This window comes from Oncorhynchus kisutch, linkage group LG22, assembly GCF_002021735.2.
Source record: "Oncorhynchus kisutch isolate 150728-3 linkage group LG22, Okis_V2, whole genome shotgun sequence".
In the NCBI taxonomy this organism is placed as follows: Eukaryota; Metazoa; Chordata; class Actinopteri; order Salmoniformes; family Salmonidae; genus Oncorhynchus; species Oncorhynchus kisutch.
This window is the reverse complement of record NC_034195.2, coordinates 49,024,424-49,092,230: the sequence shown is the minus strand read 5'-3', so window position 1 is coordinate 49,092,230 and position 67,807 is coordinate 49,024,424. Positions and strand designations below refer to the sequence as shown.

Genomic DNA, 67,807 nt, shown 5'->3' with positions numbered 1-67,807 from the left:
TAACCCTAGCGAATATCTCTGGAGAGACCTGAAAATAGCTATGCAGCGACGCTCCCCATTCAACCTAACAGAGCTTAAGAGGATCTGCAGAGAAGAATGGGAAAAACTCCCCAAATACCGGTGTGCCAAGCTTGTAGCGTCATACCAAAGACTCAAGCTGTAATCGCTGTTAAAGGTGCTTCAACAAAGTACTGAGTAAAGGTTCTGAATGTAAATGTGATATGTCAGGTTTTTATTTGTAATACATTTCTAAAAACCTGTCTGTAATGTAACAAAATGTGAAAAAAGTGAAGGGGTCTGAATGCCTTACGAATGCACTGTATATACAAAAGTATGTGGACACCCCTTCAAATTAGTGGATTTGGCTACTTCAGCAACACTGCAATCTCCATAGACAAACATTGGCAGTAAAATGGCCTTACTGAAAAGCTCAGTGGCTTTCAACGTGACACCGTCATAGGACGCCACCTTTCCAACAAGTCAGTTCGTCAAATTTTTGCCCTGCTAGAGCTGCCCCAGTCAACTGTGCTGTTACTGTGAAGTGGAAATGTCTAGGAGCAACAACGGCTCAGCCATGAAGTATTAGGCCACAGAAGCTCACAGAATGGGACCACCAAGTGCTTTAAAAAATCTCTCTAAATATATTTAACTATGCAAGTCAGTTAAGAACAAATTCTTATTTACAATGACGGCCAAACCCAATGCTGGGCCAATTGTGCGCCGACATATGGGACTCCCAATCTCGGCCGGTTGTGATACAGCCAGGATTCAAACAGGGTGTCTGTAGTGACACCTCTAGCACTGAGATGCAGTGCCTTAGACCGCTGCGCCACTCGGGAACCCAGTGCTGAAGTCTTTAGCGTGTAAAAATGGTCTATCCTCCATTGCAACCTCACTACCGAGTTCCAAACTGCCTCTGGAAGCAACGTCAGCACAAGAACTGTTCGTCTGGAGCTTCATGAAATAGGTTTCCATGGCTGAGCAGCCGCACACAAGCCTAAGATCACCATGCGCAACGCCAGGCGTTGGCTGGAATGGTGTAAAGCTCACCGGCAGTGGAAACAGTCCAACGGACAAATTTTGGTTTGGCCGATTGCAGGAAAACGCTACCTGCCCGAATGCATAGTGCCAACTGTAAAGTTTGTAGGAGGCGGAACCATGGTCCGGGCTAGGCTCTTTAGTTCCAGTGAAGGGAAATCTTAACGCTACAGCATACAATGACATTCTAGACGTTTCTGTCCTTCCAACTTTGTGGCAACAGTTTGGGGAAGGCCCTTTCCTGTATCAGCATGACAATGCCCCCGTGCACAAAGCGAGGTGCATAGAGAAATGGTTTGTTGAGATGTGTGGAAGAACTTGACTGGCCTGCACAGAGCCCTGACCTCAACCCCATTGAACACATTTGGGATGAATTGGAATGCCGACTGTGAGCCGGGCCTAATCACCCAACATCAGTATCCGACCTCACTAAAGCTTTTGTAGCTGAATGGAAGCAAGTCCAACGTCTAGTGGAAAGCCTTCCCAGAAGAGTGGAGGATGTTATAACAGCAGAAGGGGGACCAACTCCATATTAATGCCCATGATTTTGGAATGAGATGTTCGACAAGCAGGTGTCCACATACTTTTGGGCAAGTCGTGTATTTGGGACTTACTGACCTTAAATGTATACTGTTCATCTAAATCATCACATGATCATTCTATTTTTATCTGGTAAAATATACTATCTATGTTTAACTAAGGTCTGTATATTTAGATCTATACATTTAGATAATATAATCATACACTCATGTTTATGCAGTAATAAAAAAATGTATTGATTATTACACTGTTGCAATATTTCAATGCAGCGGTCACGAGCCTTATTAAGCTTCTGATTAATGCTGTCTTTGAAAGAGACTTGTTATCCCCTATCGGCTCCATAAAAACATATTTATGTTGTTGTTGAAAACATGTCTGACAAGAGAAAACTGTATACCGTCCTACATTTTTTTTTTGGACATGTATCCAAATCTTCAAACTCTCTGAGAATCTCTCATGGCCATCTACTGGCTGTATTATTGACCAGGGTTGGGGTCAATTCCATTTCAATTCAGTCGTTTCAGAAAGAAAACAGAAATTCAGTGATTTGAAATGGAATTGACTCCAGCCCTGTGGTCTAACTTTACCCTATTGAATAAAGACTAGATTCTTCTCTGGCCACTGTGACCATTACGTGGCAGCCTGGTTGACTGAGGTGGTCAAGGTTACTGTAAAGGCCTGTAGTGTGGGTTGTGTGTGGTTGGGTTTCTCTGAGGTTTCGGTCACGTTCCCAGGGGACGGTGGTGAGGCCCTGAGACCTGTTTACCTCGGAGGCCAAGGGGAGCTCCTGCATGGATGGGGGCTTTTGTTGGTGGGCCGGACACTTGTCCTTGAGACGATTATGTCACTATAAACTAACGCAAAAGGTGTCATCAGAATCCATAATATTGCATACTGTTTACATGCTGTACCTGTTTAGATGTCAAGGGACAGAGATGACAGGGCTTTGTAGTCATAATGATGTCATATAACACAATTACATTCTCTTCTGTATTCTTTGTTACAGTGTTGCTTGGGCGCCACCTTCTTGTTAGTGCTGGTCTGTATGTGTGTCTGTGTGTGTGTCATCAGGACTGGACTGAGATGGGCAGGGGGAGGGGTGGGTGGGGGGTTGGGGGGGGGCAGTGTTTGCAGCTTCACCCACTAACTAGGGAGGGGCTGTACTCTCACTTACTCACACATGCTAACACACAAACATATGGTCGCTTGGAGTGGTCAGACAAGGCAGCAGCGTACTTCACACTCTCTCACCTCCCCCTGCTCTTGCTCCAGCCATACAGACATGATGCTACAGGAGAGCACTTCACAAGACTGTTACAGGAGCTATCGGCATAACAGAAGCTGATGTGCTGCAGTCTGATGTGCCTCACTTTTTTTCTTCATTTTATCGTTCCTTTTTCATTTGGATTTGTGAGATAAATAATTACCTAAATATACAGGAGATATTGGGAAGGTAGCTGGCTAGACCAGTCTCAAGGGGGTTTCCCCATGTTACCCTCTCGCTGAAGGTCTTACTCTGAACCATATAGAATTGGGCAGAATAAATACGAGTTTCTTATTTTTTGTGAAGATATCTCTATTTTGGATCTTAGAACGTTTGGAAAGAAATCTCTATTTGGGATCTTTGGAAAGTTTGCAAAGATATCTATTTTTGGGGAATTTGCAAACTGGAGAAAACCTTTTTGTGGATAACTTGTTTTGGAAATCTACTCCATGTGAGTATTTTCATTCAGTGTATTTGATGTTTAATTGGAAGTACCAGAAAAGCCTCTCTCTGCTTCGATAAATTCTTTACTAGGTATTTCAGTATTAGCCTAGGTATTTCAGTATTAGTCTAGGTATTTCAGTATTAGTCTAGGTATTTCAGTATTACCAGGTGGTCTTATTTAGTAGACAGAATTGGTGTCAGGCACGGGAATCAAAGGTGGCTCAGAAAGTTGTTGAGTTGGTCAGCAACCAGATTCATGCTGCCAAGTAAAAACCACCTGATAAGTAGCAGTAAGGTAAGCTGCAAACTTCTGAGGGGGTTTTCTGTACCACTTACAGTACTGCATAAAATATCATTTCTCAACACATCATACTCAACAAATGAAAGGGGCTTTAAGTGTTCTATTTAAATATTTGTATTGTTGTTTTCAATTCGTGTTTGCAGGGGGCCATTTCAAATAAATAATTGGTATTACGTATTTTACAACACCTTAATAAACCATGCTATGTACATAATTGATACTGTACATACTTTAGTTCCTGGTGAATAGCGATACAATGAAGGGTGGAACATTGTCTGTTGCGTGTTCTAGAGTTCCAGACTTCCAATTCCAGAATGCTGTGTTCCAGAGGCGTGCTCCAGCAGTGGAGTCTAGCTGTGTTCCTGCTGTACTCTTCTGTCCCTCTCTACGGGAGACGCATCGATGCTCTCACTAACAGAATGTAAGTCTCTGGTTTTCACTAGTTTACAAACTGTAGATTCTCTCCGTTTCACTCTCTATTCATTATCATATCAATCAATTACATCTTTTAAACAAATCAATGGAATCGCATCTAAGTTTGATCAAACACAGGACTGCTTTACTCCATCCATTGTTCGTTGATTTGAGAAAAGAGGTCTAGATATGCAGACAAGAATAGATCCACTGTACAGAACAACAAATGACATACTAGATTTAAGTGGTACAACTTGAAAATAAACGGAACAAGCAAATATATTTTTATTCAATACATTATATATTTTATGGAATATATTTGATGGAATATAATATGTTTATGGAATATATTAAATCATTGGTCAATTGTCTGTATATTAGACCTGCATGTACAGTATTTGAGTATTTGAGTCATGAATTCACGCCTACATGAATCCTAACTCCCTGCGTTAAAGTTTGGATTGACATTGTTGGTGAGGGTGACATGTTTTGTGGTTAACAGGATCCGCCCCATTTCTTCAATTTTTGCCTAAAATGACATACCCAAATCTAACTGCTTGTAGCTCAGGACCTGAAGCAAGGATATGCATATTATTGGTACCATTTGAAAGGAAACACTTTGAAGTGTGTGGAAATGTGAAATGATTGTAGGAGAATATAACACAATAGATCTGGTAAAAGATAATACCATGAAAAAAACAACAGTTTTTTGGTTTTCTTTTGTACCATCATCTTTGAAATGCAAGAGAAAGGCCATAATCTATTATTCCAGCCCAGGTGCAAAGTTTTAGACTGATCCAATGAAACATTGTATTTCTGTTGAAAATGTTGTATCAAGACTGCCCAAATGTGCCTAATTTGTTTATTAATAACTTTTCATGTTCAAAATTGTGCACTCTCCTCAAACATTAGAATGGTATTATTTCACAGTAATAGCTACTGTAAATTGGCCAGTGCAGTTAGATTAACAAGAATTACATTTTTCTGCAAATATCAGATATGTTTATGTCCTGGGAATTTTTCTTGTTACTTACAACCTCATGCTAATCGCATTAGCCTACATTAGCTCAACCATCCCGTGGACGGGACACCGATCCCGAAGAAGTTTAAAATATATGCCTCATAGCATGGTCTTTTCTTACATTATAGTGTTCACATAGAACAGCTCCCAGCTTCCACTGTACATGTCTTGTTTATGCTGCCACCTATTGAGGTCTACTGGAACATGACCTTGGCTGTCATTCAACAATCAACACCTCACAAGTAGGTATTTTAGAGTCACTATACTGTACAGTAGGTAGGTACCACTGTACACAAGACAGCTGTAAGAGAAAGGGATAGGTTGATAGGTAGGGTTGTAAATACTATCTCTGCAAAGAGTCAAGTCTCCTACTGAGACTCAATTAGTAAGTTTACTGTCAGCTCACTATGGTGCTCCTGAAGGGGTATTGCAAAGAGACCAATTCCATTTCATTGACTTAATTGAAATGGAACTGTCCCCAACCTGTGATTATTCTCCATTGCCATCTACTCTTAAAAGGAGAGTAGTGGGTCCAGTTGAAACAATCTCCTTCTCCCCTCTCCATTCAGGAGGAGGTCAGTGAGCCACGCCCAGCTGATGCACGATAAGGGCCGTTCCCTGCATGAGTTCAAGAGACGGCACTGGATCCAGGAACTACTAGACCAAGTCCACACGTCCGACAGCGAGCGAGCCCTGGCTCCCCAGAGCAGGACCAGTGCTAATGAGTGTCACAGCACCTTCAGCGGAAGCGCCCTATCCCCCCCCAAACCCTCTGGAGGGACCAAGAACCTCCCCCTGAGCTTCCGGCTGGGAGGGGAGGGGAGCAACCTCCCCCAGGAGACCAACAAATCTGTGGCCTACAAACACCAACCTCTGAAGGTGGTCACCAAGAGGAAAAAGAAGGTGAAGGGGGAGAGAGGGAGACGGAAGGAGAGCGAGAAGAGGAGGAGGAGGGCTCGCTCTGTAGTCACAAGTCTTACGACACAAAGAGAGGAGTTACAGAGGACACAAGACACTGTGTGACAAACATACTTCATGATGTAGCCTTTGGGTGGCGCTGCACTAAGGACTCTGACTGACAAAGATTCCAGCATCACTGACTGAGACTCAGCCTAATGTCTCAGACCCGAAACAACTGGTCTCTCCATACCATGGCCATTGGTCTTTGCTTGTATTGTTTTAATCTGCTGCTTTTTCCTTGTGCCTTGATATACAGTAATATGTTGCTACTTTTATTATAACACATAACTTCTGTATACATATTTATTAGGTAAATAATATGAAAATCATCAGCCAATGTTAAATGAATCTTTAACTCATCCCTAGTTAGATAACAATGTAAGATATGGGCCCTTCAGGAGCAATTTACTGTATCTCCCCAATACCCTTTAAATCCTCTTCAATCAGATGTCCATGTGTAAAGTACAACATAGGCAACACAGTAAACGTTACGCATAAAATATTTATTGTTTGTACATATTTAAATTCACAAAATGAAGGAGGATCCTTTCTTTTTTTTACTGCCCGGTAGCTTTTTAGATAGTCGATATTGTGAATATATCATTTCTTATCTGTAGTTAGTATTATTAGATCCATAACAAATGTTTTTACCATAATTTATTTCATTTGAACTGTATATTTATTTTGTGAATGTATTACCGTGCTGCTGATTTTTTGATATTTTTTAAAATAACATAAAATGCACTTTAGATATAATGATGATGTCCATATGTTTTGTTAAGTTACATTGTTATAAGTGTTCTCATTTGTGGTTGATTTTAATTAAGAAAGAAAACGTTCCTTTGTTGATAAACCCTTTATTTTTTATTTTCTTCTTGGTTTCTAATATTACCCAATCATCTCATTGACTAGTAAGTTATTGGATCGTCCATCAAATTCTCTCTAGTTTTAAAATATATATTTTTTAAATAAAAACAAGCCAGAGTTGAAACTGTTGGAATGATTACAGACGTGTTAAGATTCATGTCATGTTTAGCATTTGCACTGAGAGCACAATCATTAAAATAATAATAATAATAATAATAATAATCAAACCAAAATATTAAAATCTTAATGAAAACATTGTGTTCTCTCTTTATGTGATGCACTACAATCAAATACTCTATCTTACTATTCTCTCTCATTGAACGTGGAGTTATGCAAGAGAAATTCATCTATGTATTTTTGACTGTTCACAAGGTATCTTACAAGGTTGTTCATGTCACACTAGAGAACCACGTGGTGTATTTTAACAGCCTCTCTCTGACTGAATGGACTGTATATTATGGGCTTGCGTCCCAAATGGCACCCTATTCCTTGTATAGTGCTGGGCCCTGGTCAAAGGTAGTGCACTGGATAGGAAATAGGGGGCCATTTGGGACACATGCATGGATCTGCTGGTAATGGAGGAGAGGAGAGAGAGTACCAGGCATCAGAGTTAGTAGACTAGCTACATCCTGTCCTAAGAGCCTTGGGCTCAGGCAATTAGCTGGACAGTCATAAACATAGCAGAATGTCCTGATAAAGACTCCGTCAGAAGACTATAGCTCCACAGCTATGAAAAAAATCAATGTAAGAATGGACAGAGGCATTAATAACTCACTCACTGAGAGAGAGAGAGAGAGAGGGGGGAAGAGAGGGAGGGAGGGAGGGAGGGAGGGAGGGAGGGAGGGAGGGAGGGAGGGAGAGAAAGAAAGAGAGAGAGAGAGAGAGAGAGAGGGAGGGAGGGAGGGAGGGAGGGAGGGAACAGAACAGGAAGGATCCTTGCTCTATGAAAGGTCGGAGAAGGTCTGTGATAAGACCTCTCACTTTATCACTTCCATTCAGCCACTATAATAGCCTACAGTAATTGCCATAGAAACTGCCAATGTCAACAACAAAAAATCTGAAAATATACATTCATAGTCATAAACCTCTGTGGAATTCAAAACACTGGAGTGTGCGTCTGTGTGAGTCTGTATCTTTAAACTCAGTCGACCAGAATCAATTTGACCTGTGAGTGGTGTTCGCTTTTCTTTGCTCCATAGTCCGCAATCAAAGTTTAATACAGAGAGTCAAGGATCAAATCAAATCACATTTTTATTCTCACACGAAATACTGTTTTCTTAAACAATTTTCATCATTATGGGGACCTTCTAAATTAAATTCACGGAGTGGCTGCCGAATTCACCCATGTCGGAGAACTGCAATTTATCTTGGTACACATGAACTTCACTCAATAATCTAAGAGTATGGCGAGTACCCCACAAGAGCAGAACAGAGTCATCCAAACTATTATTTCAGAAACAGAACTTGTCCATGTAGTTTTAAATACTATAATAACAGTGATTTTGTCCGTTTTTTCAGTTATTTGTGGTTATAAAACCTAAATCAAGCTAATTATATTCCAAGTATATAAAGTGTATTTCATCTTCACCAAAAAAGAGGCCTGCTTTTGCAGTGTGGAATGGAATTATCCCAAACATTAACTAAGCCTTCCCTGTATCTCACAACAGGCTGTCCCCAACATGTCCTCCCTGATCTTCTCCTGTAGCTGGAAGGGTGATCCTGGGCATCAGTTTCTATGCCAACCTGATGGTGTTCTCTCTTTTTGCCAAGTAAAACACCCAGAGGAAGAACCGGCTGGATATCCTGCTGCTCAGCATGGCCTTGGCAGACTTCCTCGGCATGCTACTCATCCCTCTCACAATGCACTCAGGTAGGTTATTTATCCCTTATTTTACCAGGTAACTTGACTGAGAAGAACTTCTCATTTACAGCAACGACCCGGGGAACAGTTTAAGGGGAGGGGGGATGAATGAGCCATTTGGAAGCTGGGAATGATTAGGTGGCCATGATGGACAAATTGGGAATTTAGCCAGGACACCGGGGTTAACACCCCTACTCTTACAATAAGTGCCATGGGATCCTCAGTGACCACAGAGAGTCAGGACACCTGTTTAACATCCCATCCGAAAAGACAGCACCCTACACAGGGCAATGCACTGCCATGGGATATTTTTTTTAGACAAGAGGAAAGAGTGCCTCCTACTGGCCCTCCAACACTACTTCCAGCAGCATCTGGTCTCCCATCCAGGACCAACCCTGCGTAGCTTCAGAAGAAATACAGCATAGGATACAGGGTGGTATGCTTCTGGCTGTTAGAGGTCAGAGAGCATGGCTCTGGCAGACCTCCTCACCTTGCTGCTCATCCCCTTCACCCTGTAGTCACGTAGGTTGCCGGTTCGAATCCCAGGTTTGACAGAAAAATTGTGGTGGGCCAGCAACCTGAGGGTTGCCAGTTTGAATCGAGGAAAAAAAAACACACATAAAAAACTGTTGAGATGGGGATGTGGGCCAGTTACTATACTGGAGGGTTGGGATGTGAGCCAGTTACTATACTGGAGGGTTGTAATGGGGATGTGGGCCAGTTACTATACTGGAGGGTTGGGATGTGAGCCAGTTACTATACTGGAGGGTTGTAATGGGGATGTGGGCCAGTTACTATACTGGAGGGTTGGGATGTGAGCCAGTTACTATACTGGAGGGTTGTAATGGGGATGTGAGCCAGTTACTATACTGGAGGGTTGGGATGTGAGCCAGTTACTATACTGGAGGGTTGGGATGTGAGCCAGTTACTATACTGGAGGGTTGTAATGGGGATGTGAGCCAGTTACTATACTGGAGGGTTGGGATGTGAGCCAGTTACTATACTGGAGGGTTGTAATGGGGATGTGAGCCAGTTACTATACTGGAGGGTTGTAATGGGGATGTGAGCCAGTTACTATACTGGAGGGTTGTAATGGGGATGTGGGCCAGTTACTATACTGGAGGGTTGTAATGGGGATGTGAGCCAGTTACTATACTGGAGGGTTGTAATGGGGATGTGAGCCAGTTACTATACTGGAGGGTTGTAATGGGGATGTGAGCCAGTTACTATACTGGAGGGTTGTAATGGGGATGTGAGCCAGTTACTATACTGGAGGGTTGGGATGTGAGCCAGTTACTATACTGGAGGGTTGTAATGGGGATGTGGGCCAGTTACTATACTGGAGGGTTGGGATGTGAGCCAGTTACTATACTGGAGGGTTGTAATGGGGATGTGAGCCAGTTACTATACTGGAGGGTTGGGATGTGAGCCAGTTACTATACTGGAGGGTTGGGATGTGAGCCAGTTACTATACTGGAGGGTTGTAATGGGGATGTGAGCCAGTTACTATACTGGAGGGTTGGGATGTGAGCCAGTTACTATACTGGAGGGTTGTAATGGGGATGTGAGCCAGTTACTATACTGGAGGGTTGTAATGGGGATGTGAGCCAGTTACTATACTGGAGGGTTGTAATGGGGATGTGGGCCAGTTACTATACTGGAGGGTTGTAATGGGGATGTGAGCCAGTTACTATACTGGAGGGTTGTAATGGGGATGTGAGCCAGTTACTATACTGGAGGGTTGTAATGGGGATGTGAGCCAGTTACTATACTGGAGGGTTGGGATGTGAGCCAGTTACTATACTGGAGGGTTGTAATGGGGATGTGGGCCAGTTACTATACTGGAGGGTTGGGATGTGAGCCAGTTACTATACTGGAGGGTTGTAATGGGGATGTGAGCCAGTTACTATACTGGAGGGTTGGGATGTGAGCCAGTTACTATACTGGAGGGTTGGGATGTGAGCCAGTTACTATACTGGAGGGTTGTAATGGGGATGTGAGCCAGTTACTATACTGGAGGGTTGGGATGTGAGCCAGTTACTATACTGGAGGGTTGTAATGGGGATGTGAGCCAGTTACTATACTGGAGGGTTGTAATGGGGATGTGAGCCAGTTACTATACTGGAGGGTTGTAATGGGGATGTGGGCCAGTTACTATACTGGAGGGTTGTAATGGGGATGTGAGCCAGTTACTATACTGGAGGGTTGTAATGGGGATGTGAGCCAGTTACTATACTGGAGGGTTGTAATGGGGATGTGAGCCAGTTACTATACTGGAGGGTTGTTATGGGGATGTGAGCCAGTTACTATACTGGAGGGTTGTAATGGGGATGTGAGCCAGTTACTATACTGGAGGGTTGTAATGGGGATGTGAGCCAGTTACTATACTGGAGGGTTGTAATGGGGATGTGAGCCAGTTACTATACTGGAGGGTTGTAATGGGGATGTGAGCCAGTTACTATACTGGAGGGTTGTAATGGGGATGTGAGCCAGTTACTATACTGGAGGGTTGTAATGGGGATGTGAGCCAGTTGCTATACTGGAGGGTTGTAATGGGGATGTGAGCCAGTTACTATACTGGAGGGTTGTAATGGGGATGTGAGCCAGTTACTATACTGGAGGGTTGTAATGGGGATGTGAGCCAGTTACTATACTGGAGGGTTGTAATGGGGATGTGAGCCAGTTACTATACTGGAGGGTTGTAATGGGGATGTGAGCCAGTTACTATTCTGGAGGGTTGTTATGGGGATGTGAGCCAGTTACTATACTGGAGGGTTGTAATGGGGATGTGAGCCAGTTACTATACTGGAGGGTTGTAATGGGGATGTGGGCCAGTTACTATACTGGAGGGTTAAAATGGGGATGTGGGCCAGTTACTATACTGGAGGGTTGTAATGGGGATGTGGGCCAGTTACTATACTGGAGGGTTGTAATGGGGATGTGGGCCAGTTACTATACTGGAGGGTTGTAATGGGGATGTGGGCCAGTTACTATACTGGAGGGTTGGGATGTGAGCCAGTTACTATACTGGAGGGTTGTAATGGGGATGTGGGCCAGTTACTATACTGGAGGGTTGGGATGTGAGCCAGTTACTATACTGGAGGGTTGTAATGGGGATGTGAGCCAGTTACTATACTGGAGGGTTGGGATGTGAGCCAGTTACTATACTGGAGGGTTGGGATGTGAGCCAGTTACTATACTGGAGGGTTGTAATGGGGATGTGAGCCAGTTACTATACTGGAGGGTTGGGATGTGAGCCAGTTACTATACTGGAGGGTTGTAATGGGGATGTGAGCCAGTTACTATACTGGAGGGTTGTAATGGGGATGTGAGCCAGTTACTATACTGGAGGGTTGTAATGGGGATGTGGGCCAGTTACTATACTGGAGGGTTGTAATGGGGATGTGAGCCAGTTACTATACTGGAGGGTTGTAATGGGGATGTGAGCCAGTTACTATACTGGAGGGTTGTAATGGGGATGTGAGCCAGTTACTATACTGGAGGGTTGTAATGGGGATGTGAGCCAGTTACTATACTGGAGGGTTGGGATGTGAGCCAGTTACTATACTGGAGGGTTGTAATGGGGATGTGGGCCAGTTACTATACTGGAGGGTTGGGATGTGAGCCAGTTACTATACTGGAGGGTTGTAATGGGGATGTGAGCCAGTTACTATACTGGAGGGTTGGGATGTGAGCCAGTTACTATACTGGAGGGTTGGGATGTGAGCCAGTTACTATACTGGAGGGTTGTAATGGGGATGTGAGCCAGTTACTATACTGGAGGGTTGGGATGTGAGCCAGTTACTATACTGGAGGGTTGTAATGGGGATGTGAGCCAGTTACTATACTGGAGGGTTGTAATGGGGATGTGAGCCAGTTACTATACTGGAGGGTTGTAATGGGGATGTGGGCCAGTTACTATACTGGAGGGTTGTAATGGGGATGTGAGCCAGTTACTATACTGGAGGGTTGTAATGGGGATGTGAGCCAGTTACTATACTGGAGGGTTGTAATGGGGATGTGAGCCAGTTACTATACTGGAGGGTTGTTATGGGGATGTGAGCCAGTTACTATACTGGAGGGTTGTAATGGGGATGTGAGCCAGTTACTATACTGGAGGGTTGTAATGGGGATGTGAGCCAGTTACTATACTGGAGGGTTGTAATGGGGATGTGAGCCAGTTACTATACTGGAGGGTTGTAATGGGGATGTGAGCCAGTTACTATACTGGAGGGTTGTAATGGGGATGTGAGCCAGTTACTATACTGGAGGGTTGTAATGGGGATGTGAGCCAGTTACTATACTGGAGGGTTGTAATGGGGATGTGAGCCAGTTACTATACTGGAGGGTTGTAATGGGGATGTGAGCCAGTTACTATACTGGAGGGTTGTAATGGGGATGTGAGCCAGTTACTATACTGGAGGGTTGTAATGGGGATGTGAGCCAGTTACTATACTGGAGGGTTGTAATGGGGATGTGAGCCAGTTACTATTCTGGAGGGTTGTTATGGGGATGTGAGCCAGTTACTATACTGGAGGGTTGTAATGGGGATGTGAGCCAGTTATTATACTGGAGGATTGTAATGGGGATGTGAGCCAGTTACTATACTGGAGGGTTGAGATGGGGATGTGAGCCAGTTACTATACTGGAGGGTTGTAATGGGGATGTGAGCCAGTTACTATACTGGAGGGTTGTAATGGGGATGTGAGCCAGTTACTATACTGGAGGGTTGTAATGGGGATGTGAGCCAGTTACTATACTGGAGGGTTGTAATGGGGATGTGAGCCAGTTACTATACTGGAGGGTTGTAATGGGGATGTGAGCCAGTTACTATACTGGAGGGTTGTAATGGGGATGTGAGCCAGTTACTATACTGGAGGGTTGTAATGGGTATGTGAGCCAGTTACTATACTGGAGGGTTGTAATGGGTATGTGAGCCAGTTACTATTCTGGAGGGTTGTAATGGGTATGTGAGCCAGTTACTATACTGGAGGGTTGTAATGGGTATGTGAGCCAGTTACTATACTGGAGGGTTGTAATGGGGATGTGAGCCAGTTACTATACTGGAGGGTTGTAATGGGGATGTGAGCCAGTTACTATACTGGAGGGTTGTAATGGGGATGTGAGCCAGTTACTATACTGGAGGGTTGTAATGGGGATGTGAGCCAGTTACTATACTGGAGGGTTGTAATGGGGATGTGAGCCAGTTACTATACTGGAGGGCTGTTATGGGGATGTGAGCCAGTTACTATACTGGAGGGTTGTAATGGGGATGTGGGCCAGTTACTATACTGGAGGGTTGTAATGGGGATGTGAGCCAGTTACTATACTGGAGGGTTGTTATGGGGATGTGAGCCAGTTACTATACTGGAGGGTTGTAATGGGGATGTGAGCCAGTTACTATACTGGAGGGTTGTAATGGGGATGTGGGACAGTTACTATACTGGAGGGTTGTTATGGGGATGTGAGCCAGTTACTATACTGGAGGGTTGTAATGGGGATGTGAGCCAGTTACTATACTGTAGGGTTGTAATGGGGATGTGGGCCAGTTACTATACTGGAGGGTTGTAATGGGGATGTGAGCCAGTTACTATACTGGAGGGTTGTAATGGGGATGTGAGCCAGTTACTATACTGGAGGGTTGTAATGGGGATGTGAGCCAGTTACTATACTGGAGGGTTGTAATGGGGATGTGAGCCAGTTACTATACTGGAGGGTTGTAATGGGGATGTGAGCCAGTTACTATACTGGAGGGTTGTAATGGGGATGTGAGCCAGTTACTATACTGGAGGGTTGAGATGGGTATGTGGGCCAGTTACTATACTGGAGGGTTGTAATGGGGATGTGAGCCCGTTACTATACTGGAGGGTTGTAATGGGGATGTGAGCCAGTTACTATACTGGAGGGTTGTAATGGGGATGTGAGCTAGTTACTATACTGGAGGGTTGAGATGGGTATGTGGGCCAGTTACTATACTGGAGGGTTGTAATGGGGATGTGAGCCAGTTACTATACTGAAGGGTTGAGATGGGTATGTGGGCCAGTTACTATACTGGAGGGTTGTAATGGGGATGTGAGCCAGTTACTATACTGGAGGGTTGTAATGGGGATGTGAGCCAGTTACTATACTGGAGGGTTGTAATGGGGATGTGAGCTAGTTACTATACTGGAGGGTTGAGATGGGTATGTGGGCCAGTAACTATACTGGAGGGTTGTAATGGGGATGTGAGCCAGTTACTATACTGGAGGGTTGTAATGGGGATGTGAGCTAGTTACTATACTGGAGGGTTGAGATGGGTATGTGGGCCAGTAACTATACTGGAGGGTTGTAATGGGGATGTGAGCCAGTTACTATACTGGAGGGTTGTAATGGGTATGTGAGCCAGTTACTATACTGGAGGGTTGTAATGGGTATGTGAGCCAGTTACTATACTGGAGGGTTGTAATGGATATGTGAGCCAGTTACTATACTGGAGGGTTGTAATGGGGATGTGGGCCAGTTACTATACTGGAGGGTTGGGATGTGGGCCAGTTACTATACTGGAGGGTTGTAATGGGGATGTGAGCCAGTTACTATACTGGAGGGTTGGGATGTGAGCCAGTTACTATACTGGAGGGTTGTTATGGGGATGTGAGCCAGTTACTATACTGGAGGGTTGTAAATGGGTATGTGAGCCAGTTACTATACTGGAGGGTTGTAATGGGGATGTGGGCCAGTTACTATACTGGGGGGTTGGGATGTGGGCCAGTTACTATACTGGAGGGCTGTAATGGGGATGTGAGCCAGTTACTATACTGGAGGGTTGGGATGTGGGCCAGTTACTATACTGGAGGGTTGTAATGGGGATGTGAGCCAGTTACTATACTGGAGGGTTGTAATGGGTATGTGAGCCAGTTACTATACTGGAGGGTTGTAATGGGTATGTGAGCCAGTTACTATACTGGAGGGTTGTAATGGGTATGTGAGCCAGTTACTATACTGGAGGGTTGTAATGGGGATGTGAGCCAGTTACTATACTGGAGGGTTGTTATGGGGATGTGAGCCAGTTACTATACTGGAGGGTTGTTATGGGGATGTGAGCCAGTTACTATACTGGAGGGTTGTAATGGGGATGTGAGCCAGTTATTATACTGGAGGGTTGTAATGGGTATGTGAGCCAGTTACTATACTGGAGGGTTGTAATGGGGATGTGGGCCAGTTACTATACTGGAGGGTTGGGATGTGGGCCAGTTACTATACTGGAGGGTTGTAATGGGGATGTGAGCCAGTTACTATACTGGAGGGTTGGGATGTGGGCCAGTTACTATACTGGAGGGTTGTAATGGGGATGTGAGCCAGTTACTATACTGGAGGGTTGTTATGGGGATGTGAGCCAGTTACTATACTGGAGGGTTGTTATGGGGATGTGAGCCAGTTATTATACTGGAGGGTTGTAATGGGTATGTGAGCCAGTTACTATACTGGAGGGTTGTAATGGGGATGTGGGCCAGTTACTATACTGGAGGGTTGGGATGTGGGCCAGTTACTATACTGGAGGGTTGTAATGGGGATGTGAGCCAGGTACTATACTGGAGGGTTGGGATGTGGGCCAGTTACTATACTGGAGGGTTGTAATGGGGATGTGAGCCAGTTACTATACTGGAGGGTTGTAATGGGGATGTGAGCCAGTTACTATACTGGAGGGTTGGGATGTGGGCCAGTTACTATACTGGAGGGTTGTAATGGGTATGTGAGCCAGTTACTATACTGGAGGGTTGTAATGGGGATGTGAGCCAGTTACTATACTGGAGGGTTGTAATGGGGATGTGAGCCAGTTACTATACTGGAGGGTTGTAATGGGTATGTGAGCCAGTTACTATACTGGAGGGTTGTAATGGGTATGTGAGCCAGTTACTATACTGGAGGGTTGTAATGGGGATGTGAGCCAGTTACTATACTGGAGGGTTGTAATGGGTATGTGAGCCAGTTACTATACTGGAGGGTTGTAAGCCAGTTACTATACTGCAGGGTTGGGATGGGGATGTGAGCCAGTTACTATACTGGAGGGTTGTAATGGGGATGTGAGCCAGTTACTATACTGGAGGGTTGTAATGGGTATGTGAGCCAGTTACTATACTGGAGGGTTGTAATGGGGATGTGGGCCAGTTACTATGATGGGGATGTGGGCCAGTTACTATACTGGAGGGTTGTTATGGGGATGTGGGCCAGTTACTATACTGGAGGGTTGAGATGGGGATGTGGGCCAGTTACTATACTGGAGGTTTGGGATGTGGGCCAGTTACTATACTGGGGTGTTGAGATGGGGATGTGGGCCAGTTACTATACTGGAGGGTTGAGATGGGGATGTGGGCCAGTTACTATACTGGAGGGTTGTTATGGGGATGTGGGCCAGTTACTATACTAGAGGGTTGTAATGGGGATGTGGGCCAGTTACTATATTTGAGGGTTGAGATGTGGATGTGGGCCAGTTACTATACTAGAGGGTTGGGATGTGGGTCAGTTACTATACTGGGGGGTTGAGATGGGGATGTGGGCCAGTTACTATACTGGAGGGCTGAGATGGGGATGTGGGCCAGTTACTATACTGGAGGTTTGGGATGTGGGCCAGTTACTATACTGGGGTGTTGAGATGGGGATGTGGGCCAGTTACTATACTAGAGGGCTGAGATGGGGATGTGGGCCAGTTACTATACTGGAGGGTTGTTATGGGGATGTGGGCCAGTTACTATACTGGAGGGCTGAGATGGGGATGTGGGCCAGTTACTATACTGGAGGTTTGGGATGTGGGCCAGTTACTATACTGGGGTGTTGAGATGGGGATGTGGGCCAGTTACTATACTAGAGGGCTGAGATGGGGATGTGGGCCAGTTACTATACTGGAGGGTTGTTATGGGGATGTGGGCCAGTTACTATACTGGAGGGTTGTAATGGGGATGTGGACCAGTTACTATATTAGAGGGTTGAGATGGGGATGTGGGCCAGTTACTATACTAGAGGGTTGGGATGTGGGCAGTTACTATACTGGGGGGTTGAGATGGGGATGTGGGCCAGTTACTATGATGGGGATGTGAGCCAGTTACTATACTGGAGGGTTGAGATGGGGATGTGAGACAGTTACTATACTGGAGGGTTGAGATGGGGATGTGGGCCAGTTACTATGATGGGGATGTGAGCCAGTTACTATACTGGAGGGTTGAGATGGGGATTTGGGCCAGTTACTATACTGGAGGGTTGAGATGGGGATGTGGGCCAGTTACTATACTGGAGGGTTGATGGATTCAAAAACATAAAAGCAGAGGATTTCCATTCCCCTGTGACAATGAATTAACAATACCTCGTCTTCTTCGGCTACGCGTGGCCGCTGGGGGACACCTCCTGCAAGGTATAGCAGTTCTCCCTGGCAGCCAGCCCCTAAAGCCTGTGAGCTGTGTCCATGACGCCAGGCCATGATCAACATCAAACCCTACTACCATGGACCTGGTGGTCCTGATCTGGGCATCAGACATCTGTATCAGTCTGCCTCTCAGGATCTTTGGCACTAAGGATAGCTTTGGGGCCTGGCCTGGCTGATGTTACTATCTATCTGTCCAACATGCAAGAGAACCACTACCAACAATGGCTTGGTTTGATACTGTACCCTATTTGTTATATGGTAACCAACTTTTTACCTGGTCCACTTCATTTTTTATTTAACCTTTACTTAACTAGGCAAATCAGTTAAAAACGAATTCTTATTTAGAATGACAGCCTAGGAACAGTGGGTTAACTGCTTTGTTCAGGGGCAGAACAACAGATTTTTACCTTGTCAGCTCGGGGATTCGATCTAGCAACCTTTCGGTTACTGGCCCAGCGCGGTAACCACTAGGAATAGAGTGCAATTTCAGATAAACATAATGTGTGACAAGAAGCCTTATGTTTAATTCAAAGAATGTCACTGGAAGTAACCAGGTCTGTTTTAAAAAATAAATAATAATTGTACTGTTATTTAATTTTCTAGAAACAAAATGGTGTCAAAATGTTCATATGAGAGCACACAAACATTCAAATCCAACAGGCGGTCCTGGGCCAGTACATTCTCTACTTCTTTGTCCCCATGCTGTTGATCGCTTTCAACTACACACGCCTGGCCTGCTTCCTCCCTGTCATATCTGTAGTGCCCGACATATCTGTAGTGCCCGACAGCACGCGACGAGCCTCCCTCATGGTCTTCCTGGCAGCCGGAGCCTTCTCTTGTCTGCTGGCTGCCCGGGTATGATGATGATGATGATGATGATGATGATGATAATGACTTCATTTCTCCATTAGGAAATTATTTTTGCATCCTTTTCTTAAATGGCATCTTATTCCCAATATAGTGCACTAGATTTGACCAGGGCCCATTAGGGCCCTAAAGAGTGAATAACTATTCTGATGACTCTTCTTTATTAGGTACATCTTGGAGCTGTGTGTGTACGTCTCCATCGCCACGGCCAGTCCTGGGAGATTTCTACTTCACCTGCAGCGTGCTTCGGTACCTCCACCCCTGTGTTAACCCTGCGCTGCACGTGCTGCTGTCTGAGAGGAACCGCCACTGCAGCCGCAGGTCGTCAGCGTCACCACAGAGACCATGTAGACCTCACACACTGGCCACCAGGGGGAGCTGGCTTTGCTTTGGCATGGGGCTAATCTCTAGTCTGGGTACCAGTCTGTTTAGCTATCATTACACTCCTTACCACAACTGTCACGCTAAACTCGTTGGCATATGACACTGAGTACAAGCAGTGGAGTGTTCTCTAAACAGACTGGTACCCAGAATAAACCAAGCAGTGGAATGTTCTCTAAACAGACTGGTACCCAGAATAAACCAAGCAGTGGAATGTTCTCTAAACAGACTGGTACCCAGGATAAACCAAGCAGTGGAATGTTCTCTAAACAGACTGGTACCCAGGATAAACCAAGCAGTGGAATGTTCTCTAAACAGACTGGTACCCAGAATAAACCAAGCAGTGGAATGTTCTCTAAACAGACTGGTACCCAGAATAAACCAAGCAGTGGAATGTTCTCTAAACAGACTGGTACCCAGAATAAACCAAGCAGTGGAATGTTCTCTAAACAGACTGGTACCCAGGATAAACCAAGCAGTGGAATGTTCTCTAAACAGACTGGTACCCAGAATAAACCAAGCAGTGGAATGTTCTCTAAACAGACTGGTACCCAGAATAAACCAAGCAGTGGAATGTTCTCTAAACAGACTGGTACCCAGAATAAACCAAGCAGTGGAATGTTCTCTAAACAGACTGGTACCCAGAATAAACCAAGCAGTGGAATGTTCTCTAAACAGACTGGTACCCAGAATAAACCAAGCAGTGGAATGTTCTCTAAACAGACTGGTACCCAGAATAAACCAAGCAGTGGAATGTTCTCTAAACAGACTGGTACCCAGAATAAACCAAGCAGTGGAATGTTCTCTAAACAGACTGGTACCCAGGATAAACCAAGCAGTGGAACGTTCTCTAAACAGACTGGTACCCAGAATAAACCAAGCAGTGGAACGTTCTCTAAACAGACTGGTACCCAGGATAAACCAAGCAGTGGAATGTTCTCTAAACAGACTGGTACCCAGGATAAACCAAGCAGTGGAATGTTCTCTAAACAGACTGGTACCCAGAATAAACCAAGCAGTGGAATGTTCTCTAAACAGACTGGTACCCAGAATAAACCAAGCAGTGGAATGTTCTCTAAACAGACTGGTACCCAGAATAAACCAAGCAGTGGAATGTTCTCTAAACAGACTGGTACCCAGGATAAACCAAGCAGTGGAATGTTCTCTAAACAGACTGGTACCCAGAATAAACCAAGCAGTGGAATGTTCTCTAAACAGACTGGTACCCAGAATAAACCAAGCAGTGGAATGTTCTCTAAACAGACTGGTACCCAGAATAAACCAAGCAGTGGAATGTTCTCTAAACAGACTGGTACCCAGAATAAACCAAGCAGTGGAATGTTCTCTAAACAGACTGGTACCCAGAATAAACCAAGCAGTGGAATGTTCTCTAAACAGACTGGTACCCAGAATAAACCAAGCAGTGGAATGTTCTCTAAACAGACTGGTACCCAGAATAAACCAAGCAGTGGAATGTTCTCTAAACAGACTGGTACCCAGGATAAACCAAGCAGTGGAACGTTCTCTAAACAGACTGGTACCCAGAATAAACCAAGCAGTGGAACGTTCTCTAAACAGACTGGTACCCAGAATAAACCAAGCAGTGGAATGTTCTCTAAACAGACTGGTACCCAGAATAAACCAAGCAGTGGAATGTTCTCTAAACAGACTGGTACCCAGAATAAACCAAGCAGTGGAATGTTCTCTAAACAGACTGGTACCCAGAATAAACCAAGCAGTGGAATGTTCTCTAAACAGACTGGTACCCAGGATAAACCAAGCAGTGGAATGTTCTCTAAACAGACTGGTACCCAGGATAAACCAAGCAGTGGAATGTTCTCTAAACAGACTGGTACCCAGAATAAACCAAGCAGTGGAATGTTCTCTAAACAGACTGGTACCCAGAATAAACCAAGCAGTGGAATGTTCTCTAAACAGACTGGTACCCAGAATAAACCAAGCAGTGGAATGTTCTCTAAACAGACTGGTACCCAGAATAAACCAAGCAGTGGAATGTTCTCTAAACAGACTGGTACCCAGGATAAACCAAGCAGTGGAATGTTCTCTAAACAGACTGGTACCCAGAATAAACCAAGCAGTGGAATGTTCTCTAAACAGACTGGTACCCAGAATAAACCAAGCAGTGGAATGTTCTCTAAACAGACTGGTACCCAGAATAAACCAAGCAGTGGAATGTTCTCTAAACAGACTGGTACCCAGAATAAACCAAGCGGTGGAATGTTCTCTAAACAGACTGGTACCCAGAATAAACCAAGCAGTGGAATGTTCTCTAAACAGACTGGTACCCAGAATAAACCAAGCAGTGGAATGTTCTCTAAACAGACTGGTACCCAGAATAAACCAAGCAGTGGAATGTTCTCTAAACAGACTGGTACCCAGAATAAACCAAGCAGTGGAATGTTCTCTAAACAGATTGGTACCCAGGATAAACCAAGCAGTGGAATGTTCTCTAAACAGACTGGTACCCAGAATAAACCAAGCAGTGGAATGTTCTCTAAACAGACTGGTACCCAGAATAAACCAAGCAGTGGAATGTTCTCTAAACAGACTGGTACCCAGAATAAACCAAGCAGTGGAATGTTCTCTAAACAGACTGGTACCCAGGATAAACCAAGCAGTGGAATGTTCTCTAAACAGACTGGTACCCAGGATAAACCAAGCAGTGGAATGTTCTCTAAACAGACTGGTACCCAGAATAAACCAAGCAGTGGAATGTTCTCTAAACAGACTGGTACCCAGAATAAACCAAGCAGTGGAATGTTCTCTAAACAGACTGGTACCCAGAATAAACCAAGCAGTGGAGTGTTCTCTAAACAGACTGGTACCCAGGATAAACCAAGCAGTGGAATGTTCTCTAAACAGACTGGTACCCAGAATAAACCAAGCAGTGGAATGTTCTCTAAACAGACTGGTACCCAGAATAAACCAAGCAGTGGAATGTTCTCTAAACAGACTGGTACCCAGAATAAACCAAGCAGTGGAATGTTCTCTAAACAGACTGGTACCCAGAATAAACCAAGCAGTGGAATGTTCTCTAAACAGACTGGTACCCAGAATAAACCAAGCAGAGGAATGTTCTCTAAACAGACTGGTACCCAGAATAAACCAAGCAGTGGAATGTTCTCTAAACAGACTGGTACCCAGAATAAACCAAGCAGTGGAATGTTCTCTAAACAGACTGGTACCCAGAATAAACCAAGCAGTGGAATGTTCTCTAAACAGACTGGTACCCAGAATAAACCAAGCAGTGGAATGTTCTCTAAACAGACTGGTACCCAGAATAAACCAAGAAGTGGAATGTTCTCTAAACAGACTGGTACCCAGAATAAACCAAGCAGTGGAATGTTCTCTAAACAGACTGGTACCCAGAATAAACCAAACAGTGGAATGTTCTCTAAACAGACTGGTACCCAGAATAAACCAAGCAGTGGAATGTTCTCTAAACAGACTGGTACCCAGAATAAACCAAGCAGTGGAATGTTCTCTAAACTGACTGGTACCCAGAATAAACCAAGCAGTGGAATGTTCTCTAAACAGACTGGTACCCAGAATAAACCAAGCAGTGGAATGTTCTCTAAACAGACTGGTACCCAGAATAAACCAAGCAGTGGAATGTTCTCTAAACAGACTGGTACCCAGAATAAACCAAGTAGTGGAATGTTCTCTAAACAGACTGGTACCCAGAATAAACCAAGCAGTGGAATGTTCTCTAAACTGACTGCTACCCAGGATAAACCAAGCAGTGGAATGTTCTCTAAACAGACTGTTACCCAGGATAAACCAAGCAGTGGAATGTTCTCTAAACAGACTGGTACCCAGAATAAACCAAGCAGTGGAATGTTCTCTAAACAGACTGTTACCCAGGATAAACCAAGCAGTGGAATGTTCTCTAAACAGACTGGTACCCAGAATAAACCAAGCAGTGGAATGTTCTCCAAATGGACTGGTACCCATGATAAACCAAGCAGTGGAATGTTCTCCAAATGGACTGGTACCCATGATAAACCAAGCAGTGGAATGTTCTCCAAATGGACTGGTACCCATGATAAACCAAGCAGTGGAATGTTCTCCAAATGGACTGGTACCCATGATAAACCAAGCAGTGGAATGTTCTCTAAACTGACTGGTACCTAGGATAAACCAAGCAGTGGAATGTTCTCTAAACAGACTGGTACCCAGGATAGACCAAGCAGTGGAATGTTCTCTAAACAGACTGGTACCCAGGATAAACCAAGCACTGGAATGTTCTCTAAACAGACTGGTACCCAGGATAAACCAAGCAGTGGAATGTTCTCTAAACAGACTGGTACCCAGGATAAACCAAGCAGTGGAATGTTCTCTAAACAGACTGGTACCCAGGATAAACCAAGCAGTGGAATGTTCTCTAAACTGACTGGTACCCAGAATAAACCAAGCAGTGGAATGTTCTCTAAACAGACTGGTACCCAGGATAAACCAAGCAGTGGAATGTTCTCTAAACAGACTGGTACCCAGGATAGACCAAGCAGTGGAATGTTCTCTAAACTGACTGGTACCCAGGATAAACCAAGCAGTGGAATGTTCTCTAAACAGACTGGTACCCAGGATAGACCAAGCAGTGGAATGTTCTCTAAACAGACTGGTACCCAGGATAAACCAAGCAGTGGAATGTTCTCTAAACAGACTGGTACCCAGGATAGACCAAGCAGTGGAATGTTCTCTAAACAGACTGGTACCCAGGATAAACCAAGCAGTGGAATGTTCTCTAAACAGACTGGTACCCAGGATAAACCAAGCAGTGGAATGTTCTCTAAACAGACTGGTACCCAGGATAGACCAAGCAGTGGAATGTTCTCTAAACTGACTGGTACCCAGGATAAACCAAGCAGTGGAATGTTCTCTAAACAGACTGGTACCCATGATAAACCAAGCAGTGGAATGTTCTCTAAACAGACTGGTACCCAGGATAGACCAAGCAGTGGAATGTTCTCTAAACAGACTAGTACCCAGGATAAACCAAGCAGTGGAATGTTCTCTAAACAGACTGGTACCCAGAATAAACCAAGCAGTGGAATGTTCTCTAAACAGACTGGTACCCAGGATAAACCAAGCAGTGGAATGTTCTCTAAACAGACTGGTACCCAGGATAGACCAAGCAGTGGAATGTTCTCTAAACAGACTGGTACCCAGGATAAACCAAGCAGTGGAATGTTCTCTAAACAGACTGGTACCCAGAATAAACCAAGCAGTGGAATGTTCTCTAAACAGACTGGTACCCAGGATAAACCAAGCAGTGGAATGTTCTCTAAACAGACTGGTACCCAGGATAGACCAAGCAGTGGAATGTTCTCTAAACAGACTGGTACCCAGGATAAACCAAGCAGTGGAATGTTCTCTAAACAGACTGGTACCCAGGATAGCAGCATGCCACCCTGCATCCCACTGCTGGCTTGCTTCTGAAGCTAAGCAGGGTTGGTCCTGGTTGGTCCCTAGATGGGAGACCAGATGCTTCTGGAAGAGGTGTTGGAGGGCCAGTAGGATACACTCTTTCCTCAGGTCTAAAAAAAAATATCCCAATACCCCCTGTGTAGGGTGCTGTCTTTCGGGAGGACGTTAAACGGTCACTAAAGATCCCATGGCACATATCGTAAGAGTAGAGGTGTTAACCCTGGTGTCCTGGCTAAATTCCCAAGCTGTCCCTCATACCATCATGGTCACCTAATCATCCCCAGCTTACAATTTGCTCATTCATCCTCCTCTCCCCTGTAACTATTCCCCCTAAATAGCAGCCTTAGCAGCTGTTGTCTATTCTCTTGTGACAGATGATACATAAATATACCATACATTATTTGAGTAGCTGGCTGTAAATGAGAATGTGTTTTCAGTCAACTTACCTGGAAAATAAATGATAGTGGAATTCTTTAAATAAATATTGTGTGTGTGCTGGCCAGCTACTCAGCCAGCTACTCAGCCAGCTTCTCAGCCAGCTACTCAGCCAGCTACTCAGCCAGCTACTCAAATAATGTATGGTATATTTATGTATCATCTGTCACATGAGAATAGACAACAGCCTGGCTACTATTTAGGGGTAGGGAAATCTTTTTTATTTTATTAACATTTTCTCCCCAATTTCGTGGTATCCAATTGTTAGTAGTTAACATCTTGTACTATTGTTTGTACAGATGAACATGGCACCTTCAGGAGTTTTGGAAATTGCTCCCATGGATGAACCAGACTTGTAGAGGGCTACATTTTTTTTCAGAGGTCTTGGCTGATATCTTTTGATTTCCCCATGATGTCAAGCATAGAGGCACTGAGTTTGAAGGTAGGCCTTGAAATACATCCACAGGTACACCACCAATTGACTCAAATAATGTAAATTAGCCTATCAGAAGCTTCTAAAGCCATGACATAATTTTCTGGAATTTTTCAAGCTGTTTAAAGGCACAGTCAACTTAGTGTATGTAAACTTCTGACCCACTGGAATTGTGATACATTGAATTATAAGTTAAATAATCTGTCTGTAAACAATTGTTGGAAAAATGACTTGTGTCATACACAAAGTAGATGTCTTAACCGACTTGCCAAAACTATAGTTTGTTAACAAGAAATTTGTTGGGTGGTTGAAAAACGAGTATTAATGACTCCACCCTTTAGTGTATGTAAACTTCTGACTTCAACTGTAATTATTGTGTGCTGTTTTTAACACTTAAAATAACTTCATACAGTCTGGATATGAATATTGATTCAGTACATAGTATTACATTACAATGCAGTACATTAGCTCACATTCATCGACGAGGTTCCTGATGTGGTCTTGTTGTGTTGATGATGTACCGATCTGTTTCTTTTCATTTCTTCAGGTACTTTCCTCTTCCTCTTTTTGTGCTGTATATTGGATAAAAAGGGGGGTAACATATTATTCTTTTAATGTTAAACTTGTTTTATTGTCAGGCACTAACAGTATTCTGTACTGGCTATTTATATATTGTAAACTGGAATTCAAATTCCGCTGTGTTCAGACAGGAATGTGATTAAAATTTCATTACATTAATTTGATTAATCAATTTAAACTTTTTGTTTGATTCAGTTGTTTTGTATGCTGAAGTTACTTTTGGAACCCAAACAGACCTGGGATCAGGCTAATGAAATGCCACTCACCTTTGGAAACAGGCTCCTGAGACTGAGTCGGTCCCCAGGTGGGTGAATATGGGGCAGGGTGGTCTCAGAAACAGCCATTCCATCCCTGCTGACATGCTGGGTAGCTCCTCAGGCTCAGAGACAAACTCCCTTACAGGAGGCAGTAGAGGGAATCTATGAACAGAGATTCAATACATCCATCCTAAGGTCAAATGGGTTTGGCATGTCACCAGGGTTGGGATCAATTACATTTTAATTTAGGAAATATTCAGGAAGTAAAATTAAGTGAAAAACAAAGGGAGAATTGGAATCAGATTTTCATGCTTATTTCCTCAATTGAAATGGAATTGACCCCAATCCTGCATGTCAAAGTATGGTAGTGAATATACTGTTAATGAGATGTGTTAATAAATGTTTGTTTCATCCTCAGCCTCCTGTAATCTACCTGTACCTCCTAACTCTTCACTCACTTTGGACAACCGCCATCTATGTTTTATCTTGTGTGGCAATGTGTGTATGGATAACAGCCGCTGTTGTGTTAGCCCGTTTTTCTGTTAGGAATATGGAGACCATCTGGTGTCTGTCCAACTGTAGGTTTATCTCTTTCTACTACTGACTCTTGAAGAGTGTATTGTACCAGAGTACTCTAAGAGCATCTTAATGTGAGAGGAATAACATGTCAAACAGGCTTCTGTTGGTGGATATTTGACTGTCTATTTGAGATAATCTATTGAGATACTAAACTGGGTGAAATTAAATAAGACATCAACAGATAAAGCTTGTAAACAAGTAAACAAACAACACACAAATGACAGCATGTTTAATGAGTGATCTTGGACAGGTAGAGCTAGGGTTACTGTGTGAGGTCTGTCTGTGGAGAATAAAAGGCTATGTATTTTCTAGTGGCTGCCACTGATATCCTTGGTCTTCCTGAGTCCTGTTGTTGTCCTCCCAGTCCTGTCCTCCGTCAGTCCTAGACCGTACCACAGCTGGCACTTACACTGGTGTCCCTGAGCTATGCTGCACTTCACCTGACTACACACACACACACACACACACACACACACACACACACACACACACACACACACACACACACACACACACACACACACACACACACACACACACACACACACACCTATAATGTCTACTATTGTATGTTTACTGTAGGTACGTCAACATTTGTACATCTACGCATCTATATTTATGTATATCAATGGGTAACTATGTGTCTTTACCTGTTGGATGGGAGTTGCAGGCTGGATGGGGCGGTGTAGGATGTGGGTCCTCTCCCTGTTGAGAGAGAGATACGAATTTAGAATAAATAGAATGTTTTTCACATACAGTATGTCAAAGAGAGCAGAAATGCCAATTCCTAAAAAAACGACAACAACGTCAATTTGACTGGTACGCTTTGAATTCAATTGCAATGCCCTTTCTAGTCATTTTGATTCTATGGCTGTAACAGTTCTATCTACCACTCTCTGCTTACACTGGACTGGGGAGAGCCTTCGGATGGACTTGTCTCCTACAGGCAGATTAGTCAGGCCGGGCAGTCGCTCCCCGTCTCTGTTGTCCCGGGGAAGCTGTGAGTGGGGCAGGTGGGTGACCTGGGGGCACTGGCAAGGACCCCAGTCGTAGCCTACAGTGCAACATGAACAAGATGGGATGGATACAGATTAGTAATGAGAGGTAGGTATGTGGTGTTACAGAGAGAAGTATTGAAGGCAGAGAAGAGAAGCAAAGAGAAGAGGAAAAGAGAGGGAAAGAGAGAAGAGAAGAGAGGAGAGGAGAGAAGAGGAGAGGAGAGGAGAGGAGAGGAGAGGAGAGGAGAGGAGAGGAGAGGAGAGGAGAGGAGAGGAGAGGAGAGGAGAGGAGAGGAGAGGAGAGGAGAGGAGAGGAGAGGAGAGGAGAGGAGAGGAGAGGAGAGGAGAGGAGAGGAGAGGAGAGGAGAGGAGAGGAGAGGAGAGGAGAGGAGAGTTAAAGGGAGGAGAGGAGAAGAGAAGAGAAGAGAAGAGAAGAGAAGAGAGGAGAGGAGAGGAGAGGAGAGGAGAGGAGAGGAGAGGAGAGGAGAGGAGAGGAGAGGAGAGGAGAGGAGAGGAGAGGAGAGGAGAGGAGAGGAGAGGAGAGGAGAGGAGAGGAGAGGAGAGGAGAGGAGAGGAGAGGAGAGGAGAGTAAAAGGGAGGAGAAGAGAAGAGAAGAGAAGAGAAGAGAAGAGAAGAGAAGAGAAGAGAAGAGAAGAGAAGAGAAGAGAAGAGAAGAGAGGAGAGGAGAGGAGAGCAGAGCAGAGCAGAGCAGAAGACCTTGAAAAGACCTACTCTACCATTGAGGGTCAACTGCATCCTGCTCCTCACATAATCAGCCATCAGGTGCTGCAGGTACTCCGACTGTAAAATCGAAACCAAGACAAGCCAATCTTTCAAATAACGTACTGTAGTGTAAAACAAAGTGTTGTTGGCTTTGACCTGTCAATAAGAGTTCTACCTTCGATGTCATGGCCGGCTTCTTTGTGTCAAAGACAAGGTATAGGACAGATACCTGGAGGAAACACGCAGGGAGGACGGTGATACATGCTCTGAACATGTATCATCATGATAAAGGAATAACTGAGGGATGCAGAAATAAACACATGCTTAAGAGGAATGCTTATTTACATGCACAACAGGAGAAAACAGACTTTCAGTGGTTCAAATGAATATCATGTCGTGAGTGTGAACGTGGGAACGCAGTATTCTCCTACACCACTTGAGGGGGGTAAGAGAATGATGAAAAATATAACCAGTGTAACAGTCTTTCTCTCCGTTCAGAAGGAACGATAGACTGCCTTCTTATCTGGAGGACTTGGCTCAGGGGGGATCAGTTGTCTCTCCCTCCATTTTGGAGGTTCCCTCCTGGGCACTGCTGGAGGAGCCTTTAACTGGAACACAAACAGAGGCCCCATACACACTCAGGTTCTACAACTGATGTACAACACATTTGACACAATGGTTGTAGCTAATACAACAGATCATTTCTGATGAACTTGACTGCACAAAAAACGTTAACATAACCTTAGAGGAGACACCACACAATGGTTGTTTAAGTGACACCACACTCTCTACACTCTTAGAAAAAAGGCAGTGGGAGGATATTTTGGGGGGTTCCAGGTAGAACCCTTTTTGAGTTCCATGTAAAATCCTCTGTGGAAAGGGTTCTAAATGGAACCAAAAGGGTTCTACCTGGAACTAAAAAAGGTTCTACATGGAACCAAAAGGGTTCTACCTGGAACTAAAAAGGGTTCGAAATGGCACCTTTTTTTCTAAGAAGGTAGCCCTCCCTCGTACATCTATCCACCAGTTCCTGTTTCACCTGACATGCTTTCCTTTTCATCAGATTGGCGAGCAGGGTCAGGGTCAGGGTCATGGTCCGGGTAATGGTCCGGGTCCAGGTCAGGGTCAGGGTCATGGTCCGGGTCAGGGCAGGGTAATGGTCAGGGTCAAGGCAGGGTAATGGTCAGGGTCATGGTCCGGGTCAGGGCAGGGTAATGGTCAGGGTCAGAGTCAGGGCAGGGTAATGGTCAGGGTCATGGTAATGATCAGGGTCATGGTCAGGGTTATGGTAAGGGTCAGGGTAATGGTCAGGGTAATGTTCAGGGTTAGGGTTAGGGTAATGGTCAGGGTCAGGGTAATGGTCAGGGTCATGGTAATGGTCAGGGTAATGGTCAGGGTTGGCTGGCAGAGGAGAAGGACTTGCTAGCTCCATGTCAGTCACACTAACAAGTGCTACTGGCCCCAAGTGGTTAGCTGATTATGGCCTTTGTCCTAACATATTCCATCCATGCTATACACATGTTCAGGTGTGCACATTTATCAATATGTACAGTGCATTCAGAAGTATTCAAACCACTTGACTTTTTCCACATTTTGTTATGTTACAGCCTTATTCTAAAATGGATTCAATTGATTTTTTTCCTGATCAATCAACACACAAAATAATATACAAAACTGAAACGTCACATTTACATAAGTATTAAGACCCTTTACTCAGTACTTTGTTGAAGTACCTTTGGCAGTGATTACAGCCTCAAGTCTTGGGTATGACGCTACACGCTTGGCACATCTGTATTTGGGAAGTTTCTCCCATTACTCTCTGCAGATCCTCTCTGCTCTGTCAGGTTGGATGGGGAGCGCTGCTGCACAGCTATTTTCAGGTCTCTCTAGAGATGTTGGATCGGGTTCAAGTCCGGCCTTTGGCTGGGCCACTCAAGGACATTCAGAGACTTGTCCCGAAGTCACCCCTGCATTGTTTTGGCTGTGTGCTTGGGGTCGTTGTCCTGCTGGAAGGTGAACCTTCGTCCCAGTCTGAGGTCTTCAGTTCTCCGGAGCAGGTTTTCATCAAGGATCTCTCTGTACTGTGCTCCGTTTATCTTTCCCTCGATCCTGACTAGTCTCCCAGTCACTGCCTCTGAAAAACATCCCCACAGCATGATGCTGCCACCACCATGCTTCACCGTAGGGATTGTGCAAGGTTTCCTCCAGACATGATGCTTGGCATTCAGGCCAAAGAGTTCAATCTTGGTTTCATCAGACCAGAGAATCTTGTTTCAAACCGAGCGGGCTCTACTCTAACATAAAGGCCTGATGCTGCAGACATTTTTTGGTACCCTTCCCCAGATCTGTGTCTCGACACAATCCTGTCTCAGAGCTCTATGGACAATTTCTTCGACCTCATGGCATGGTTTTTGCTCAGACTTGCACTGTCAACTGAGGGACCTTATATAGACAGGTGTGTGCTTTTCCAAATCATGTCCAATCAATTGAATTTACCACAGGTGGACTCCAATTCAGTTATAGAAACATCTCAAGGACGATCAATGGAAACAGGATGCACCTGAGCTCAATTTCAAGTCTCATAGCAAAGGGTCTGAATACTTATGTAAATAAGGTATTTCTGTTTTTCATTTGTAATAAATGTGCAAAAATGTCTAAAAACCTGTTTTCACTTTGTCATTATGGGGTATTATGATGTCATTATGGGGTATTGTGATGTCATTATGAGGTATTGTGATGTCATTATGCGGTATTGTGATGTCATTATGGGGTATTGTGTGTAGATTGATGAGGTAATTTTAGAATAAGGCTGTAACAAACAAAATGTGGAAAAAGGGAAGGGGTGTGAATACTTTCCAAACGCACTATACTTGGGGGTTCCTCTTCATTTTCATTGCCTATGATGTTAAAAGCATGGGACTTACAGGCTTCAATACATATTTGCTTTTCTTCAACGTCTTTTTGACACCATTATCCTGTAACGTAAAAGGATAGCAAAAATCAAGCTTACTAAGATGAACTAACAAAGGAAACTGATCCGTACTTCTAAAGGACAAATTTGACAGTGTAGTCCATATTGAGAGAGAGAATGACACAAACATTCCACTGATGATACTCACCCCATTTTCCTCTCTCTCCCTGGCTCTGACCAGGGGAGATCTGTTCCTCTCCTTCTTGGACTTCAGCTTCTTACGGGACGTCATCTGTGTTATAGAGAGAATACAAACAGACCGGTGGGTTATTAGTCACCTCGAAAAACACCTACCCAGAGACAAAAACGTTTTGTTAGCGAGACAGTAATACTACTGTTACTACCTTGTTGAAGGCCTGGAGGTGAGCAGGAGGCCCATCCGTCTGGGAGCTGTTGGATCCACTGGTGCTGGCCTCGTGGTCGGTCAGTGAGGTATCTGTAGGCTTGTTGTCTATTGGCAAACCTGCCTCCTGTCTCATGATCTCCTGTAGCTCTCTCAAACACGCGCTGTACTGCAGAAACAACACACCAGTGAGATCTGTTTCAGTATAGCTACTGTGCTTACACTGTGGACAAGCAGATATCGGCAGGACTACAGACAGTTGTGTCCGATTCTGGTCCCACCTTTGTCCGGTCCGGGTCACAGTAGTCCAGTAGTGTGTCACAGAACTGAGCCCCCAACATCTCTAGGTCCTGAGTGCTGAAATGGGTCCCCTTCCTCTTACCTGGAATCGAACCAAAAGTGAACATCTTTGGTCTGAATCTGACTTGTAAACTCTGAGACGTGCAGAGTTCACTCTGAATCAAGTACTTTAGTAATAACACATCTATGAAATGTTTCCTTTCCATGCACTCACTGTATATAGACTTTTTGTTTTCTTTTGTTCTACTGTATTATTGACTGTATGTTTTGTTTATTCCATGTGTAACTCTGTGTTGTTGTATGTGTCGAATTGCTACGCTTTATCTTGGCCAGGTCACAGTTGTAAATGAGAACTTGTTCTCAACTAGCCTACCTGGTTAAATAAAGGTGTTCTCAACTAGCCTACCTGGTTAAATAAAGGTGTTCTCAACTAGACTACCTGGTTAAATAAAGGTGTTCTCAACTAGACTACCTGGTTAAATAAAGGTGTTCTCAACTAGCCTACCTGGTTAAATAAAGGTGTTCTCAACTAGCCTACCTGGTTAAATAAAGGTGAAATAAATAAATAAATCCAAATGTAACTAAGGTTTGGTAGAAACATCTATCTCCACTGTCTCTCTCTCTCTTCCGCTAGAGAGACAGAATCCTTTATTTTGATTTATTTGACCTTTTATTTAACTAGGCAAGTCAGTTAAGAACTAATTCTTATTTTCAATGACAGCCTAAAGGGGAACAGTGGGTTAACTGCCTTGTTCAGGGGCAGAATGTACCTTGTCAGCTCAGTGATTTAAACTTGCAACCTTTCGGTTACTAGTCCAACGCTCTAACCACTAGGCTACGCTGCTGTGGATATCCTTACCGATGTTGGAGCCACAGAACGATGTCTCCAGGGTGAAGGAGTTGAGGACCCCCAGCCTCCACAGAGACACTCTGCCTGTTCCCTCCTTACTGCGCTGTACCTTGAACTTACAGCTCCCGAACGAGAACTGAGGACACACAAGATTAGCTGAACCTTGGAAAACCACAACAGCCAACATGAGAAAGAACTAGGCAGTTCAGATCAAGCTAAATTCTGTTTAAACTGTGTGATCTTATCTCAGCCATTTTATCTCAATTGGGGCTGTGTTCATAAAGTGTCTCAGAGTAGGAGCGCAGCTCTAGGATCAGATTAGCCTTTTAGATAAGAATGAATAAGATTACATGGACATTGGGAGACCTGATCTTAGATCTGCGCTCCTACTCAGACACTTTGTGGATATGGAACCTCGTCTTGACTAAAACAATGAGTGAGGAAGAGTAGTGAACCATGTCAGGGCAATTCTTGCTGAGCATCAGAGGGAAGACTCGTTCGTGAGGGTGTCTGTCAGCGGGCCGGGGGTTCTCACAGCCGTAGGTGAAGACGTTGTGTTTACGGCTGTGTCCATGGAGATCACAGTACAGCAGCACCTTACGCTCCTCACACAGTCTGGAGAACATATGTGGTATTATTGTTTGATCAAATTGTCTGACTGATTGGTTAACTGACTGATTGGTTAAATGATTTGATTGTTTAACTGATTTATGGATAGATTGGTTGATTGTTTAACTGATTGATTGGCTAACTGATAGATTGGTTGATTGGTTAACTGATTGATTGGCTAACTGATAGATTGGTTGATTGGTTAACTGATTGATTGGTTAACTGATTGATTGGTACCTCTGGACCATGGTGTGTGTGGCCCACACGGTAGGGAAGGAGTCTCTGAGGATGGACTTGTAGTTGCGGTTGAGGTCACGTCCGGTCAACGAGCAGCGGTAGTTTCCTACTATAACCCCGTCCGGGTTCAGCATGGGCACCAGCTTGAAGACGAAGGCATCTCGGAGTAGCGCCGCATCCGGAGAGTCTCCCAGCAGGAAGTTCAGGATACCCCTCATCACCCAGGAGCTGTTGGTCGGTTGTATATTTGATGTATAGTATGGCACTCTATCAGAGTTATCCTACCATGCTTTACGGAATGAAAATAACACTTCACTTAGATTGCGTGGCAATAAAGAAATCAGGACTCTGAATTTGGTCAAAAGCAGTGCACTATACAGAGACCTCAACCTCAACTCTGGGCCTGGAAGTTCGTTCCACTGCATTTTCATCGTTCCCCTCTAATCAGGGACTGATTTAGACCTGGGACACCAGGTGGGTGATTCCCCTCTAATCAGGGACTGATTTAGACCTGGGACACCAGGTGGGTGATTCCACTCTAATCAGGGACTGATTTAGACCTGGGACACCAGGTGGGTGATTCCCCTCTAATCAGGGACTGATTTAGACCTGGGACACCAGGTGGGTGATTCCCCTCTAATCAGGGACTGATTTAGACCTGGGACACCAGGTGGGTGATTCCACTCTAATCAGGGACTGATTTAGACCTGGGACACCAGGTGGGTGATTCCCCTCTAATCAGGGACTGATTTAGACCTGGGACACCAGGTGGGTGATTCCCCTCTAATCAGGGACTGATTTAGACCTGGGACACCAGGTGGGTGCAATTCATTATCAGGTAGGACAGAAAACCAGCGGGCTCCGGACCTCGTAGGGTCAGAGTTGAATAGCCCTGATATACAGAATAGAGTGCCATTTCAGACACGTCCAAAGCACTACCCGTTGGTCTGTACCCGTTGGTCTGTACCCGTTGGTCTGTACCTGTTGGTCTGTACCCGTCGGTCTGTACCCGTCGGTCTGTACCCGCTGGTCTGTACCCGTTGGTCTGTACCCGTGGGTCTGTACCCGTTGGTCTGTACCCGTTGGTCTGTACCTGTTGGTCTGTACCCGTTGGTGTGTACCCGTTGGTCTGTACCCGTTGGTCTGTACCCGTTGGTCTGTACCCGTGGGTCTGTACCCGTTGGTCTGTACCCGTTGGTCTGTACCTGTTGGTCTGTACCCGTTGGTGTGTACCCGTTGGTCTGTACCCGTTGGTCTGTACCCGTCGGTCTGTACCCGTTGGTCTGTACCCATTGGTCTCTACCCGTTGGTCTGTACCTGTTGGTCTGTACCTGTTGGTCTGTACCCGTTGGTCTCTACCCATTGGTCTGTACCTGTTGGTCTGTACCTGTTGGTCTCTACCCATTGGTCTATACCTGTTGGTCTCTACCCATTGGTCTCTACCCGTTGGTCTCTACCCATTGGTCTATACCTGTTGGTCTCTACCCCTTGGTCTCTACCCGTTGGTCTGTACCCGTTGGTCTCTACCCGTTGGTCTGTACCTGTTGGTCTCTACCCATTGGTCTATACCTGTTGGTCTCTACCCATTGGTCTGTACCCATTGGTCTCTACCCATTGGTCTGTACCCGTTGGTCTCTACCCATTGGTAACTGCCTATTGGTCTGTACCTGTTGGTCTGTACCTGTTGGTCTCTACCCATTGGTCTCTACCCATTGGTCTCTACCTGTTGGTCTCTACCTATTGGTCTGTACCCGTTGGTCTCTACCCATTGGTCTCTACCCATTGGTCTCTACCTGTTGGTCTCTACCCATTAGTCTGTACCTGTTGGTCTCTACCCCTTGGTCTCTACCCATTAGTCTGTACCTGTTGGTCTCTACCCATTGGTCTCTACCCGTTGGTCTCTACCCATTAGTCTGTACCTGTTGGTCTCTACCCATTGGTCTATACCTGTTGGTCTGTACCCGTTGGTCTCTACCCATTGGTCTATACCCGTTGGTCTGTACCCATTGGTCTGTACCTGTTGGTCTCTACCCATTGGTCTGTACCTGTTGGTCTCTACCCATTGGTCTGTACCTGTTGGTCTCTACCCATTGGTCTGTACCCGTTAGGCTCTACCCATTGGTCTGTACCTGTTGGTCTCTACCCGTTGGTCTGTACCCGTTGGTCTGTACCCATTGGTCTCTACCCATTGGTCTGTACCTGTTGGTCTCTACCCATTGGTCTGTACCCGTTGGTCTCTACCCATTGGTCTGTACCCGTGGGTCTCTACCCATTGGTCTCTACCCATTGGTCTCTACCCATTGGGCTGTACCCGTTGGTCTGTACCCTTTGGTCTGTACCTGTGGGTCTCTACCCATTGGTCTGTACCCGTTGGTCTGTACCCGTTGGTCTCTACCCGTTGGTCTCTACCCGTTGGTCTCTACCCATTGGTCTGTACCCGTTGGTCTCTACCTGTTGGTCTCTACCCGTTGGTCTCTACCTGTTGGTCTCCCCAGGGTGTATCCGGGCGGTCAGCACCACAGCAGGCTTGTGAATCCTGTCCTCACGGTGGGATGGGTTGGTCACCGTCAGCACCGGAACCAGGTTACCCGCCAGCGACCGGCACAGAGTCCGCACCTTACAGAACCGCGAGCGGTGGGGGTCCCGCTCGATCTCGGACAGGTGGGCCCACAGGTTGGAGTAGGTGTAAGGGAAGCAGTGGGCCAGGTAACAGGTGTCCTGATCAAGGTAACAATAATAACAACGTCACTCTATTGTAAATACAATGTATTATATTGTGTATTTGAAGAGAAGTATAATATATATTGATATATTGTAACATGTTGCTTAAATAAGCCAAAGAAAATGACAACAAAATCACCATTTATACCTGGTTCTAACATGCATCCTTTGTTCTGATCTTGTCCACATTCTGATTGGGCCCACATTTTTAGACAAGTGTAGACAATTAAAAGATGCATTGTGATCAGATCTTCCTGACCACCTCAGGAGGTATTCAGACAGGCATTATGTCTGGATATCTTACAAGTGTAAACAGATCTGGACACACCATTTAAATAGTTATTATCCCTCCTTCTAAAATCATTGATAGGTGGCACTAACTGACTTATGGCATCAATATGTAAAATGTAAATAAATACATCCATATTATTTTTGAAATAATACTTGTCGAATCATTTGCATACAGGGACGGACCATGAAATCTATTCACAATGCGGACACAGTGGATGGATATGACATATTTTAATACCATGTGTAGACATATTTCTGAAACTGTGGGTACAATCAGAATGTGGACAAACGATTAAAGTCAGAGCTGGCCCTTTTCATTTAATGATGTGATTGATTGTTGGCTCCAAGCACCGTTTCATTGATTTACACAAGACAAGAGGATAAGAGTTCAGCACTGTGGTTCTTTCCCTTTACCTGGTCATAAGGGAAGCAAAAGGTCCAGGAGAGGGAGTAGCAGGGCTGGTCGGCGTGGTGCCGCCCGTTACGTTGGTAGGAGACCTGTTGGCCCACGCGGTGCCAGCCCACCCCCTGGATCCGGGCCTCCTCCTCAGAGTAGAGCAGAGGCAGCTGCCCCTCTTCATACAGACTGGTCACCTTCAAATCAACATCTATTCATTATTATTACTTATGAAGTGTTAAGCTACTGTGTGTCATATGAACATGTTGTAAAATACTTCACGACATAAAAAGAGAAGAGAATAGACGTGAGGGAAAAGAGTCCCAGTAAAAATGGTAATAACTACCTACCTTCAGCAGGTTGGTGATGGTGAAGCGGTAACGAACCCCCGCCCTCGTGTTCCTCACCCGGAAGTAGAACCACTGAGTGTGCTTCTCTGTGTACAGGTCTGTCCGCAGGGAGAGCTCATAATCAAATTCACCACTGGAATGAAATTAAATAAGATTATACAGAATGAAAATGACTGGGGACATTCATTCACTCAGAACAAGGATGTGTGACAACATACGAGGATTGAAATCGAATCACACAACAAAGAAAATAAGTTGTTGGTGAGTGAACATTCATTCACTCATAACTTTGAATGACAGTGTGAGGGTTTACAATACTTATGGATGCTCTGTACTCACACCCTGGTCGCTTTCAGCAGGTTGCCACTCTCAAAGCGTCCCTCGAACAGCAGAGTGATGTCATCGGGGCCAGAGAGAGACACAGCAGCAGCGGTCAGGGAGGAGCGACGGCCCCCCACACGAGAACCGAGGAAGTAGTTATCTTTATCTGCACAGACATGGACATTTAAAACAAAGAGACACATGACGTGTCCTGGGGATGAGCATTTGTTTCTATCCATGTGCACTTGGTTTGTCTTGACTGGAGAAATGGAATCAGTGGAGTATCCCCCTCCCCCCCCCTCCCCCCCACCCATCTGAAGCTCCAGCCTTCTATTTGTACCCAGGCAGGTGTGTGGAAGAGCTCAGTGATTGACAGAGTGGACATTTGATTTTATTTGAGTTTACTTCTCTGTGTGTCATACACAACGGTGCCTTCCTCTTCAGACTCTGGTCTCAGCCACTCGCTGGTGTTCATCTGAGCACACAGCGGCTCTGGGAAGGGAGGAGCCCACTCTGACAACAGACAAGAGACAAGAGAGAAAAGAGAAGACAAAATAGGGAGTGTTGCTTTGCTTGTAAAAGAAATATAAATAAAAAAGGTGCTCTTTGGATCTGAGATTGAGAGAGCTTTTCCTGAATCTCTTTTCAGTACATGAAGTGCTCTTGTAATGTGATATTGACTCTGGCCTAAAGTCTAGCTTTCCTCTAAATGATTATACATCTCTTGAGACCTCCCATTTCTCTTTAATCTGTAGTATTCTCACCAATATGCTGAATTTCCCCCGGGATGACCTCCCACTCGTGGGGCCAGCGCGGCAGTGTTTGGGACACATGTCCAGACACACCGTACAGGTGTCGGGGCTCCCTGAGGCGAGGCACAGCCCTTCCCGACTGGATCTCAAATACCACCTGTGTGGTTCTGGGTAGTGGAGAAACACGTGACACATCTGTGTGGGAAGAAGTTTGGGTTTTAGCCAATATGGTGAGCAGTTTAGGAAGCAGTTACAATACCTGTAGCTTCACGACTAGTTTAACTACAAGTTCCATTGGTTTGGTGAAAGTTAGTTAGTTTGACAAATTTCCAAACCATGTAGTTAATTCAGTGATTTCATTGTTCTTTGAAACTTTAATGATACAATAGACTTAAACATTTCTTACAGCTCTACCTTTGACAGTGAAAACAAAACAACCAAGCTATGGTTGGTGCTATGTATCATCCTGTTCTTGGATTCTATCTCACCTTCACTCTTGTGGGAACACTCCTCCTCCGCAGGTGCCTTCACCTGTTCTTCACCCTCCAACTCCTCTTCATCATCAAAAGATGAGTAGCTGAAAGAACTGTGACATATTCTTCTATGAATGTTGTCCCTCATCTCATTGTGATCCCCTGTAAATCCCGTGGAATGGCAGGATCATTTATCTAATTTTGAACGTACATCAGGGTAATCTCACTCACCGCGAGACTGCAAGCTTTCATAAACATGCATGAATCTCATGCCATGATCTCAGTGTCAAGATCATACTAACCCTCATATTGCCTGTTGTAGAGAGGATACATCGTAGATGCATGTCCTTTTAGAACGGTTTCTACGTCTGTGTCTTCGTATTGTTGCCCATGGAACTGTTGGTATCATGAATATAGTTTTCTGAAATAGTCACACATAGGTTATGATTGTGAAGTCTGCTTCTAAAAAGCATAATAAACACGAGTCAGGTAAACCCAGCAGAACACCATTTTTTGTTGTTTACAGTTACAATATCAATTTCCATAGTGGTTTGAGGGCAGATTTCCAAAATACCTCTCCTTGGAATCCTGCAGCCAGTCAACCTGACTGTAATTGAATCTGACTGCACAGAAATTCACCCCATCACTTAAAACTTGCTGGCCTGATCTCATTTAGCAGCGTTGTACATTCAAAAAGATGAGACACACACTCCAGAAAGTCAGAGGCCAGCTAAATGAATTAGAATCTGACAGACGTTTTCCTGTGACATCACCCATCGTGGTTTGGTTTCATTGACTGATGAACTAAGCAAAAATAGACGTCTACAACAAAAACGTGTATTAAATCCAAAACAACAAAAAAACATCAGGTAACTTTAAAATGCATTACTATCGTGATAACTAGGTTTAATTGGTTTAGCCAACAATTATAATTTATAATTATATATTTATAATATAATGCTGACGTTTTATTCATTCAAGGTCATGATTTGATCAACATCAGGAACACAAGCATTTCGCTACACCCGCAAAAACATCTTCTAAATATGTGTATGTGACACATTTGATTTGATCAACTCACACACATTGTCACCTGTGAAAGAACAAAACACAACACACACCAGTCAGTGGGCACGTTAACGTTAGCTAGTTAACGTCTTTGTTACTGTTTGGTTTAGGTAAAACTACAATAGCTCGTTATCAATTTACTTCCTCGTTATCAATATACTTCCTATGCTATTATTGAGTGAGTGCATTCGCTACCTACCGCATAGTAGAAAAGCATCATCCGCAGCGTGTTGTTTCCGGTGAAGACAGCAGAGCGGAAAATGCACGGTACACGGTCACCGTGACAACTAACGTGGCGCGAGATCCCCCACATTCTTCTACTTGTTAGTTGAAAGATACAATATTTTCTTAGGACGAACGGCTACACTGTATCATGTAGTATACCAATCAGTATGTTACATATAAACAACTGAGTGTCTAATTTTTGTTAATGTATACAAATGTATTGATAGCCTCATTAAAAATATATCGAGCACCGGACCGAAAATCCTCCTGCATGAACTTTTTCTTAACTGATATGTGAAGAAAAGCATTCTGTTAAATTCCAATATTATTTATGGTTGTTCACAATTCATTATTTCAGCTTTTTTTTTTAAAGAAGGTGTTGGGTGTTATCTCATGTAAAACATGCATTGTGGTGACAACAAATGACTGATTATCTGGCAGTAGTAATTTGATAGGAGGACCACAATGGAAATAAGTCCCAGACTTTGTGAGTTATCCTCAATTCATGTACATCTATGTCTTTTTCGAGTTTTATGTGTGCTTGTTTTTTTTATTTTATGGTTGAATTAGTCCTGGGGAGGTTGTCCACCCAAGACGACCATTGTTGCAGAATAGCATGCCTTCACAATATATATTTCTACTGTTGGGCAGACCTAAAGCGATGATTCCCTTTCCCAAAACATACTTTCATTGAGTTATTTGCTGGAGTTGTGGTCAATTCTCAACCACACTATAAAAATTTGCCTCATGGCCAGCCAGTGAGATAGGCCTACTTGAAACTGTCAGAGATCCAAGAGGATAGTGTCAAGTGTCAATGAGGGTAAAGAGATAAGGTCAATTAGTACAGACAAAGAAGGGTAACGTTAGAATCCTCATACCATCATCATTATCTTCATTTATCTCTTACGTTCATTATCTCTTGCGGTGTGAGGCCTTCCTGTTCATCAGACACTGCTGCTCTCACAGTGTTCATTTGGTAATGGTATGTAATGGCTTGCCAGGTGTCAGGGAAGAGGTGGTTGTTATCAGGGGTCCTGAGCCAACAGCAGATAAAGGGACTTTGACACACACACGCACCCCTGCGTTGTATGTAACTTGCACCACTCTAAATGATTGATTGGTTGATGTTATTCATTTTATTTGTAACATGATCTACCTCTTCTAGGAACACTAAACCCAGGGTTGGAAACATATATTTCCAGGTATTTACTTGTACGGCACCTGGTCAAACGCTTATCACAAAGTTATAGCCTATGAATTAGGCTACTTGTCATTTGGTTTCGTTTAGAGTTTACAACCATTAACATTATAGTATGGACCTAAACTAAATTGCTTCACGACGAAGTGAAATGGAACAATTCTGTTAGGATCCAGACTATAGATACATCCTAGAGGATCAGAAGAAGCCTGTTGCCATGAGCTCATAGCTCCATAAAAGCCACTAGAATGTGTGTCTGTTTATTTATAGGCGTTTCTAAAGTTCCCTAGCAGTGGTTTGCCTCCTGAGCTGGTTTCAGTTACACCTACTGCTCTGGAAAATGTATCTCTCTCTCTCTCTCTCACACACACACACACACACACACACACACACACACACACACACACACACACACACACACACACACACACACACACACACACACACACACACACACACACACACACACACACACACACACACACACACACACACACACCATGAGATCTTTCAGTGACATTCCATAAGTCTTTCTGTGCCCGATATTCTAAGATAAAAGTATGGTAACTGATGTCATGTAATATACATGACAGTACATGCATGTATAGGTGGTTACTATGCAGACAGCATGCACGGAAATAAATAGTGTTGCAAGACAACAGTACACTTACAAAAAAGTGTGCAATTAACCCACTGTTTGCACGTGGAGAAACTAGACATATATAAATAATTGAAGCAACATGGTGGAAGCAACAAGCACAGGTGCCACTCAGACTGGGGCAATATTATAAAAGGTAAATCGTGACCTGGATGTTAACCCTTGACTACATTCATTACACAGGCCAGCTTGTGACACCCGTGGTGGTAGGTTTGGGATTGTATCTTCTATTTAAAATTGTTTAGAATAAGGGAATGTAGAGTACAGTCGAGCACAAAGTAAATGTCGGTGCTATACAAGAACAATATTGTCTATTCAGTATACAGTGCATTCGGAAAGTATTCAGACCCCTAGACCCCCCCCCCCCCCCTCCCCTCCCCAAAACAGCCTTATTCCAAAATTGCTAAAATAAAATCTACAAACAATACCCCATAATGACAAAGCAAAAAAGTCAATGCATTTTTTAAATTGCAAATGTATTACAAATAAAAACGGAAATATCACATTTAGATAAGAATTCAGATCCTTTCCTCAGTACTTTGTTGAAACACCTTTGGCAGCGATTACAGCCTCGAGTCTTCTTGGGTAAGACGCTTAGAAGCTTGGCACACATGTATTTGTGGAGTTTCTCTCATTCTTCTCTACAGATCCTCTCAAGCTCTGTCAAGTTGGATGGGGAGCGCCGCACTCGCTGCACAGCTATTTTCAGGTCTCTTTAGAGATGTTCGATTGGGTTTCAGTCAATGCACTGGCTGGGCCACTCAAGGACATTCAGAGACTTGTCCCGAAGCCATTCCTGCGTTGTATTGGCTGTCCTTAGGGTGGATGTCCTGTTGGAAGGTGAACCTTTGCCCCAGTCTCAGGTCCTGAGTGCTCTGGAGCAGGTTTTCATTAAGGATCTCTATTTCCTTTTCTCCATTCATCTTTCTCTCGATCCTGACTAGTCCCCAAGTCCCTGCCGCTGAAAAACATCCCCACAGCATGATGCTGTCACCGCCATGCTTCACCGTAGGGATGGTGCCAGGTTTCCCCCAGACGTGACGCTTGGCCTTCAGGCCAGATAGTTCAATCTTGGTTTCATCTGACCAGAGAATCTTGTTTCTCATGGTCTGAGAGTCCTTTAGGTGCCTTTTGGCAAACTCCAAGCCGGCTGTTATGTGCTTTTTACTGAGGAGTGGCTTCCGTCTGGCCACTCTACCAAAAAGGCCTGATTGGTAGAGTGCTGCAGAGATGGTTGCCCTTCTGGAAGGTTCTCCCATCTCCACAGAGGAACTCTGTCAGAGTGACCATCGGCGTCTTGGTCACCTCCCTGACCAAGGCCCTTCTTGCCAGATTGCTCAGTTTGGCCTGGCGGCCAGCTCACTCTGGGTGGTTCCAAACTTCTTCCATTTAAGAATGATGGAGGCCACTGTGTTCTTGGGGACCTTCAATGCTGCAGACATGTTTTGGTACTCTTCCCCAGATCTGTGCCTCAACACAAAAAGTCTCGGAGCTCTACGGACAATTCCTCCGACCTCATGGCTTGGTCTTTGCTCTGACATGCACTGTCAACTGTGAAACCTTATATTTAACCTTTATTTAATTAGGCAAGTCATTTAAGAACACATTCTTATTTACAATGACAGCCTACCCCGGCCAAACCCTCCCCTAACCCGGACGACGCTGGGCCAATTGTGCGCCGCCCTATGGGACTCTCGATCATGGCCGGTTGTGATACAGCATGGGATCGAACCCGAGTGTGTAGTTACACCTCTAGCACTGCAGTGCTTTAGACCGCTGCACCACTCGGGAGGCCCTTACATGTTCGATTGGGTTATATAAACAGGTGTGTGCCTTTCCAAATCATGTCCAATCAATTGAATTTACCACAAGTAGACTCCAATCAAGTTGTAGAAATATCTTAAGGATGATCAATGGAAACAGGATGCACCTGAGCTCAATTTCAAGTCTCATAGCAAAGGGTCTGAATACTTATGTAAATAAGGTATTTCTGTTTTTTATTGAATTCATTTGCAAATATCTCTAAAAACCTGTTTTTGTTTTGTCATTATGAGGTATTGTGTGTAGATTGATGAGGAATAACAATTATTTAATCCATTTCAGAGTAAGGCTGTAACATAACAAAATGTGGAAAAAGTTGAGGTGGCTGAATACTTTCTGAATGCTCTGTAAATTCTTCTGTGGCTTACTAACGATACAGTTAATCTGGAGTTACATCAGCCACATAGTGGAATAAAGTACATCCCGCCAACCATAGTTACTTTAGGTCAAGTATTTATAGTATATTACTGAACCATCTAGATGAGATGGGCTAGCTCGCAGATCATGATCCATAAAAGTTAATTAAAGTGACACAACCAAAATGTCCTTAACATTATACATTTTCAGTTTCTTAAAAACTGAACTATATACAAGGGGTGCAATTTTGGTTTAAGAAGTGGGTGGGTACGTAAAACTGCCCCTCGTCATCAAGCTAGGTAAGTGATCGATAAAACTGGATCAAAGGTAATTCAATAATCAATATTGTGCTGTACCTTTAACCAATAGCCTAACAAATCTAACAACACTGAAAACTTTATTTATTAAGACATCCTCTAGATCAAATTTCAGCCTCTATCCCCACAAAAATGTCCCTTCACTTTTTTATTTGTTTTTACTCACACGGGAAAGGTGTGAAAACAGAAGTAAATTTGCTTACCGCCCCAATAGATCCACAGACGATGTAATCGCCATCACACTGCACACTGCCCTATTCCATCTGGACAAGAGGAATGTAAGAATGCTGTTCATTGACTATAACTCTTCAACACCATAGTACCCTCCAAGCTCATCATCAAGCTCGGGGAACTGGGTCTGAACCCTGTAATGTGCCACTGGGTGCTGGACTTCCTGATGGGCAACCCCAAAGTGGTGAAGGTAGGAAACAACACCGCCAATTTACTGATCCACAACACAGGGGCCCCACAAGGGTGTGTGCTCAGCCCCCTCCTGTAATCCCTGTTCACCCATGACTGCGTGGCCACACACACCTCCAACTCAATCATAAAGTTTGCAGATGACACAACTATAGTAGGCCTGACTACCAACAATGACGAGACAGCCTACAGGGAGGAGATGAGGGCCCTGGTGGAGTGGTGCCAGGAAAATAACCTCTCCCTCAATGTCAACAAAACGAAGGAGCTGATGGTGGACTTCAGGAAAAAGCATAGGGAGCATGCCCCTATCCACATTGACAGGACCGCAGGGGAGAAGGTAGAAAGCTTCAAGTTCCTCGGCGTACACATCGCTTACAATCTGAAATGGTCCCCCCACACAGACAGTGGGGTGAAGAAGGTGCAACAGCACCTCTTCTACCTCAGGAGGCTGAAGAAATTTGGCTTGGCCCATAGACACTCACAAACTTTTACAGATACACAATTAAGAACATCCTGTCGGACTGTATCACCGCCTGGTACGGCAACTGCACCGCCTGCTAATTTTCTGGGTGGCCATTTGTTTAGCTGATCAAGAGTCCTATGGCTTGGGGGTAGAAGCTGTTTAGAAGCCTCTTGGACCTAGACTTGGTGCTCCGGCACCGCTTGCCGTGCGGTAGCAGATAGAACCGTCTATGACTAGGGTGGCTGGAATTTTTGACAATTTTTATCGCCTTCTTCTGCCACGGCCTGGTATTTACGTCCTGGATGGCAGGTAGCTTGGCCCCGGTGATGTACTAGGCCGTATGTACTACCCTCTGTCGTGCCTTTCGGTCGAAGGCCGAGCAGTTGCCATACCAGGCAGTGATGCAACCCGTCAGGATTTTTAAACATTTTTATTTCACCTTTATTTAACCAGGTAGGCTAGTTGAGAACAAGTTCTCATTTACAACTGCGACCTGGCCAAGATAAAGCAAAGCAGTGCGACAGAAACAACAACACAGAGTTACATGGAATAAACAAGCGTACAGTCAACACAATAGAAGAAAAAAATCTAGTTTATATACAGTGTGTGCAAATGGCATGAGGAGGTATGGCAATAAATAGGCCATGGTAGCAAAGTAATTACAATTTATCAGATTAAAACTGGAGTGATAGATATGCAGATGATGATGAGCAGATGATGGTGTGTAAGTAGTGATACTGGTGTGCAAAAGAGCAGCAAAGTAAATAAAAACAATATGGGGATGAGGTAGGTAGATTGGGTGGGCTATTTACAGATGGAATATGTACAGCTGCAGCGATCGGTTAGCTGCTCAGATAGCTGATGTTTAAAGTTAGTGAGGGAAATGTAAGTCTCCAGCTTCAGCGATTTTTGCAATTCGTTCCAGTCACTGGCAGCAGAGAAGTGGAAGGAAAGGCGGCCAAAGGAGGTGTTGGCTTTGGGGATGACCAGTAAGAAATACCTGCTGGAACACGTGCTGCGGGTGGGTGTTGTTATCGTGACCAGTGAGCTGAGATAAGGCGGAGCTTTACCTAGCATAGACTTGTAGATGACCTGGAGCCAGTGGGTCTGGCAACTAATATGTAGCGAGGGCCAGCCGACTAGAGCATACAGGTCGCAGTGGTGGGTGGTATAAGATGCTTTGATAACAAAATGGATGGCACTGTGATAGACTGCGTCCAATTTGTAGAGTATTGGAAGTCGAGGATTGGTAGGATAATCAGTTTTACTAGGGTAAGTTTGGCGGCGTGAGTGAAGGAGGCTTTGTTGCAAAATAGAAAGCCGATTCTAGATTTGATTTTGGATTGGAGATGTTTGATATAAGTCTGGAAGGAGAGTTTGCAGTCTAGCCAGACACCTAGGTATTTGTAGTTGTCCACGTATTCTAGGTCAGAACCGTCCAGAGTAGTGATGCTAGTCGGGTGGGCAGATGCGGGCAGCGAACGGTTGAAAAACATGCATTTGGTTTTTGCTAGCATTTAAGAGAAGTTGGAGGCCACAGAAGGAGTGTTGCATGGCATTGAAGCTCGTTTGGAGGTTAGTTAACACAGTGGCCAAAGAAGGGCCAGAAGTATACAGAGGTGTCGCCTGCGTAGAGGTGGATCAGGGAATCACCCTGTCGCAAGAGCGACATCTTTGATATATACAGAGAAAAGAGTCGGCCTGAGAATTTAACCCTGTGGTACCCCCATAGAGACTGCCAGAGGTCCGGCTCACAGGCCCTCCGATTTTACACACTGAACTCTATCTGCGAAGTAGTTGGTGAACCAGGCGAGGCAGTCATTTGAGAAACCAAGGCTATTGAGTCTGCCAATAAGAATACGGTGATTGACAGAGTCAAAAGCCTAGGCCAGGTTGATGAATACGGCTGCACACTACTGTCTTTTATCGATGGCGGTTATGATATCGTTTAGTACCTTAAGCGTGGCTGAGGTGCATCCTTGACCAGCTCGGAAACCGGATTGCACAGCGGAGAAGGTACGGTGGGATTTGAAATGGTCAGTGATCTGTTTATTAACTTAGCTTTCTAAGACTTTAGAAAGGCAGGGCAGGATGGATATAGGTCTGTAACAATTTGGGTCTAGAGTGTCACCCCCTTTGAAGAGGGGGATGACCGAGGCAGCTTTCCAATCTTTAGGGATCTCGGACGAAATGAAAGAGAGGTTGAACAGACTGGTAATAGGGGTTGCAACAATGGTGGCGGATAATTTTAGAAAGAGAGGGTCCAGATGTTCTAGTCCAGCTGATTTGTATGGGTCCAGGTTTTGCAGCTCTTTCAGAACATCTGCGATCTGGATTTGGGTGAAGGAGAATCTGGGGAGGCTCGGGCAAGTAGCTGCGAGGGGTGCGGGGCTGTTGGATGGGGTTGGGGTAGCCAGGAGGAAAGCATGGCCAGCCGTAGAGAAATGCTTAAAGAAATGTTCGATTATCATGGATTTATCTGTGACCGTGTTGTCTAGCCTCAGTGCATTGGGCAGCTGGGAGGTGGTGCTCTTGTTCTCCATGGACTTTACAGTGTCCCAAAACTTTTGGGAGTTAGAGCTACAGGATGCAAATTTCTTTTTGAAAAAGCTAGCCTTTGCTTTCCTGACTGACTGTGTGTATTTGTTCCTGACTTCCCTGAACAGTTGCATATCGCGGGGACTATTCGATGCTATTGCAGTCCGCCACAGGATGTTTTTGTGCTGGTCAAGGGCAGTCAGGTCTGGAGTGAACCAAGGCCTATATCTGTTCTTCGTTCTAGATTTTTTGAAAGGGGCATGCTTATTTAAGATGGTGAGGAAATTACTTTTAAAGAACGACCAGGCATCCTCGATTGACGGGATGAGGTCAATATCCTTCCAGGATACCTGGGCCAGGTCAATTAGAAAGGCCTGCTCGCAGAAGTGTTTTAGAGAGCGTTTGACAGTGATGAGGGGTAGTCGTTTGACCGTGGACCCATCACGGATGCAGGCAATGAGGCAGTGATCGCTGAGATTCTGATTGAAAACAGCAGAGGTGTATTTGGAGGGCAAGTTGGTCAGGATAATATCTACGAGGGTGCCCATGTTTACGGATTTAGGGCTGTACCTGGTGGTTTCCTTGATAAGTTGTGTGAGATTGAGGGCATCTTGTTGGACTACTGGGGTGTTAATGGCTTAAGGACAACAAAGTCAAGATATTGAAGAGGCCATCACTAAGCCCTGACCTCAACCTATAGAGGTTGCCTGTGGGCAGAACTGAAAAAGCGTGTGCGAGCAAGGAGGCCTTCAAACCTGACTCAATTACACCAGCTCTGTCAGGAGGAATGGGCCAAAATTCACCCAACTTATTGTGGGAAGCTTGTGGAAGGCTACCCAAAACGTTTGACCCAAGTTAAACAATTTAAAGGCAATGCTACCAAATACTAATCGAGTGTATGTAAACTTCTGACCCACTGGGAATGTGATGAAAGAAATAAAAGCTGAAAAAAATCATTCTCGTGTCACGTTTGTCATAGTGAGGAGACCAAAGCGCAGCGTGATATGAATACATCTTCTTTAATTACCTAAGATTACCAAAGATTACCAAAGATCACCAATCAAACTAACAAAATAACAAAGACGTGCAACTACACATAGACAATTACCCACAAAAACAAAATGGAAATGGCAACCTAAATAGGATCCCCAATCAGTCAACGATAAACAGCTGTCTCTGATTGGGAACCAATTCAGGCCACCATAGACCTACATATACCTAGACATACTAAAATCCCATAGATATACAAAAAGCTACCAAATACTAATCGAGTGTATGTAAACTTCTGACCCACTGGGAATGTGATGAAAGAAATAAAAGCTGAAAAAAATCATTCTCGTGTCACGTTTGTCATAGTGAGGAGACCAAAGCGCAGCGTGATATGAATACATCTTCTTTAATTACCTAAGATTACCAAAGATTACCAAAGATCACCAATCAAACTAACAAAATAACAAAGACGTGCAACTACACATAGACAATAACCCACAAAAAACAAAATGGAAATGGCAACCTAAATAGGATCCCCAATCAGTCAACGATAAACAGCTGTCTCTGATTGGGAACCAATTCAGGCCACCATAGACCTACATATACCTAGACATACTAAAATCCCATAGATATACAAAAACCCTAGACAGGACAAAAACACCACGACAATACAGAACTAAACCAACCACCCTTGTCACACCCTGACCTAACCAAAATAATAAAGAAAACAAAGATAACTAAGGTCAGGGCGTGACAACTCTCTACTATTATTCTGACATTTCACATTCTTAAAATAAAGTGGTGACCCTAACTGACCTAAAACAAGGAATTTTTACTCGGATTACATGTCAGGAATTGTGAAAAAAGGAGTTTAAATGTATTTGGTGTATGTGTAAGGTGTATGTAGACTTCCGTCTTCAACTGTTTATACTGTATTCTATTCCACTGTATTTTAGTCCATGCCACTCCAACATAGCTTGTTCTAATATTTATATATTTCTTAATTCCATTATTTTACTTTTAGATTTGTGTGTATTGTTGTGAGTTGTTAGATATTACTGCACTGTTGGAGCTAGGAACACAAGCATTTCGCTACACCCGCAATAGCATCTGCTAAATATGTGTGTCACCAATCAAATTTGATTTGTGTACTGATGGTGCACCATGACAGTGAAGCCTGTAGAGCTGTTTAACACTGTGTCAGTGTGAAAAGTAGGGAATTAGCTAGGAAAACAGACAAATCAATAACATTACATTGCTATACTGACTCTAATAAAAACTCACAATGCACAAAAAAAACATCTGAATTATCGCTTAATTTGGCCTCTGGTTTAATCGTTTGATTCAGGGATAATGTGAATGAAAAGAATACCTACTTTTTGCCAGCTCTCTCTCAAACGGTACATCAACTGGCGAAAGCTAGCTAAGTTCATTTACTTCTGCTGAAATGGGACAAAAAGGATATAAACAACAGCTGTTTGATAGTAATAATGGCCACTTCATATCGTTATCTGACAGATAGCTACAGGCTGGAGCTGAACTGGTTGTGGTAGCTACTAGCTAGCTAATTCATTCACCTCAGTCAAGAGGGGATGAAACATTAGCTAAAGTTACATCTCAGTTACACTACTAGCTCAGCACTGGGAATAAACACCAGTTTAGTTAAACAGCAGTTACCTTACCAGCTACATCAGTCAACTAAAGAGTAGCCAGTTTCTGCTCTGCTAGCTTTTACAACTTGGAGAATGAGCGCAACACATACACACTGACAGCAGCTGCCTCAGTTCAACTCTCCTGTGCTGGTCCAGCCATTTTTCAGAAGCTTTGCCTTCACACAGCCTGTCTGACCACTCTAAGACATCCGCATGGTCCTAAAGCACATCAATGCCATTTTTGGTATCACAGTGCAAAAAATAAAACTGGGGGGACCAAAACTGCAATTTCAGAATGTGTGTGTGGGGGGGGGGGGGATCATAACGCCCCCCCCCGTCCCCCCGTCCCCCCGTCCCCAATGAACGTTGCGCCCCTGCTATATACTATACATAACATAAGTTATTACTAAAATAAAAATGAATGTTCCAGAAGAACATTGATGTCGTTCCCTGATTAACAACCGTGAAGAGGACAGCGTCTCAGTCTTGGAATTGAACCCTCTATAGATGCCAGGCAGGGCTTGGATTCACACCTGGGTTCAAATACCATTTGAAATCATTCAAACAATTTAAGCGTTTGCTTTTGCCTGACTGGAGTGTAGGTTGGTGCAGGGTTTGCAGTTTGGAAGTATTATGTTGGTCGATTAAAGCCAGGTAAGCTCAATCAAGCACAGAGAAAGTATGTTCAATTATTTCAAATACTATTTGAACCCAGGTATGTTTGGATTGGAAGCTGCCGTCCGCCAATGTTGTCTACTAAAAAAAGTGCTTGATGTGATCAAGCAGTGAAATCATTCTCGGACAGAGCATGAAGGGGAGCTGAGGAGATAGAATGTAGAATGCAGAAGAGGATATTCCGAGGAACCCACAGCCTTCCGGAACTGGAGTGTCGGGTTTCAAACCCTCTTGCCCCATGCCTAGTTGGTTAGCTACGTATCTGCAAAAACATCGACATCAACTTCAGATGACGACCTTTTAAAATGGATGCGTGGCAATCAAATCCTTGGGGGACACAGAGTGTGCCTCCTTCCCCACAGAGTAAGCCACTGGCTAGGAGAGACACCCTTTTGCTTTAGGGTGTTTGAGTGCCAGGTGGGCTGAGTTTGCACTTTTGGGACTTTTCCCATTGGTTCCATTACATCCGCCAAACTCAGTCAAGCACAACTAAAGTATTTGAAATGACTGAACTCAGGTCTGGATGCCTGGCGGTGTCTCCGGCCCCCTCTGATTACGTGCTCACATTCATACACGGGGGCTAATGGGGATGGCATATGAACATCTTATCGTTGATTAGGCCAACACTTTCATACTCCTAATGAGAAGGGATTGCACTCAGTCTTGGCATGTCAGACATATTTATAATACACCAGGGAGATGAAGGACGAAATGTTTGACAAGATATAGCCTACTGTAACTCATTTTAATTACTGCCATATTGTGATATTTTATTCTAACGTTGTTGTGTGACGTTAACTCTAAATTAACAATGTAGCTAAACCCTTAGGTCCCCCATAGGACCTTGTTCCTGACCTTACAAAATATGCTTGCTAATGAAACAGAGGTGATTCTTCTTTCTCAAAATGAATACCAAATACACAATAATCTCACAATAGCTGTATATTCCCCACATCCTTAGATATCATTTGTATCTCACCTGCTGGCTGTGGTATTGTGTGAGAATAGTCTAAATGACTAAACCCTTATGGTCTCGAGACCAAACTTAAGACTGCTGTGTAAAAAGGAACCCAGTTTAAATATGAAGCATCCAAGTCAAAGACCCCCTACTTCATATCCAACAACATAGTAGGAACAAGAATGAGCTGTTGACTAGTGAGACTGACCTGCTAAAAACCTGATATGCATTAATATGAGGTTGGTCCCCCCCCCCCTTTGCTTTTATAACAGCCTCCACTCTTCTGGGAAGGCTTTCCACTAGATGTTGGAACATTGCTGCTATAACAGCCTCCCCTCTTCTGGGAAGGCTTTCCACTAGATGTTGGTACATTGCTGCTATAACAGCCTCCACTCTTCTGGGAAGGCTTTCAACTAGATGTTGGAACATTGCTGCGGGGACTTGCTTCCATTCAGCCACAAGAGCATTAGTGAGGTCGGGGGCACTGATGTTGGACGACTAGGCCTGGCTCGCAGTCGGCATTCCATTCGGGCAGGTAGAGTTCTCCTGGAATCCACCAAACAGGGCGGCAGGGTAGCCTAGTGGTTAGAGCGTTGGGCTAGTAACCGGAAGGTTGCAAGTTCAAATCCCTGAGCTGACAAGGTCTGTCGTTCTGCCTGTCGTTCTGGCAGAACCAGGCAGTTAAACCCACTGTTCCTATGCTGTCATTGAAAATAATAATTTGTTCTGACTTGCATAGTAAAATAAATTTAAAAACAGAATCAGTTCTGAGTGTAAAATGAAACATCACTTGGTGTAAATATTTTTAGTACGCATTCACCATCACATTTACTTGAAATTAATTTTCATTAATGCCATTGAATATGTAAAATGATTCCAATGGCTCGAGTAACATTTACATTTTAATGAAATTGAGCACATTGATCAGATATTAAGGCAACTTTGAATAGGACCTTAATTGAAACTGTAAAGCCTACGGACTTTGTGTCGATGTCTTTTGTCATTGGAGACTACCTGTGCTGGAGGACATCTGCAAGATAGTGCTGGCAGACTTAAATAATAAAATAATGTCAAATCAGTTGCATTAAGTTGTTGTTCTTTTTTGTTTGTTGTCAAACATAAGGTCTACAACAAAAATACCCATAAATAGTACTTTTTAAAAAACTTTTATTTGAGTCGTTTCTTAAGAGTGTTATTTATTTGAGTGAAAATAAGCATCTTATTTACATAACTTTTATTGAAGTATAGATTTTCAGTACTCTATCCCATATGTGCAAATTATACATAGCCTAACTATAACATGTGGGCGAGCATCCACACTGGAGTTAAATGTATCATTCTACCGTAGGCCTACATCTGTTAATCAACTGAAGGCCCAAATCAGCTCATCAACTCAGCCAGGGGGGAAAAAACTGTAGCATATTACTGTTTTTCACACCTTCCAATATGTGGATAATAATATGATAGGCTAATGGATAGTCTACTAAATGTAGCCTATTTGAATATAATCAAATTAACCAGGGGCCTATTGCAACCATCGATGGCATTAGATTATCTGCAGCTGGTGTCTAGTTAAACCATCAATATGAGCTAAATTCACCAGCACAGCTGATCTTAATTGCAACCATTATTGGTCACCTCATTACCGCTCTCTAAATGATGTCGCCGTTAAAAAATCAGAGATATGTATTTAATGGTGGGAATGCTCATGTCTCCACCCTAACAATGGGAGTCGTTGTCCCAAAGGCAAGAAGGCAGGCAAGAAGTTTAGCTCTTCATATTAAACCCATAGAAACACATTTGGCTTATTCTGGATAGATTTTGGCAAGAGTGAGCCTTCTCGCTTCCATTGCTAAATCCGGAGAAATTATGGACCATGTAAAATGTCAATAAAAACTGGTCACTAAATGTAGCTAGAATGAAAAAGTAAAAACAATTGGCTGGTATGCCCTCACTGATTGGTTTACCCGCTATAGTGCTGTCCGGTTAGAACATGATGTTGAGGCCCATCACTGTACTCCTGATAGTCACCACCACACACAGACACCAGCTGTTTCCATTTGAGGATGTTTATATGATTTGTGTAATCCAAATGATTTGGAATCTTATTGTTGTGGTTAGTTAGATACAGGCACAACATTCAGACATTCGTGTTCCTGTCGACAATAAAAACAGTCCTCAGAAACATGGCGTCTTCTCCCTTCAGATGACGATAACGCTCTGACCTGAATGGGCGGGTGCAGTGTCCAGATGCTCATTTCCAAGCGCTCTGATTGGTTGGGAATGGCAGGGCTATGATGGGTGAGGGATAACTGAGGTAGGCTGAGCAGCCAAACTAACGGGACTTAAGGGAAACTGAAGAGACCGTGAGGGGAAGTTAGGTAGAGAGGAGAGGAGCAGGACGGCCCTTTTTAAAGCCACCCCAATATTTCTTATGGAAATATTAACATCCACGAAAAGGCTCTAACCTAAATGGCACAGTCTCTAATGGGGGCGACAGTATTGAAAGGACAACAGTCTCTGAAAAGCCACAGGCCTCGAGGGGAAGCTTACTGCTAACGTACCAAATCTTACCCGGCAGGACAGGCAGGGCTTAGGGGCCACCCCGTGAGGGCGGTACACAGATACGCAGAGATAGTCTTGGGCCACCCCATGGAACACCACGTGGGTGGGGGGGATGCCCTCTAACTGGGCTGGTGCAGGGCAGCTGGGCCCCATCCTTAGACGCTGAGTGCAATGCTGGAGGCTGGCCACGGCTGAAGCAGGTGGCTCGCCTCCTGCGGCGGAGGAATGTGGCATGGCGGCCACAACTGTCGTTGGCAGCTCACTGGCTGCGGCTGGTGACACTTTCCCCACTGCTGAAAGCAATGACTGTCATGGTGGAGCATGTGGGGACCCCTGGGTGAGGATCATCAGGGATCTGAAGACAGGGGCCGGCTGTGCTCCAGAGACAAGGTCAGGTGGTCTCCCATGTGGGAAGGGCTAAGAGTCGTCCAAGGCTGGAAGCAAGCCACCCCCCAGAACTAGGGACAGCAGGATTAGGGAATGGTGGTTCCCCAAGGTCAGGGAACGGTGGTTCCCCCAGGTCAGGGAACGGTGGTTCCCCCAGGTCAGGGAACGGTGGTTCCCCCAGGTCAGTGAACGGTGGATCCCCCAGGTCAGGGAACGGTGGTTCCCCCAGGTCAGGGAGCGGAGGTTCCCCCAGGTCAGTGAACGGTGGTTTCCCCAGGTCAGGGAACGGTGGTTCCCCCAGGTCAGGGAACGGTGGTTCCCCCAGGTCAGGGAACGATGGATCCCCCAGGTCAAGGGGGCGGAGGGCCTAGCAGGCCAGGGGACTTAGAACCCCATACTAAATCTGAGTACTGCAAGTCAGGTATAGTGGGAGGCTGCAAACCTAGCCAAGCAAGGAACATATAGTCTAGTATAGTGACTGGGTGCAGGTTGATCGCTGTGAACTGTCTAACTGCACATCTAGAAGAGCAGATAACTCTGGGTCTAGCAGGACAGGAGACCCAGGGACTAGAACTAGGGCAGGTGGTTTGGCATGTAGCACTGAGGGAGCTGACTGTTGGCGACTGAAGCTGGAGGCTGCCGACCAATTGAGGGCAGATGCTGCAAACCTAGTAGGGCAGAGAACCTATAGCCTGGCGGAGCACTGGACTGAGGACCGACTAGAGCTGGAGACTGCAAAACTAGAACGGCTGAAGGCTGGGGGCCTAATGCTGATAACTTTAGGCTTGACACGGAGAACGTATCTGGACCTGACAGGGAAACCAACTCTGGACCCGACAGGGAAACCGACTCTGGACCCGACAGGGAGAAAATGAAGCTGAAACTGACAGGGAAAATGACTCTGAACTTGACAGGGAGAATGACCCTGGACATCTCAGGGAAACTGATGCTGGACCTGCCAGGCAGAACGACTCAGAACCTGACAGGGAAACTGATGCTGGACTTGGAGAATAGTAGAGCTCTGGGCCTACTAGAGAAACTGGTACCTTTGAGCCTAGCGGGAGCTTGTTGACCCAAACTGATGCTGGACTTGGAGAATAGTAGAGCTCTGGGCCTACTAGAGAAACTGGTACCTTTGAGCCTAGCGGGAGCCTGTTGACCCACCTGGGCTAGGGACTGAGGGACGACTAATGCTGGAGACAACAGACCTCATGCAGCTGGAAACAACAGACCTCGTGCAGCTGGACACAACAGATCTCATGCAGCTGGAGACAACAGACCTCGTGCAGCTGGAAAAAACAGACCTCGTGCAGCTGGAGACAACAGACCTCGTGCAGTTGGAGACCAATGACCTAGTGCAGCTGGAGAGCAATGACCTAGTGCAGCTGGAGATCAATGATCTAGTGCAGCTGGAGACCAATGACCTAGTGCAGCTGGAGACCAATGACCTAGCGCTAGGGACTGAGGGCAGGTGAGGGCTGAGGACTGAGAACCTAGCACAGGTAACTTGTGGCTTAGCAGGGCAGGAGGATCTAAGCCTGGCGGGCTAAGGAGCTGTGGGCTGACTATGTCTAGAGACTGCGAGCCTAGTACAATGAACTTGGGGCCTTGTAAGACTGGGGGTTCTAAACCTGGTGTGATAGGCCTAACAACTTAGGCAGGGGGCAGGGCAGTAGAATGCAGAGCTGCAGATGGGGCATCTAACTTATGGCCTAGTATGGCAGGGGGCTCTAAGCTTGGCAGGCTAGGACGCTGTGTACACAACAAAGAGGGGGTATGCGGTCCATGCAGGGCTGGATACACTAGACCTACTTGAGGGTCAGGACAGACTTGGCATACTGGGAAAACAAAGAACTTTAAAACTGCCCCTCCTGGGATGAAGGACACTCTGACCCTGTTAGGAGGAAATGGATCTCTGACCCTACAAGGAAGGAAGGAAACTCTGACCTTACTGGGAAGGAGGGGAACTCTGACCCTACCGGGAAGGTGATTTGAGGTTGAAAACTGTAACTCTACCGGGAAGCAAGGGAATTCTAAACCTGACCCTACCGGGAGGGAAGGGAGCTCTGGACCTGACCCTACCGGGAAGGAAGGAATCTCTAAACCTGACCCTACCGGGAAGGAAGGAAACTCTAAACCTGACCCTACCGGGAAGGAAGGATTCTCTAAACCTGACCCTACCGGGAAGGAAGGAAACTCTAAACCTGACCCTGCCGGGAAGGAAGGAATCTCTACACTTGACTCTACCAGGAAGGAAGGAAACTCTACACCTGACCCTACCGGGAAGGAAGGAAACTCTAAACCTGACCCTACCAGAAAGGAAGGAAACTCTAAACCTGACCCTACCGGGAAGGAAGGAAACTCTGGACCTGACCCTACCGGGAAGGAAGGAAACTCTATACCTGACCCTACCGGGAAGGAAGGAATCTCTAAACCTGACCCTACCGGGAAGGAAGGAAACTCTAAACCTGACCCTACCGGGAAGGAAGGAAACTCTATACCTGACCCTACCGGGAAGGAAGGAAACTCTAAACCTGACCCTACCAGGAAGGAAGGAAACTCTACACCTGACCCTACCGGGAAGGAAGGAAACTCTAAACCTGACCCTACCAGAAAGGAAGGATACTCTATATCTGACCATACCGGGAAGGAAGGAATCTCTAAACCTGACCCTACCGGGAAGGAAGGTTACTCTATACCTGACCCTACCGGGAAGGAAGGAATCTCTAAACCTGACCCTACCGGGAAGGAAGGAAACTCTAAACCTGACCCTACCGGGAAGGAAGGAAACTCTATACCTGACCCTACCGGGAAGGAAGGAAACTCTATACCTGACCCTACCAGGAAGGAAGGAAACTCTGGACCTGACCCTACCGGGAAGGAAGGAAACTCTATACCTGACCCTACCGGGAAGGAAGGAAACTCTGAACCTGACCCTACCGGGAAGGAAGGATACTCTAAACCTGACCCTACCGGGAAGGAAGGATACTCTATACCTGACCCTACCGGGAAGGAAGGAAACTCTAGCCCTGACCCTACTGGGAAGGAAGGATACTCTATACCTGACCATACCGGGAAGGAAGGAATCTCTAAACCTGACCCTACCGGGAAGGAAGGTTACTCTATACCTGACCCTACCGGGAAGGAAGGAAACTCTAGACCTGACCCTACCGGGAAGGAAGGAAACTCTGAACCTGACCCTACCGGGAAGGATGGAAACTCTACACCTGACCCTACCGGGAAGGAAGGAATCTCTGAACCTGACCCTACCGGGAAGGAAGGAAACTCTACACCTGACCCTACCGGGAAGGAAGGAAACTCTGAACCTGACCCTACCGGGAAGGAAGGAAACTCTACACCTGACCCTACCGGGAAGGAAGGAAACTCTGAACCTGACCCTGCCGGGAAGGAAGGAAACTCTGAACCTGACCCTACCGGGAAGGAAGCTCTGACCATACCATGGAGGCAGGATACACTGGACCTGCTTGAGGGGCAGGACACTGCCTGGTTACTTTACACTGAACGCCTGGTTACTTTACACTGAACGCCTGGTTACTTTACACTGAACGCCTGGTTAATTTACACTGAACGCCTGGTTACTTTACACTGAACGCCTGGTTAATTTACACTGAACGCCTGGTTACTTTACACTGAACGCCTGGTTAATTTACACTGAACGCCTGGTTAATTTACACTGAACGCCTGGTTACTTTACACTGAACGCCAGGTTACTTTACACTGAACGCCTGGTAACTTTACACTGAACGCCTGGTTACTTTACACTGAACGCCTGGTTACTTTACACTGAACGCCAGGTTACTTTACACTGAACGTCTGGTTACTTTACACTGAACGCCTGGTTACCAGCAGGTCCCACCAGGCTGTGACTGGAGAGGCCTCAACATCTGAGCTGTACTTGACCTCTGCAGTAGCTGCAGGCTGTGGCTCCATCCAAGAAGCAGGCTGTGGGCCAGGAGCAGTGAGGGAGACCTGAGGGAGAGCAGGTGGAGTCTTTGAGGCTGAAGGTTCCAGGGTAGCAGACAGTCGAACCTCGGCTACCCGAGCGGCCAAGAGGGACGTCTGTTGGGAGAGCGGCTGGACCACCTTGGGGCGAGGTGGTGCTCCTGACTCTCTGGCAGATATGATGTAGGCTCCAGCCCGGGGGTCCTGGAGCGACGAAGATCTGTTGAATAGCTGGGCCACCTCGGGACATAGTGGGGGTCCCAATGGTCCCGTGGAGGTGGTGAACACTCAGGCCCGGGAGGTCCTGGTGTAGTGTCTCTCATGGGAGTAGCCGGGCCAACTTGGGGAGTACCGGCAGTGAATGAGCTCCTGTGGCGGTGACAATGGCTCTAGCGGTGGTGGTGGTGGTCAGGAGAGTAGTGGCGGTACCAGTGCTCCCGCGGTGTTGACAATGGCTCTAGTGGTGGTGGTGGTGTTCAGGAGAGTAGTGCCGGTACCAGTGCTCCCACGGTGGTGACTCAGGCCAGGAGAGCCTAGAGTATGCCCTCCTGATCTCATGCTGCTGGTGACATAGGTACTCGCATTCCCTCATCAGCTCCCAACTGGTGAGGGTGTAGTCACTCCCTGACCACTGAGGAGGCCTGAAGCAGGGCTGGTAGTCACTTAGATGAGAGAGGTTTGTAGGGCCTCACAACTCATCTTCCTCAGGTGCATGATGGCTTTGTGTGGCATTGAGGGCGGAAGTGGGTGGTGACAGGCGTCTCGTACATCTTAGGGATACAGGATAACTCGTCTGCATCCTGGGGTGTGGAAACAACTCCTTTTATGGCTACTTCAACATCTCAATTATAGCAGATCAGAATCTGGTGATACGAATTACCATGTAAAAGCTATCGGTCGCTAAACCCGGGGGAAATGACGGACCATGTAAAAAACTGTTGGTCACTAAATCGGGCAAGAAGGACTACAGAAAAACGGTTGGATGTTATGCCCTCACCCATCTGAGCGGTTGGCTGTGAATGCCCTCACCCGCTATATAGTTATAACTGATTGGTTTGGTTCTGCCCTTCGGTTGATGATAACATTCTAACCTGACTGGGCGGGTGCAGTGTCCAGATGCGCATTTCCAAGCACTCTGATTGGTTGGGTATGGCAGGGCTATGATGGGTGAGGGATAACTGAGGTAGGCTGAGCAGCCAAACTAACGGGACTTCAGGGAAACTGAAGAGACTGTGAGGGGAAGTTAGGTAGAGAGGAGAGGAGCAGGACGGCCTTTTTTTACACTTCTTCTCTGCCTTAGTCCTGCTTGCAACCAAAGTATTTTGTTATCGGAACAACTTAGTCCTTTTTTAACAGACTAAGGAAAATGTATCTATTTGACAAGCATTCTGTACAATATAAATAACTTGTTAACCACAGCAAATCTACTGTGGCAATTTACCCGACACTATGAATGGAAACTAATGTTGGTGTAGCCTACTGTTATTATTTTATTAGTTTCCTATTTATGTTATCGAACATTGTCTGGTATGATAATTTCTTATCAAGATCGGGGTAAAATATCCCTTGATTGTCCATTTTGTAATGTGACCCTAAATCAAGTCAACGGGGGATTGAGTTATTGTGCCAGAAGAGCGTGCACTGGAATCGAACCCATGACGACTTGGTATGTCTATATGTGTACAAGGAAGGCAGAGGCCCTAACAGTTCTGAATATATTCATGCTTGTGCACTGTGTACATGTGAGCCCTGTGGAACCTGGCATCGACCTCTATGTTGCCTTACATTCTTGGTGTGAATGACTTGAGGATATCCTGTTGACATGAGGGTCTCCTGCACCCATGTGTGTGTGTGTGTGTGTGTGTGTGCCCCACAGTAAACTGAATAATATTTTTTTTCAGCACACCTATAGTAAACCATGTCCACTACATTACAGTTACTGAGTTTATTTACTGATTCACATATGCCATATTTACTCTGTGAAAGAAGTGAGTCTTTCAGAGCAAATGAGGTGACTGGTCATCACTTAGGGCTATTTTCATCTTCATCACCAATGGGGAAAAGATGACAAGTGAAAAATGATGGAGAAATTCTACAACAGGATTCCTAACAGTAATGATGAAAGTGGCATTCTTAGAACCTTTTTTTAAATTCGAACCCATTTATCAGCCTGCAGTAAAGCCATTACTCTGACTGTTTGTTTACTGTTTGTTTCCGTGGAGACAGAAGCCCCTGACGACTTGGCTTGACCTAGACGGTCGTTGGGTAACAGATTATCACAGGCGGCACAACGTCCTTACACTGACATTTAACTCTGACATCCAACCCTGGGTCTGTATAGATAGAGGGGGCAGTTAAGCTGTGTCCACTATGTTCATGGTCACCCATTCACAAAACATTTGATCACCACAAAAGTGAACTTCATTGGCCATCAATTAGAAAGCTGTGATAGCATGGGTTGGGTACATAGGCTACTGCATCAAAAACGGGTTCCCTTCTGGAGTGTAGATGCATAGCCTATCTTGGGTTTGGTGCTTCAGTTTTGACACAGACATTAATCAACGGTGTTCCTAGGACAGATTGTTGATCTTGTTTCAGATTATTTCTCAGTCTTCAAAGTACATCATGTGTGAAGCATATGAAACTGGAGCTCCAAGTTGGTGGGCAAGGTTGTGTAAGAGAGAGATTCATTTACAGAGTGGGCCTACCCTACAATCATTTTTTAGGAACATGACACAAACAAAAGAGAAAAGAAAACTCTCCCTTAGAGGGTTGTAGCCAGTCTTAATTGTACAGGTATGTAAATGCTACTTACCACATGTTATTTACAGCACATATTAAACTGCAACATGTTGGACTTTAATGCGCAACTGCTTTCGACTTAGGCCTACATCCAATCTCAGGGGATAATAAAATCTAAATTTGGGGAGCTAAACTCTTGACTACTTCTTCTCCTCTTACAGGCCTCGTCTAGTCAATTCAGAACCAGTGGTTCTTATTAGGACGACATGGGCACCGAAAGCAGTACGGAAAGTGTCATTCAACCTTTCTCACTCTCTCTCTCACCTCTCTTACAAAACACTACCGAGCAGTTTCAGGCCTACTGTTACGGAGGCAACAGGACCTGAGGTGAGGTTACATTATAATTGGGGTGAGTGTACACGGAGCTGACTTTTTACACCCCAGTCTCTCTGGGACCCCAAATGCTAGGTCACATTTCTGCGAGAGGCCCCCTGTTCCAAGTTGTAAAATGGAACCCTTTAGGTGCTGGGAATAAGGGGGGGGGGTATTGGCTGAGGTTTCCTGAAGACGTTATCCACTGTGGGTGCTCAGGTGTCAGTCAAGCTAGCAGTTTCCACTGGCCCAGTCCAGGAGGGCCCCTGGTTGGATATGTGAAGCTGGTGCTTTACACTCTGCTTTCTGCTTTAGTTTAGAGCTCCTAGTAATCTGCTTTAGTTTAGAGCTCCTAGTAATCTGCTTTAGTTTAGAGCTCCTAGTAATCTGCTTTAGGTTAGAGCTCCTAGTAATCTGCTTTAGTTTAGAGCTCCTAGTAATCTGCTTTAGGTTAGAGCTCCTAGTAATCTGCTTTAGATTAGAGCTCCTAGTAATCTGCTTTAGTTTAGTGCTCCTAGTAATCTGCTTTAGATTAGAGCTCCTAGTAATCTGCTTTAGGTTAGAGCTCCTAGTAATCTGCTTTAGAACCCTTGTGGTTATTTCAGATTGGTAACAAATATTCTAAATGCAACAGGAAAAAAGGTATGATGTTTTTGTGTAGGCAGGGGCTACAGTTTATATGGTTAACTAAAGGACACTTGGACAGTCCTTTAAAAAAAAATGATGGCTGTGATTTGTTTCTCTGAAATATGATACTAGAGAACTGGTCAACACTGCAAGTCCTGAGTTGAGGAAACTTTAAGAAGTGTAATAGGTGTTTACTAGTTGAGTTAGATTTAACAACATGTCACAGGGAGAGCAGTGAGTGAGCAGGGGACAGTGCAGCAAGTGTCATCACGTCAGTCAACCTGGGGAGGGCATCTGGTAGTTTAAAATGGTGTGAATATGATCAGCATCAGTGTAGACAGCCAACGGTAGCAAGTAGACTGCCTGGATTACATTTCAGTACCTTCTGCAACTAAAAAAAGTGTATGCATTTAAATGGAGGAAACCATCAAGAAGCAAACTTTTCCTGGGCAGTAAAAAACTACCGAGAAAGTGATAGTTGGGGCCGTGGAGGTGAGTGAAGCCCTTACCCTTGAGAAGGGTAAAAGATGACTGTTGTGTCCTGTGAGATCCAGGACGAGACTGTGGTAGTTTCTCCCCTCTACCAAGATGATTGCGACGTGGAGCGGGGCGATCAGGAGTGCAGCGAGAGGGTCGTCATCAACATCTCGGGACTGCGCTTCGAAACTCAACTGAGGACCCTCTCGCGCTTTCCCACCACGCTCTTGGGAGACCCACGTAAAAGGATGCGCTTTTTCGATCCGTTGAGAAATGAGTACTTTTTTGACAGGAATAGACCCAGCTTTGATGCCATCCTATATTATTACCAGTCTGGGGGAAAGCTTAGGAGACCTGTCAACGTTACCATGGACATTTTCATGGAAGAAATGACATTTTATGAAATCGAAGAGGAAGCAATTGATATGTTTAAAGAAGATGAAGGTATGATCATAGAGGTGGAACGTGCGATGCCTGACAACGAGTTTCAGCGCCAGTTGTGGCTGTTGTTTGAGTACCCGGAGAGCTCAGGGCCTGCCCGGATGATCGCTGTCGTATCAGTCAGTGTGATTGTAATATCCATTTTGATCTTCTGTCTAGAGACTTTACCACAGTTCAGGGAAGATACCAGCGCAAACCTACCATTAAGTAATCACCATACCACGAATGGGACTACTCTCCATAAAAAACCCAATCTATTCACAGATCCGTTTTTTATGGTGGAGACACTTTGCATCGTGTGGTTTTCCTTTGAGTTTCTCGTGAGGTTTTTATCTTGCCCGAGCAAACCGGCTTTTTTCAAAAACGCAATGAACTCCATCGATATCTTAGCGATAGCACCTTATTTCATCACCCTTGGCCTTGAACTAGCAGAGCAACAGGAAGCAGGAAGCGAGCAGGCCATGTCGTTAGCCATACTCAGAGTCATCCGTTTGGTTCGAGTGTTCAGGATTTTTAAACTTTCCAGGCACTCCAAGGGTCTCCAAATCCTGGGTCAGACACTCCACGCCAGCATCAGCGAACTCGCGCTTTTGATATTCTTTCTTCTCATAGGGGTTATTCTGTTCTCCAGCGCAGTTTACTTTGCAGAGGCAGACGACCCTGAATCGGGATTCTCAAGTATCCCCGCGGCGTTCTGGTGGGCGGTGGTGTCCATGACTACGGTTGGATATGGAGACATGTGCCCGGTTACTATTGGTGGCAAAATAGTGGGATCTATGTGTGCCATCGCAGGAGTGTTGACCATAGCCCTACCTGTCCCTGTTATCGTGTCCAATTTTAACTACTTTTATCACAGAGAGCGTAATGACGAGGAAACCGCTGTGTATACCCACGTGACTTGTGGTCAACAGAACGCTTCATTTGGAGAATTCAAATCGACCAGCGACAGCAGACAGTCCCTCACCAAATCAGAGTACACGGAAGAGGATTCTTGCGAGACTATCAGATTAACAAACTTCAACCCATTTGAACATTACACTGGCAAACTGACGGATGTATGAAAAACAAGCATCGGCCTAGTTGAGCAGGGAAAAAACCGTCTCCGTGAGTAGCCCCTGAGTACTTTATTACGCGCGCTTTTACGCACGCTGTTAGTTGGCATGTAAATCTTCAAATATCTTGAAATAATTTGTTGGATACCAACAGTAGGCTTATAGCTTCGTTACAGTAATGCCAGGTCAGTGCCAGCTCTATGTGCGTTGTTACTCACGCAATTACTCAGTGTTTGTTGTCATATGATCTTCAAAAAACAGGAATTCATTTGTTTGAACACCTTCAGTAGGCCTATAACTTTACCCCCACAACCATTTATAGAACTGGGTTTCTTTTGCATAGACTATAGTATTTTTGAACTCGGAGCGCCACTGTGTGGTTGAAACGCAGTCGTGCAGCAGACGCTTCTTAGGCAAAATAATCTAACCGCTATTTCGGTTATCTGAACAGTGTGCAAGAAATTGCTGATAATCAAAAGTGTGTGTGTGTATTATTTACTCATGACTATACATACATTGTCACTAACAAGCTTGTTAGGAACATTCTGGATTGAATTGATGGATTATAACCGCATGAAAAAGCATTCTCTTCTTTCTACTTGCAGAGTACAAGATCAAAGACCCTTGCCTTTCTGCTACACTTGAAAGAAAATGCAAGCAATTCCATATATATCTGTAACTGGAAAAGTCAAGATAGTGATCAAACGTCACACACTTGTCCTATGAACTACTGGCCAGTAATGTGAGATGACAGGTGCTGCGGCAGCATCCAATGGAGAGCCCCTTGAACAAACTACCAATCTGAATGTTCAATGACCCTTTCAATGTACTTTGCAATGTATTCAATGAGCTGAAATGACTACTGTGTAGATATCCTGTAATGTATGGTTGTAAATATGCCTTTTTTTTATGCTATCCTTATGTTCTCAGCTCAGAATCGAAATGTGAACATGCCTTACTCTGTGTGCCTTTGTGGAAAGTTTTGAAGGAACTACTTGTGTAGTCCTTTATTTTATATAACTGTTTATTGTACACAAATTCAAATGTAGCTGTAAATGGTCCTTGGGAAGGAATCACTGGTGTTAAAATAACTTGCCCATAGGAATTAGAATTATGTCTGCATGTAAAGAGAAAACAATAGTTCTCTAAAATGTGAATGAAAGGTCTATTTCTATTTTTCTAAGATTGCAAAATTGTATGTAAACTTTTGAACTATATTTTTTAAATGAATAAATCCTCATTATTTTGTTTTAATATTAACTACCGTTCCTCCCAATGGGGGGGGGGGGGTCTTCTCATTCTTTGTTGATTTCAAAAAAGCTTTTGACTCAATATGGCATGAGGGTCTTCTATAGAAATTGATGGAAAGTGGTGTTGGGGGAAAAACATACCACATTGTAAAATCCATGAACACAAACAACAAGTCTGTGGTTAAAATTGGCAAAAAACACACATTTCTTTCCATAGGGCCTAGGGATGATACAGGGATGCAGCTTGAGCCCCAACCTCAACAAATATATCAACAAATTGGTAAGGGCACAAAAACAGACTGCAGCACCTGGCCTCACCCTACTAAAATCTGAAGTCAAATGTCCACTGTTTGCTGATGATCTCGTGCTTTTGTCCCCAACCAAGGAGGGCCTATAGCAGCACCTAGATATTCTGCACAGATTCTGTCAGACCTGGGCCCTGACAGTAAAAATTGTGTTCCAAAAAAGGTCCAGTTACCAGGACCACAAATACAAATTCCATCTAGACACCGTTGCCCTAGATCCCACAACAAAAACATGCATACCTCGGCCTAAACACCAGCGCCACAGGTCATTTCCACAAAGCTGTGAACGATCTGAGAGACAAGGCAAGAAAGGCCTTCTATGTCATCAAAAGGAACATAAAATTTGACATACCAATTAGGATCTGGCTAAAAATACTTGAATCAGTTATAGAACCCTTTATGGTTGTGAGGTCCGGGGTCCGCTCACCAACCAAGAATTCACAAAATGGGACAAACACCAAATTGAGACTGCAAAATTATCCTCTGTACACAAAATAATCACTTGACACATTGGAAAGAATTAACAAAAAAACTGAGCAAACTAGAATGCTATTTGGCCCTAAAAAGAGAGTACACAGTGGCAGAATACCTGACCACTGTGACTGTCACAAAATTAAGGAAAGCTTTAACTATGTACAGACTCAGTGAGCATAGCCTTGCTATTGAGAGAGGCCGCCGTAGGCAGACCTGGCTCTCAAGAGAAGACAGGCTATGTGCACACTGCGCACACAATGAGGTGGAAACTGAGCTGCACTTCCTAACCTCCTGCCAAATGTATGACCATATCAGAGACACATAATTCCCTCAGATTACACAGATCCACAAAGAACTAGAAAATAAACCCAATTTTAATAAACTCCCACATCT

General features: G+C 44.8%; 3 protein-coding genes across 3 annotated transcripts; 2 read left to right on the top strand and 1 right to left on the bottom strand.

Moving 5' to 3' along the window:
- Positions 1-3,844: 3,844 nt before the first annotated feature.
- On the top strand, positions 3,845-7,104 carry LOC109867046 (parathyroid hormone-related protein-like). Its single transcript, XM_020455954.2, has 2 exons — positions 3,845-4,008; positions 5,592-7,104. Exons 1-2 carry the CDS (start codon positions 3,902-3,904, stop codon positions 6,043-6,045), a joined length of 561 nt encoding a protein of 186 aa, XP_020311543.1. The 5' UTR covers positions 3,845-3,901; the 3' UTR covers positions 6,046-7,104.
- A 19,036-nt stretch (positions 7,105-26,140) lies between these two features.
- On the bottom strand, positions 26,141-39,903 carry LOC109867045 (cytosolic carboxypeptidase 2). The gene is made up of 20 exons (XM_031801450.1): positions 39,722-39,903; positions 39,435-39,581; positions 38,959-39,141; positions 38,600-38,707; positions 38,213-38,360; positions 37,874-38,006; positions 37,541-37,720; positions 36,594-36,832; positions 34,115-34,342; positions 33,724-33,883; positions 33,278-33,404; positions 32,400-32,500; positions 32,120-32,287; positions 31,924-32,007; positions 31,729-31,779; positions 28,819-28,882; positions 27,988-28,137; positions 27,734-27,788; positions 26,514-26,666; positions 26,141-26,240 (listed from the first exon to the last, which is right to left on the bottom strand). The coding sequence occupies exons 1-20, from the start codon at positions 39,750-39,752 to the stop codon at positions 26,204-26,206; spliced, it is 2,547 nt and encodes an 848-aa protein (XP_031657310.1). The 5' UTR covers positions 39,753-39,903; the 3' UTR covers positions 26,141-26,203.
- A 21,707-nt stretch (positions 39,904-61,610) lies between these two features.
- LOC109867715 (shaker-related potassium channel tsha2) lies at positions 61,611-66,639 on the top strand. Its single transcript, XM_020456981.2, has 2 exons — positions 61,611-65,437; positions 65,991-66,639. The coding sequence occupies exon 1, from the start codon at positions 63,943-63,945 to the stop codon at positions 65,392-65,394; it is 1,452 nt and encodes a 483-aa protein (XP_020312570.1). The 5' UTR covers positions 61,611-63,942; the 3' UTR covers positions 65,395-65,437; positions 65,991-66,639.
- Positions 66,640-67,807: the final 1,168 nt, after the last annotated feature.

Excerpts from the sequence above, each read along its gene's own strand:
- LOC109867715 (XM_020456981.2), top strand. The coding sequence starts at position 63,943 with ATGACTGTTGTGTCCTGTGAGATCCAGGACGAGACTGTGGTAGTTTCT.
- LOC109867046 (XM_020455954.2), top strand. The coding sequence starts at position 3,902 with ATGCTGTGTTCCAGAGGCGTGCTCCAGCAGTGGAGTCTAGCTGTGTTC. Across the intron at positions 4,009-5,591 it reads GATGCTCTCACTAACAGAAT|GAGGAGGTCAGTGAGCCACG; the intron begins GTAAGTCTCTGG and ends CTCTCCATTCAG.
- LOC109867045 (XM_031801450.1), bottom strand. The coding sequence starts at position 39,752 with ATGTATCCTCTCTACAACAGGCAATATGAGG. Across the intron at positions 34,343-36,593 it reads CACCCTGGGGAGACCAACAG|CTCCTGGGTGATGAGGGGTA; the intron begins GTAGAGACCAAC and ends ACCGACCAACAG. Across the intron at positions 27,789-27,987 it reads AAGGCTCTCCCCAGTCCAGT|GGAGAGGACCCACATCCTAC; the intron begins GTAAGCAGAGAG and ends CTCTCTCAACAG.